The sequence below is a fragment of the Gobius niger genome (genome assembly GCF_951799975.1).
Source record: "Gobius niger genome assembly, chromosome: 9".
Classification (NCBI taxonomy): Eukaryota; Metazoa; Chordata; class Actinopteri; order Gobiiformes; family Gobiidae; genus Gobius; species Gobius niger.
The window spans coordinates 36,694,176-36,755,123 of record NC_136860.1 but is presented as its reverse complement, the minus strand read 5'-3'; the positions used below and the strand labels follow the sequence as shown (position 1 = coordinate 36,755,123).

The 60,948-nt window shown below is 38.5% G+C and overlaps 2 protein-coding genes across 2 annotated transcripts; one reads left to right on the top strand and one right to left on the bottom strand.

Annotated features, from left to right (window-relative positions):
• Positions 1 to 1,692: 1,692 nt before the first annotated feature.
• tgfbr2l (transforming growth factor beta receptor-like) lies at positions 1,693 to 39,195 on the bottom strand (the record flags this gene model as incomplete). Its single annotated transcript, XM_079562699.1, has 8 exons — positions 1,693 to 2,048; positions 2,117 to 2,244; positions 3,497 to 3,638; positions 5,156 to 5,293; positions 8,134 to 8,858; positions 12,267 to 12,478; positions 21,615 to 21,768; positions 39,150 to 39,195. 8 exons carry the CDS (start codon positions 39,193 to 39,195, stop codon positions 1,719 to 1,721), a joined length of 1,875 nt encoding a protein of 624 aa, XP_079418825.1. The 3' UTR covers positions 1,693 to 1,718.
• Positions 39,196 to 45,606: 6,411 nt separating this feature from the next.
• On the top strand, positions 45,607 to 56,229 carry LOC306968181 (alpha-aspartyl dipeptidase). Its single transcript, XM_079563503.1, has 9 exons — positions 45,607 to 45,716; positions 49,329 to 49,428; positions 50,571 to 50,659; positions 52,015 to 52,089; positions 52,911 to 52,990; positions 54,265 to 54,438; positions 55,875 to 55,931; positions 56,001 to 56,083; positions 56,145 to 56,229. Exons 2-9 carry the CDS (start codon positions 49,337 to 49,339, stop codon positions 56,209 to 56,211), a joined length of 717 nt encoding a protein of 238 aa, XP_079419629.1. The 5' UTR covers positions 45,607 to 45,716; positions 49,329 to 49,336; the 3' UTR covers positions 56,212 to 56,229.
• Positions 56,230 to 60,948: the final 4,719 nt, after the last annotated feature.

The window sequence follows — 60,948 nt, the reverse complement described above, 5'->3', positions numbered from 1 at the left end:
CAGCTCGAGGCCGACTCCAGAGCTGCAGTGGGGGAAGAATCTTTGCTGTATCTGCGGGTTGTAAAGGTCAATCAATTTGCATGAGTCAAAAAAAAAAGTATAGAAAAAGTCCAGGTGGGGCTAAAATCAAAGGTTTTTAGTGACCCATGTGTAAGACGAGGATAGAAATGATATAAATCTGCTGACCTCCAGATAATGATGTTCCAGCTCAATGTTACTGAAAGTACACGAGATAAAACACTCATTTAAATGTACTATTTTCAAGTATTTGGTGTTTTCTTTCTTATAAAATGCTCATGTTAGTGTGTGCTGGGCCGGGTTTATGCAGGGGCTCACAGGGGCTGAGCCCAGGGGCCCGGCAGGTTGAGGGGCCCCTGGGCATACGGAGAAAAATGCACAAACTAGTTCCCTCTCTCTTTGCAGACTCCCTCACATTCATCAGATGATTCTTTTATTAAAGGAACAGGCCAGCGTTTTCCCACACTGAGATATGTTCTTACCTGAGCTGTGACGAGTTCTTTAGGACCTGTCTGATCTTCAGTCACGTAAACACAGCGCAGACGGCGTTAGCATTTAGCCTCTCCCTCTCTCCTCTATAGCTCCAAAACAGGTCAAGATAGAAGCTACCGAGCTCTTCCACGTTTTCCCTATTTAAATATGGTTACGTGAAGTGTTCCACTACAAAGTATAATTACACACAATTAAACAATGTGGATTTTCTAAGCGGATAAAAGGGGGAACTATATTGTAAGGCGGAATAATACCAGGAGTAGTTCGAAGTGCCAAATGCCAAATTACAAAAAAATGACAAAAAATGACAAAAAATGACAAAAAAAAGACAAAAAAAGACAAAAAAACTAAAAAAAAACCTGAAAAAAAAACGAAAAAAACTGAAAAAAAAGACAAAAAAAGACAAAAAAATGACAAAAAAAGGACGAAAAAAGGACAAAAAATGACAAAAAATGACAAAAAAAATGACAAATAAATGACAAAAAATGGACAAAAAAATGACAAAAAAATGACAAATAAATGACAAAAAATGGACAAAAAATGACAAAAAAATGACAAAAAAATGACAAAAAAATGACAAAAAAATGACAAAAAATGGACAAAAAAATGACAAAAAAATGACAAAAAATGACAAAAAAATGACAAAAAAATGACAAAAAAATGACAAAAAATGGACAAAAAAATGACAAAAAAATGACAAAAAAATGACAAAAAATGGACAAAAAAATGACAAAAAAATGACAAAAAACACAAGTTCGAAATCCGCGCAGTAATCTTATCATATTTAAATAGGGAAAACGTGGAAGAGCTTGGTAGCTTCTATCTTGACCTGTTTTGGAGCTATAGAGGAGAGAGGGAGAGGCTAAATGCTAACGCCGTCTGCGCTGTGTTTATGTGACTGAAGATCAGACAGGTCCTAAAGAACTCGTCACAGCTCAGGTAAGAACATATCTCAGTGTGGAAAAAACGCTGGCCTGTTCCTTTAACTTCCTTGTTTACAACATACATGACAGGCCGTCTGCGTCATATCCGGCTTTTCTCTGATTGGTTAATACGCTTGTCAATCCCCCCCTGATCTCAAAAGCCTGTGTTCTGACTGGCCAGGCTCCTAACACCCACACAGCAAGTGAAATGTCTTTCACTAACGTGCAGATGTGGCTTGTTTGATCAAACCTCTGTCCTTTCAACGCTCTCAAACTCTAAACTGCTTAAACTACAGGAGCGACGAGACGCGCCTCCTCCGCGCTGTCCGCCTGTGCGTCCGAACCCTGGAAGGACGAGGTGGACGACGAGTGGAGCGTTTGAGAAATGCTTTGAAAGTCTGAGTCCTTGTCTCTGGAGTCGTCCTGGTCCAGGTCTGCGGTGAGACCAGATTCCTCCCGAACGCCCTCTCCCTGGTCGAGATCCGGGGTCTGCCAGGCCGCGTCCTCCTCGTTTCGGAGGGCGGTGAACCGCTCGACCACACAGTCCGCGGTGAGACGGGCCTCGGGGTCGTGGTCCCAGCATTCGGTGACGGTGGAGCAGAACACGCTCATGCCCTGGGGAGGTGAGGTATGGATGATGCTTTCAAGAACAACACATTTCCAGATGATTCTCCTGCACTGACCTGGTGCTGTGTCCAGGCTGAGGGGATCTCCGGTCGCCCTCTGTCCCGCAGGACCAGGTCCCGCATGCTGTCCACGCACGGCTGATCGCACACTTTGGACCCGAACGCCGGCTCGAAGCTCTTCACCTCTGCAGCAAACACAGGATTACAGCCATGATGAATATACACGGTCTGGGGATTTAAACTGGACCTCTGCAGGCTGCATTGGGAATGACACATTATTAACCTGTTAACTCCCACCTGAACATGTTTTCTCCAAATTCTCCAAATCTAAAAGCTCCTTCAAAACAGAGGCAAAAAACGAGAAGAAAATGAGGATGTGAACGCGACAAAAAAACGCTAAAAAGTGACCAAAAAAATGACAAAAACTCAACAAAAAAGTGACAAAAATCCAGAAAAAAATGACAAAAATCCAGAAAAAAAATGACAAAAATCCAGTAAAAAAAGGCAAAAAAACAACAGCAAAAAAAGACAAAAATCCAGAAAAAAAAGACAAAAAAACAACAGCAAAAAAAGACAAAAATCCAGAAAAAAAAAGACAAAAAAAATGACTAAAATCCAGCAGAAAAATTGGGGCGGGTGGTAAGAGGTTAAACAATGAAAACTGGATTTCACTTGGCATTCGTGGGACAATATATGGTTTTTCCGATATATCACGATATTTTGCGTGACGATACGTAACTTTTTATTCTATCGATAGTTTTGATGACGTCGTGCATATTAATGAGGCAGCAGTGCTCCACTGATTTCACAGTCAATAGAGGCCAATAATGATCAAGAATTCAGTCAGGACAGCAGGGGGCAGCACTGCAGTTTTAAGCGCTTGGACCAAACACTGTCACACAAATAATTTACTTTTAATGATAGCTTTTATAAAGTTATTATAAAGAAGATTAATTTGGGGTTGATGTATTGTTTTTTAACCTCTTAACTCCCGCCTGAACCGAGAGGATCTTTTTCCCCACGTTATCAGATTTTATTTTCCATCATTTTTTTGTTGGGTATTCCACTCATTTTAGTCAATTTTTTGTATTTTTTTGTCAATTTTTTGTCACATTTTTGTCATTTTTTTGTCCATTTTTTGTCTTTTTTTTTGTCAATTTTTTGTCACATTTTTGTCATTTTTTTGTCACATTTCCATCATTGTTTTCGTCTCAGTTTTGTCGCTATTTCCTCCCCTTTTTTCCAGAAGCTTTTGGATTGGGGTAAAGCCAAACTGGAGAAACTGTGCTCGGTTCAGGCGGGAGCTACGGGGTTAATGTCCCTGTTTTTCCCACGCCGTGAAGAACACACAGGACAGCTTCATGTTTCATCTAACACCCTTGTTTAGTGCAATAATGAACGATAAATGATCTTATTACTGTCCAGGACATGGTTTACCTCCAATGGCCTGGCAGCGCGAGGCCATCTCCCACAAAACCAGAGCCATGGAGTAAACGTCGATTTGTTTAAAAGCTTCCAGATCCTCCAGATTCACCCGGGACTCCAGCACTTCAGGCGCCATGTACCGCGCCGTCCCGACCTGAAGACACAATCAACACAACGGGATTAACGACGGCACAGCAACAACACAGGGTGAACTGGATACCGCGCCCTGAGATCAAGGCGAGACACTATAGGTGAAAGTATTGATGTTTCCCGCAGTGGTGGAAGTGGAGATTTGTATCTGTTTTCCTCCCTTTACATCTTAGTTTTCATGTCAGATATAAAAATGATGATGTTTATTTGATGATGTTTTGTCTGCGAGGTGGGGGCGAGCCGGAAGTAGAAAGGCCGTCTTTCCCGCGGGTTTTCATTCATAAATATTGACAGATTTGACATCCACGTGTCCTGCTAAGGGGCCCCGTGATGACGCTTTCAGTGACGGAAAATGAGAATGTAAACGCAATAAAAAAACGCTAAAAAGTGACCAAAAAAAGCGACAAAAATGACAAAAACTCAACAAAAAAAAGACAAAAAAAAACAGAAAAAAGTGACAAAAATCCAGTAAAAAAGTGACAAAAATCCAGCAAAAAAAAGACAAAAATCCCCAAAAAGTGACAAAAATCCAGCAGAAAAAAGACAAAAATCCCCAAAAAGTGACAAAAATCCAGTAAAAAAGTGACAAAAATCCAGCAAAAAAATGACAAAAATCCCCCAAAAAGTGACAAAAATCCCCAAAAAAGTGACAAAAATCCAGCAAAAAAGTGACAAAAATCCAGAAAAAAGTGACAAAAATCCAGAAAAAAAGTGACAAAAATCCCGAAAAAAGTGACAAAAATCCAGCAAAAAAGTTGTAAAAAAGTGACAAAAACACAAAAGGGAAATAAAAAGTGACGACACTGGCGAAGAGGAGAGAATGGATTTGGTTTGGGCGGGTGGTAAGAGGTTAAACAGTGAAAACTGGATTTCACTTGGCATTAGTGAGACAATATATCGTTTATCCGATATATTATTCCGATATATGTCCTGCTAAGGGGCCCCGTGATGACGCTTTCACCCAAATATGGTGTTTTTCCTCCTACGAGACGCTGGAGCGGAAAAGTGGAAGAACGGGCCGAGCATGCGCACTCGCTACAAAACTTCAGGGCTGGTTTTCTCTGAATGAGAGAAGCCGCACTCGGGCAGAGCCTGAGCCCTTATAGAAGCTCCCACAGACTCCACACTTTACAGGCTGAGACACAACAACATTCTGAAGGTTTTTTCAGAGGGATTTTTTAATATCTAATTCCTAGCCTGATTTATTCAGCTTTGAAACCAAAAAAACAGGCGGAATTTGAGCAGATTTTTTCACTGATGATTAGTTAATTGAAAAACTAAACAAAATATCCAAAATCCCTCTGACAAAATCTGAGTTACTAATATGTCAATAAAATAAAACCATAACATTTAATCTGGATCAATTCATTATTTTGATTTCGTTGCCCAAAATATAGGCAATTTTGGCCATTTTAATGCAATACATTTTTTTCTCATATTTATATCTGTAATGTTCAGCAGAGGTTATCTCAACACCTGCAGTGTCTCGCCTTAATCAGATCTGATGTGTTGGTCGTGCACCTGTCCGCTGTTGGCGTAGTCGTCCACGGTGAGGGACACGTCCAGCCTCAGAGCCAAACCGAAGTCACACAGAGCACAGTCCTGCCTGCTCTTCACCACGATGTTGCTGCTCTTCAGGTCCCGGTGAGCGATCGGCACCTGAAGTCCAATAACAGAAAGACTCAGAATTCTACTAGAACTAATGTCTTCACTTATTTGAGACGCTCGACTTCAAACAGACTAAATATCAGTAACCTCACACTGCTGTTGCACTTCTCAAAGGGCTGCACTGTAGGCGTCAGTGAGGTGTTAGTAAACTACGTTTCCAGACACAGATACCCTGGGGATCACCGGTGGAGACAACCAATCTGCTTCAGTGTACAACAGCAGTGTTCATTTTTAAACGCCGTTTCATGGAACTTTTCCCACATGAACAAAACACAAACCTGTTCGTTTTTGGCAATCAGTTTAAAGAGTACCTAAACGGGCGTGGCAGAGCCTTTCCCCACCCACAAACTAAAGTCAAAAAGTGCTGAGAAAGGGGAGGTCTCGGAGGCTTTGGAGGAGGCGAGTGGGGTGAGTGTGTGGGCGGGGTCTGCTCTGTTGACAGTCTCAGACCACGCCCCTAGATCTGACAGGACTGACAGAGCTGTTACCGCTGTCACCGCTGTGCGCAAGGTTGATTTTTTTGTAGGATAGTTGGTGCATCTCATGACTTTTGATTGCTTGATGTAGCAACTGTCCTACGGGAAAAAAAAAAAGATGGCCGCCGGTAGATACTCGCTCGCTGTCAGTGACTGCGAACAGAGAGAGAGCATCGCAGAGTAGATTTATTCCTCTACATCACCTCAGCCGAAGTGTGAGCATCGCAGGGGCGCCATCTACTGGTTTGACTCATGAGCTCAATATGAAACCTCCAGAATCTCAAACTATAAGTTAGCATCGTAGCTAAGGCTAAATAATACTACTCTCCCAAGTGAGCTAAATAAAATACCAGTAGAAATATTTATTACGTCGTTTGGTGTAAATGTACGTGTGTGTGTGGGCGGGGCCACAGAGGCGTGTGTGGGCGGGGCCACAGAGGCAGAACTGATGACGTTTTCTGGACGCCGTGGACACACTCTCCTCCAACCACAAAATATCAAATGTAGTGAAACCAGTAGAGGCGCTAACCCTGCGGTTTTAGACACAAAAGTGAGATTTTGAAGAAGTTTGCACCAAATGTCAAAATATTGACATATTGTAAAAATAAAAAGAACGTTGGGGGCGGGCCGGGTCGGGTTAGAATCTGCTCCAAATGCGGGACCCGCGGGTTGAAAAAAACCCTGACCCGCACATCACTATTGAGCGTGTCTGGTGTTAAAATCTTAGTTGTGCTGCCCCCTAGTGACTCAATAGAAGAACTACAACTTCTTTTATTGAGTCACTAGGGGGCAGCATTGCTCTTTCGTTTTCTCAGCTTTTTGGTCAGAAAACAGCATTTTGAGTGATTTCAAACTAACTTTTCCTTAGATGAAAGAAGAGAGTCTGATCTTTCTTTTGGTGGGTTTGTGTTGACATAGATCTAGACCTACATTTTCTGTGGATCTTGAAAAAACAGTCAAAATCCTGAAGAGCCTCCGGCAGTGGGAGCTCTCTGATATGAAAATGACTGGCAGTCACTGAGCTAAGTGCTGCTTGGCTTCAACATAAGAGGAGACTCTTTGTTTACCTGCCTACTGTTAATTATACTGTGTCTCATAGGGATGATCGCTGTTATTGTTTATTTCTACAATTTTCTCCAGATTGTTTTGGTGACTGGTGGGCAAACAGCTGATTTTTCCGAGCTTGAAGAGCTGTTTATTTAAATCACAGATCTTTTAAAGCTCAGATCGTTTCACAGAAGGAATGCTCTGTTTGTGAACGATGTTTTGATCCACCATACAACTACACTGCAAAAGTGCCCCACTAAAAACAAGGGAAAAAAACTTAAAATAAGACAGTTTGTCTTGTTTTAAGGAAAAGATTCTGCCAATGGGGTCAGCATTTTTTTTCTTGCTAAGAATTCTTATTTCTAGAATATTTTTCTCATAAAACAAGAAAGAAACACTAAATTTAAGCAAATAAATAACTAGAATTAAGCAAAATGTCCTCAGAAAATGGAATAATTTAAGGAAAACATTCTTATTTAGTGAAACATTGTGGATATTTTACTTAAATGTTGCTTGATTTAAGTAGAATGTTCTAAATTGCTCACATTTTTGAGCAAAATGTTCTTAATAAATACTAATATTTAAGGAAAGTATTGCTGCGCCCGGGTGTGGATTTTCGGGTGTGGATTTTCTAAGCGGATAAAAGGGGGAACTATATTGTAAGGCAAAATAATACCAGGAGGAGTTCGAAATCCGCTCAGTAAAGTGAAGATTACTGCGCGGATTTCGAACTTGTGTTTTTTGTCATTTTTTTGTCATTTTTTTGTCTTTTTTTGTCATTTTGTCGTGTTTTTTTTGTCAATTTTTTTGTAATTTGGCATCCGCACAGTAAAGTGAAGATTTTATCCGCTTAGAAAATCCACATTGTTTAATTGTGTGTAATTATACTTTGTAGTGGAACACTTCACGTAACCATATTTAAATAGGGAAAACGTGGAAGAGCTTGGTAGCTTCTATCTTGACCTGTTTTGGAGCTATAGAGGAGAGAGGGAGAGGCTAAATGCTAACGCCGTCTGCGCTGTGTTTACGTGACTGAAGATCAGACAGGTCCTAAAGAACTCGTCACAGCTCAGGTAAGAACATATCTCAGTGTGGAGAAACGCTGGCCTGACCGCTGCAGTTAGACGTTTTGCCGATAAAGTTTCCAGATTGAGATGGTTTGAACAGGGACAGAGGAGGGACAGTGCATTATTTAGGTTAAAGATGTCGGTCAGGAAACAGGAGGCCAAGAGGAAACCCAAAGAGGAGGTGAATCCAGCTCATGGGGTCGGTTGTTGTGGGAGCAGCAGATGAACCTTGGACACTCACCTTGGGGACTCCCTTCGGCGTCGTGTCGCTGTGAAGATGCGCCAGCCCCGTGGCGACGCTGTTTGCCATGGCGATCAGCTCCTCCCAGCTCAGCGCGTTCTCCGTCAGAAACTCCTGCAGGTTCCCGAGGCCGTGATAGGCCAAGACCAGCCAGTACTTCCTGTGGCCGTGGCCCGGTCCTCCCCGTTCCTCCGCCGCCAAAAAAGTCACCACGTTCTCGTGCTGGAGCTTGGGATCGGAGTAAACGGAGCACTCGTTCCTCCACGACGCGTACTCCACGGCGGGGAACACCTTCACCGCCACCGTCTCGTGAGCGTTGACTCTGTCGTTTGGAACGAGGCAAGCTTTCCAAACCTCCGCGAATCTGCCTTTCCCGACTAAAGTTTGGAGTTTGATGGGCAGCGGCGTGGTCAGCCTGCCCCGCCACTCCGTCGCATCGCCGCCGGCGCCGCCGCTCAGAGCCGGGGGTTTAGCGTTGGATTCGGTGGATCGGCGATCGGCGGTGGTTTCTCCGCACTCCGCCTGGCGCCCGGGGTCCAGGGCCCGGTACAGCTCCTGGGACGGTTTGCCGGGCCAGTCGGGGCGCGCCGGAGGGCCGGGTTTGCCGAGTCGACGGGTGCGGTAGAAGTAAAAGGCGGCGGCGGCGACGAGAGCGACCAGCACGGGAGGCACCAGGCTGACGAGCACCACCGGGATCACCTCCCGACTCTGCAGCTTGGAGAAACCTGGAAATAAAGCACAGTTATGACACATGTGTTTTGGTCATGTCCTAGTTTAAGCTCTTTTTGGTTGGAAATTTTCAATTCATTTTCCTATATTTGTAGAAAGTAAATCGGCTTGTTGCACAATGTGGCTACGCTAGTTCCTCTGAGCTGAAGCTGTGGGCGCTAGTACTTCCTGTTCGTGTTCATTTCCATTAAGATGAGCTCAGACCCGTGAGTTCCTGGTAGAAATATTTCCATAGAGGAGACGTTTATGTTTGTGAGGATCAGGGAGTTTGTCTTGAAGCTAATTTAACCTCTTAACTCCCACCTGAACCGAGAGGATCTTTTTTCCTCACGTCATCACATTTTTTTTTCCATCATTTTTGTCACTTTTTTGTCATTTTTTGGTCACTTTTTTATCACATTTTTGTAATTTTTTCGTCAATTTTTCGTCAATTTTTCGTCAATTTTTTGTCCATTTTTTGTCCATTTTTTGTCACATTTTTGCAATTTTTTCGTCAATTTTTTGTCAATTTTTTTGTCACATTTTTGTAATTTTTTCGTCAATTTTTTGTAAATTTTTTGTCACATTTTTGTAATTTTTTCGTCCATTTTTTGTCAATTTTTTGTCACATTTTTGTCACATTTTTGTTATTTTTTCGTCAATTTTTTGTCACATTTTATCACATTTTTTGTAATTTTTAGTTGTTTTTTTTCTCACATTTTTGCCACATTTCCATCATTGTTTTCGTCGAGAAAACGTGCTCGGTTCAGGGTTAATGCTTTACACAACTTGAAATAGTGCCTTTATATATATTTTTATAGCATGTTAGCCTTTTTTTTGTTGTTGTTGTTTTTATTATTATTATATATATATATTTGTTTGTATTGTATCTATTTATTTTACTATTATTACCATTATCATTATTTATTTATTTATTTTTCATTTGTCTGTTTGTTGGTTGTAGAGTTGTTTTTCTTTTCAAAGTTATTTGAGATATTTATATGTACATTTGATATATATGTATTTTTGGGGGGTATTATTACCCTGGGGTGGCTATGGTAAACATAAGTTTATTCAAGAACTTTGTCCTTGACTATTTGCCCCAGTATGACAATGGAGTGCACATTGATGTGTGTTTTCTGTACTTATTTTCAAAAATAATAAATACATTTTAGAATTAAAATAAAGCACAGTTATGTTAGTCTCTACTGGACTTCAGATCACGTCAGAGCATTTAACACCGGCTTTAAAGGATCTTTGTATTAAGAACTCATCTTTGTGATAAGTATAAGTATTGGATTCAGTTAACTCCGCCCCCTCTCCCCGAGTTGATGCAGCCGATGCAACTTTTGCAGTAGTAGAAATATAATATCACAGCAAAAAGTGAAGTTACTTGAGGATGCAGTTATAAGGAGTTGACATTTGCAACACAGCCTCAGAAACTATTTATTTTCTTTTTTCTTCTTAACAATAAACAGAAAAACAAAACAAAAAACAACCAAAAAAAAACAGTTTAAAAAAAGGTCAAACAAGATAAATAAATAGTTAAATCAATAGCGTAAAATAAAGATAAATAAATAATAAGACAATAAAAGTCTTAATTTGTGTCAGCAGTGTGAATTTTGCAGCCTCCTGCATAGGCAGATATTACAAACATAGAAGTTTCTACACATATATATACACACATTCCCACTATTTTTTGTTTTATACAACAAAACACAGGTACGGCATATCTGCACGTAGATTATTATTATTTTGTCAAGGTTTAACTTTGGCGCCCTGTTCATTTAGATTAGTTTTACATGAAACTCCAGTTGATTTCATGATTTTTACTTTATTTTTTATTTTACTTTATTTCTTTATTTTTTTCTTATAAGAGTTTAATCCACTTTGGTTCTGGCGAAGGTTCCCCAAGCCTCCATCAGTGAAGAGACGGTCACAGACAAACACTGAGAGTCGCTGAATCCTGGAAAGAAATTCCAGCTTCTGGCGAGTGGCCTCTGCTTTCCTGTCCTCATAAACGCGCATTTTCTCCATGACATCATCGTTAGGTAAGAATAAAGAACAGGCGTGTCCAGAGCAGGTTAGAAAGAGCTCCTTCACAACTTTCAGGTGCAAACATGACGTCAGTTCAGACGCTCAGGGGTTTGTTTTCACTGCAGGGGCAGCGCGTACGCGTCAGGCACTTCCTTGTTTTGATTTTTATTAATTAAAATCACACTGCAAAACGTTATTAAGTAGATCAGTATAAACATCTCAATTTGAGCACAATAATCAAAGTTTTAGTTGTTTTGACTGGTTAAGAAGTTGTTGGGCATTTGTCCTGGATTATTTCACTTGTTCTGAGATGTTTCTGACTCGTTTCGATACATTTCGTCCTTATTTCAGGTCATTTTCTTTGCCAATGGGGAAAGAAAATTGGTCTTGTCTCATTGGCAATTTTACTTTCTTATTTCAAGCGAGATTTACCCTAGAACTGGTCTGAAATGTCCTCAAACAAGCAAAGCAAACTCGGTCCGATCAGGAAAAGTGTCTAAATGAGTGAAAACCGCTCAAAACAAGAAACATTTCCTCAATGACAAAAAAATGACAAAAAAATGACAAAAAATTGATTAAAAAATGACCAAAAAATACAAAAAATGACAAAAAATTGATGAAAATTTGACAAAAAAAGGACAAAAAATTGAGAAAAAAAAATACAAAAAAATGACCAAAAGTTAAGAAGTTGTTGGGCATTTGTCCCAGATTATTTCTCTTGTTCTGAGATGTTTCTGACTCGTTTCGGTACATTTCCTCCTTATTTCAGCTCATTTTCTTTGCCAATGGGGAAAGAAAATTGGTCTTATCTCATGGGCAATTTTACTTTCTTATTTCAAGTGAGATTTACCCTAGAACTGGTCTGAAATGTCCTCAAACAAGCAAAGCAAACTCGGTCCGATCAGGAAAAGTGTCTGAATGAGTGAAAACAGCTCAAAACAAGAAACATTTCCTCAATTCAAGTCATTTAAGCCAATGCTTGATATTTACTTTTTGCAGTGTGGACCGTAGGGCATTACATCACAGACGTCGGGCTCTTCCTGTTTGACACTATGACATAAAAAAGTGTCACAAATCAGTGGTTTTCCAGCAGAGGGCGGAGCCTCAGAGAGCAGGATTCAGGAGGATTACTGAGAGCTGTGTGAATGAAGCCAAGAACCACTCTGGGCTGTTTTTGATAAGGAAATAGCAAAACAACATACAATCTAAAATCTCTCCATTTTTTATGTTTCAAATAGACATTTTCTCCTTGATGATCCAAACTGTTTTGTTGCGTTGTCGCCGTGTTTTTGTCACATTGTTGAAGCGCTTTTGACGTGTTTTCTTTGCTTCTTTGTTGTGTTGTTTGTATGCTTTGTGTTATGTTGTGGGGTTTTAGTCGCCGTTACCGTTAGCGCCCTTGTCAAAGATGAGCCGGTCGTTGCACTCGTGCACTCCCTTGCAGCCGCAGACCATCATAGCGCCCTCTTCTGTCGGCTGAGGGACCATGTGACATTCTCTGGAGCTGACGTTCTGGAGCAGCGCGGGGTCCACGCCCTCTAGTGGCAGCGCCGGGTCGTGGCACATGGTGTGAACCGTCATCGTCTCGTTGAACTTCCTCCTGAACAAATAAAGACAAAAGTATACTGTTAGTGTTTACATCGTCTAATGCAAGTGACGACGACTAAAACCCCACCATATAACACAAATAATACAACAAAAACACACACACAACAAAGAAGCAAAAGCGCGAACGGCCCCCACCCTGGAGAGTTTTAAATCTCGTCTTAAAACCCACTTTTAATCTCGGGCCTTTAACACCGCGTGAGTTGTGTCTCTGTGTCTTTAATTTTCTTTTATTGTTTTTACAATTTTTATTAAACTTCTTTTTTTATTGCATCTTATTTATGTTTTAAACTATTTTATCGTTTTAGCTGAATGTATAGTTTGGTTTCACTTGATTTTATTATATATATATTTTTATTCCTATATTGCTGATTTTATGTGCAGCACTTTGGAAACACTTGTTAAAATGTGCTGTATAAATAAAGTGGATTGGATCTTGTAGGGTGTAGCTAGAAGGTCCCGGGTTCGATTCCCATCTGGGCGGGGCCTTTCTGTGTGAAGTTTACGTGTTCTCCTCGTGTCTGCGTAGGTTTCCTCCGGGTACTCCGGTTTCCCCTACTACTAAAACATGTATATTCCAAAAGCACGGCGTCGCTTACCACTTTTACGCAGACGACTGCCAAATCTATCTGCCGTTGAAGAAAAATAGTCGGTCCCCCCTGACACCTCTACTCCAGTGTTTGAGTGACGTCAAGGTCTGGTCGGCTCAAAACTTTTTAAGTCTCAATGAAAACAAGACTGAAATGGTTGTGTTTGGCTCCATGGACCCTTTAAATGACCCGGGGCCGTCTTAAAGGAATAGGCCACCGTTTTTACATACTAAGATATGTTCTTACCTCACTTTAGACGTGTTAATATATCCCCGTCTGGTCTTTGTCCGTGCGCTCACACATACGCAGCCTCTCCCACATGTCACATGGCTCCGAAAAAGCTCACGATAGAAGCTACCAAGCTCTTCCACGTGTTCCCTATTTAAATAAAGTTACGTGAAGTGTTTTCATGCAAAGTATATTTACACAGAAATGTAGCATGTGGATTTTATAAGCAAATAAAAAGGGGGACTATATTGTGAGGCGTAATGATACGAGGAGTAAAACGTCCGCGCAGTAACACCTAAAGACTTCCCCGCTCACTTCCGTCAATAACCTTTAGGAGTTACTGCGCGGACGTTTTACTCCTCGTATCATTACGCCTCACAATATAGTCCCCCTTTTTTTTGCTTATAAAATCCACATGCTACATTTCTGTGTAAATATACTTTGCATGAAAACACTTCACGTAACTTTATTTAAATAGGGAACACGTGGAAGAGCTTGGCAGCTTCTATCGTGAGCTTTTTTGGAGCTATGTGACATGTGGGAGAGGCTGCGTATGTGTGAGCGCACGGACAAAGACCAGACGGGGATATATTAACACGACTAAAGTGAGGTAAGAACATATCTCAGTATGTAAAAACGGTGGCCTATTCCTTTAAACACCATGTTCGCTCTTCAGCCTCAGCCTTGGCGTCAGTGTCGACTCTGATTTTAAACTTCACAAGCAAATCAATGCTGTTGTTAAAGCTTTTTTCACCCTCGTCTTTTAACAAAAGCTAAACCTTTTTTATCTTTTAAGAACTTAGAGCAGGTCGTGCACGCTTTTATTTCACCTCGCCTGGACGACTGCGATGCACTTTACACCGGCATAAATCAGAACGCTCTTCATCGCTCGCAGTTAGTCCAGAATTCTGCGGCTTTTAACAGGAACCAAAAAGTATGAGCACATCTCCCCCATTCTTGTGTCGTTGCACTGGCTTCCTGTTCATTTTAGAATTGATTTTAAGATTTTATTGTTTGTTTTTAAAGCTTTGAGTGGTCTGGCCCCTCAGTACATCAAGGAGCTCATCCACATTTACACACCGTGGCTCGCTCTGAGGTCCGAGGGCCGGCTCCAGCTCGCAGTGCCCAGGACGAGCCGTAAGACCAGAGGGGGCAGGGCGTTCTAAGTGGGGGGGCCACGTACGAACGGCCCCCACCCTGGAGTGTTTTAAATCCAGTCTTAAAACCCACTTTTATTCTCTGGCTTTTAACACCATGTGAGCTGTGTGGTCCTCTGTGTCTTTTATTTGTGTGGTTTTATCTATTTTGGAGTTTTAGAATTTTAAAGTTTTGAAATGTTTCAATTTTTTTATTGTTTTATTGTTTTAATGTTTTAATTGTTTTATTCTTATTGTTTTTGTTTTCTTGTGCAGCACTTTGGAAACTCTTGCTTATGAAATGAGCTATAGAAATAAAGTTGGATTGGATGTATAATGGGTGAATCCTCCAGCCAGGTGATTCAGACCACCAGCCGGTGGCTCCTGGCTGCTCTGCTTTGTGACGACGACACTAGAGGCCGCCATTGCTGTAGCATCTCCACATCGCCGCTGGCCTCCCATTGGAAAGCATTGCACTTTAGACACGTTAAAAACAACTTTAAAGCCTGGTTTCTAATGTTCTTAAACTTTCTATAGATATTCCTCCTGTGGTAACGCCGGGTTAGTTACAATTAAAGAAACCAGGCTGTTTTATGTAAGAACAAAGTAAGTCAACCACGAACACCTTGAAACCAACAGAGAGTCCACGCAGAAACACCAACACGGTCCAGGAATCCGATCCAGGATCTGCTCCGTGTGAAGCAAGAACACAAACTATTCAGCCGCCGTGGAGAAAGTACCAAAGATGTACCAAATTATATCAAAAGGAGAACAAAACAGAACTCCAAACAAAACGCCGACACCATCACGTTTCATTTTACCTACAAGAGTCACATCGGCGGCTCCATAAACCTCATGAACTTTGGCCTAAATAAAAGCAAACTGCTGCTGCTTCGTGCCGCTCTGGTTCAGCTGGCTCTTATCACCGAGCGCTGGGAGGGTCTGATCCACAGGAAATGAGACGGGGACTCCCAAAAATCCACCCACCGGCGCGATCCGGGCGGGGAGCGAGTCGAGCAGCAGCAGCAGCAGCAGAGATACGAGCTGCGAGAAACAACTACTACACGGATCAAATGGGAAGCATGTGTGACTTTCTGCAACACAAGCAGCTTTGGGGGGATCACTTCAGGCTGTTTGGGTCGCGCTCTCGACAAACAAAGAGTAATATTCAGCAGCGTCACCGTCTTTCTCTCGCTCTTACGGTGCTCGGATTCATTTTAATATGATTTAATGTTAGTGAGGCTTTAATGGAGGTGTTTTATCTGGTTTAGACACGGTTTAGAGCAGAGCCGTGGGAAGATGTTTTAGTGAGGGGGCGCTGAGGGACAGAATGTACCCCCAAAATACTGTTTCTGTGCATGAATCCTGTTTATTAACCTCTTAACTCCCGCCTGAACCAAGAGCATTTTCTCCAGTTCAGCTTTACCCAAATCCTGTAGGCCAGTGTGACGCCTCATTTGAAAGACCGACAAAACTAAATGGATCTTTTTCCTCACGGCAGTTTTTTTTTCATCACTTTTTTTGTTGGGCAGTCGTCTCATTTTTGTACAATTTTTGTCAACTTTTTGTCAACTTTTCGTCAACTTTTTGTCAATTTTTTGTCAAATTTTTGTCAATTTTTCGTCAACTTTTTGTGAATTTTTTGTCAACTTTTTGTAATTTTTTTGTCAATTTTTTGTGAATTTTTCGTCAACTTTTTGTCAATTTTTTGTCAATTTTTTGTCAATTTTTTGTCAATTTTAGTCGAATTTTAGTAATTTTTTTGTAATATTTTTGTAATTTTTTTTTCAATTTTTTGTCAATTTTTCGTCAACTTTTTGTAATTTTTTTGTCACATTTTTGTCAATTTTTGTCAATTTTTCGTCAACTTTTTGTAATTTTTTTGTCAATTTTTTGTCAATTTTTCGTCAACTTTTTGTCAATTTTTTGTCAATTTTTGTCAATTTTTTGTCACTGTTTTCACTGTTTTCACTGGAGCTTGTTTTTTCGTCAAATTATTCAAATTTTTTTGTCTCATTTTCGTCAAATTATTCGCATTTTTTGGTCAAATTCTTATCAATTCTTCGTCAAATTTTTCTTTCGTTCCATGTTTTCTCACTTTTTTGTCACATTTCCATCATTGTTTTCGTCTCAGTTCTGTCTCTATTTTCACACCTTTTTTCCAGAAGCTTTTGGATTGGGGTAAAGCTGGAGAAAATGTGCTCGGTTCAGGTGGGAGTTAAGGGGTTAATATTGCCTGCAGTTCACAAACTATCCACCAGGGGGTTCTGCAGCGCCCTCAGCACCCTGGGTTCCCACGGCCTTGGTTTAGACACATTTAAAGGGGGGGTATTCTGCAAAATGGACTTTTTCCAGCTTTCCATCCTGTTATTCTGTCACTCCCTCATTAAAAACATGGCTGAAGTGTTGCCTTGGCACATTCACGTATTTCTGAGTCATCTGTAAAAACTCTGATGGCGGCCATTTTAGGGATAGGTTTGCCTGAGTCCTCCTAGGAACGCCCCCACCTCCTGGAGACGCCTCCGAGCTTTGGTCACCAGCCGAGTAACCAACCACTGCTCCTCAGCAGAACCCCCTCCCCACTGATGCCACAGACAGCGTGTGGAGGGGGCGTGTCTAAAGGCTCAGAGGTTCTTAAAGAGACAGAGGCCTATTTCAAGACATTCACTACAGCCATTTTGAGAGAGCACTTTTAAAACACTGACACTGTTTCGTGCATGTTTAGAGAACCGTAAAAGGAGTTTGATCTCTTATTTGCATAATAATGTTCCTCAAAATCCTCTTGAGGGCCAGAGGTTCTGCGCTGGAGGGCCGGATTGTGCCCGCGGGCCTGACGTTGCCGACCCCTGATCAAACCTTGTATCAAACCTGGAAAGTCACAAGTTTTATCCATTTGTTTGGACATTTGGCTTAATCTTCAACGCTGTTCCTCTCACTGAGCCAGGATCTTTGTCAGGAATATCGAACAGAGGGATTGTTCTGTGTGTGCACGTTTTGGGTTGATGGAGGAACAACTAAGTGCTCGGAAGAAACTCCACATGAGCATCAGCCTCCATGCGTTTCACCTCAAGGAATCTACTAGGGCTGTGCAATTAATCGAAATTCGATTACGATTTCGATTACAACAGTAAACGATTACAAAATTAGCATAATCGCAAAAAATTGATTATAATTTATTTTTTTCAAATTTTTTTGTTTTTGTTTTTTTTTTCAATTTTATTTTTGTAATGTTTATTTTTTTCAAATTTTTAATTTTTGGATTTTTGTCACTTTTTTGATGGATTTGTGTCTTTTTTTTATGGATATTTGTCTTTTTTTTGATGGATTTTTGTCACTTTTTTAATGGATTTTTGTCACTTTTTTGATGGATTTTTGTCTTTTTTTAAATGGATTTTTGTCACTTTTTTAATGGATTTTTGTCACTTTTTTCCTGGATTTTTGTCACTTTTTTGATGGATTTTTGTCATTTTTTTGATGGATTTTTGTCTTTTTTTTGCTGGATTTTTGTCACTTTTTTCCTGGATTTTTGTCACTTTTTTCCTGGATTTTTGTCACTTTTCTGCTGGATTTTTGTCACTTTTTTGATGGATTTTTGTCTTTTTTTTTATATGGATTTTTTTTTTTTTTTGATGGATTTTTGTCACTTTTTTAATGGATTTTTGTCACTTTTTTGCTGGATTTTTGTCTTTTTTTTGATGGATTTTTGTCACTTTTTTAATGGATTTTTGTCACTTTTTTGATGGATTTTTGTCTTTTTTTAAATGGATTTTTGTCTTTTTTTTGCTGGATTTTTGTCACTTTTTTCCTGGATTTTTGTCACTTTTTTGCTGGATTTTTGTCACTTTTTTCCTGGATTTTTGTCACTTTTTTGATGGATTTTTGTCATTTTTTTGATGGATTTTTGTCTTTTTTTTGCTGGATTTTTGTCACTTTTTTCCTGGATTTTTGTCACTTTTTTCCTGGATTTTTGTCACTTTTCTGCTGGATTTTTGTCACTTTTTTGATGGATTTTTGTCTTTTTTTTTATATGGATTTTTTTTTTTTTTTTTATGGATTTTTGTCACTTTTTTTATGGATTTTTGTCACTTTTTTGATGGATTTTTGTCTTTTTTTTATGGATTTTTGTCTTTTTTTTGATGGATTTTTGTCACTTTTTTAATGGATTTTTGTCACTTTTTTGATGGATTTTTGTCTTTTTTTAAATGGATTTTTGTCACTTTTTTGCTGGATTTTTGTCACTTTTTTCCTGGATTTTTGTCACTTTTTTGATGGATTTTTGTCATTTTTTTGATGGATTTTTGTCTTTTTTTTGCTGGATTTTTGTCACTTTTTTCCTGGATTTTTGTCACTTTTTTCCTGGATTTTTGTCACTTTTCTGCTGGATTTTTGTCACTTTTTTGATGGATTTTTGTCTTTTTTTTTATATGGATTTTTTTTTTTTTTTTATGGATTTTTGTCACTTTTATGGATTTTTGTCACTTTTTTGCTGGATTTTTGTCTTTTTTTTGATGGATTTTTGTCACTTTTTTGCTGGATTTTTGTCACTTTTTTCCTGGATTTTTGTCACTTTTTTGATGGATTTTTGTCATTTTTTTGATGGATTTTTGTCTTTTTTTTGCTGGATTTTTGTCACTTTTTTCCTGGATTTTTGTCACTTTTTTCCTGGATTTTTGTCACTTTTCTGCTGGATTTTTGTCACTTTTTTGATGGATTTTTGTCTTTTTTTTTATATGGATTTTTTTTTTTTTTTTGATGGATTTTTGTCACTTTTTTTATGGATTTTTGTCACTTTTTTGATGGATTTTTGTCACTTTTTTGCTGGATTTTTGTCACTTTTTTGATGGATTTTTGTCTTTTTTTTGCTGGATTTTTGTCACTTTTTTCCTGGATTTTTGTCACTTTTTTGATGGATTTTTGTCTTTTTTTTGCTGGATTTTTGTCACTTTTTTCCTGGATTTTTGTCACTTTTTTGATGGATTTTTGTCTTTTTTTAAATGGATTTTTGTCACTTTTTTGATGGATTTTTGTCACTTTTTTAATGGATTTTTGTCTTTTTTTTGCTGGATTTTTGTCACTTTTTCTGCTGAATTTTTGTCACTTTTTTGTCATTTTTTTTATGTTTTTTTTTTAAAGGCAACAAATAATCGTTTGAATAATCGTGATTTCAATTATGACAAAAATAATCGTGATTATTATTTTTTCAATAATCGAGCAGCCCTAACATCTACAGTTTATGCTCATTTGAAGGTTTCGCCCCCCCCCCCCTCCAGGCCCCGTGTTTGCCTCTCAGAGCTGCAGCTCGGTTCACTTTGATCGCGGGGCGTTTGTCTGAAGCTGGAGTTGTGGTTGTTGTCCCTAAAGTGGGCCCCACTCTGGTTCCAGCTCGGTGGAAAAAAGAGCAACGGGCCAGACGAAAAAGCTGAGTGCGCTGAGAGAAAACACAACTCGGGTGAGGAAAGTTTAAGATACAGAGAGGGAGGGAGGGAGGATGTGGGGGAGGGAAGAGGGAGGAGGAAGAGGGAGGGAAAGCGCTTCTTTAACTTGTCAAACCTGCTACGCTAAAAGGTTTGTGTCAGAAATAAAGCGGGAACGAAACAAAGAAGGAGCAGTTTTAAAGCCACTGTAGAGTAAAGTCACTGTAGAACATAGGCAACGTCAGGCCCGCGGGCACAATCCGGCCCTCCAGCACAGCAACTCCGGCCCTCAAGAGGATTTTAGGAAACATTATTATGCAAATAAGAGATGAAATTCCTTTTACAGTTCTCTAAACAAGCAAGAAACAGTGTCAGTGTTTTAAAAATGCCCAGAACATCCCACTCCGTCCTACAGTAACGTAAAACAGTGATTCTCAAAAGTGGGTCGCGGAACCTTTTTCAGGGGGTCGCGAGTCCATGGGGAACTTTTTTTCCCAATATTTTCCAGCTGAAACTGCCTGGAGTTTCAGTTTTTAAAGGGATAAATACTGCCTGTGTGGGAAAACTCACTATTGTGTACGACATATGACAAATACAGGTTTAATTTGGGTTGATTTAGTCGACTTTGCATTGATGATATTGATTCTAATCATGTTTAATGTTGTTCCTCTGCTTCATGTTTCTGCTCCACATGAACAAAGCTCAGAGCTGATCCTTTAAACATGATCTGAGGCTCTTTCAGACGCTCAATACAAGTTTGGATGATTTTAGTCTCTCCTTTTCATTTTTATTTAGTCTGATTTTAGTCGACTCAAATATCTGGACATTTTAGTCACAGTTTTAGTCTCATGAGAAACTTTTCATTTAGTTTTAGTCCAATTTTAGTCACAAAAATATCACTTTGACTAAAATTAAGACTAAATATTTGAGTGGAGGAAATTAACACTGGTCTGAACTCACCATATGGCCATGTATGTGTAGTTGTATTTGTAGTAGTTGTATTTGTTGTAGTTGTATGTGTAGTATTTGTATGTGTAGTTGAACTGACCAAATGGCGATGCAGATCTCGTCGGTGATGGAGCAGAAGGACATTGTATTTGTAGTAGTATTTGTATTTGTATTTGTAGTAGTTGTATTTGTAGTTGTATTTGTAGTAGTTGTATTTGTAGTTGTATTTGTAGTTATTGTAGTTGTAGTTGTATGTGTAGTATTTGTATGTGTAGTTGAACTGACCATATGGCGATGCAGATCTCGTCGGTGATGGAGCAGAAGGACGACATTGTATTTGTAGTTGTTGTATTTGTATTTGTATTTGTAGTTGTATTTGTAGTAGTAGTATTTGTAGTAGTATTTGTATGTGTAGTAGTTGTATTTGTAGTAGTACTCACCATATGGCGATGCAGATCTCGTCGGTGATGGAGCAGAAGGACGACAGGCTGCAGTTACTGACACACACACTGTCTCTGCACAGTTGTATTTGTAGTAGTTGTATTTGTGGTTGTAGTAGTAGTTGTAGTTGTATGTGTAGTAGTATTTGTAGTATTTGTAGTAGTATTTGTATGTGTAGTATTTGTATTTGTAGCTGGACTCACCATATGGCGATGCAGATCTCGTCGGTGATGGAGCAGAAGGACGACAGGCTGCAGTTACTGACACACACACTGTCTCTGCACAGTTGTAGTTGTAGTAGTTGTATTTGTGGTAGTATTTGTAGTTGTAGTAGTATTTGTATGTGTAGTAGTTGTATTTGAAGTTGGACTCACCATATGGCGATGCAGATCTCGTCGGTGACGGAGCAGAAGGACGACAGGCTGCAGTTACTGACACACACACTGTCTCTGCACACGGGGCTGGACGCCTCACACCAGCGGCAAACGTTAAAGCTCAGGTGAGTGAAGGCGGCGGCGGCGGAAAGGCCTGGACAACAAAAACACACAAACACACAAACACACAATCATAAAAACACAAAATCACAAAACAAGCCGGCGGCGGCGAACAGGCCTGAACAACACAAACACAAACACACAATCACAAAACAATAATAATAATAACCTCTTACCACCCGCCTAAACCAAATGCACTCTGTCCTCTTTGGCTATCGGCCTGTGTAGCACCTCATTTGAAAGCTAAGACCCACAAAACGGATCTTTTTCCTCACGTTGTTGCTGTGTTGTGTCACCTTATATGTGTTTTTGTTGTGTGTTTTTTTTTTACTTTTTGTCACATTTTTGTTGAATTTTTGTCACATTTTTGTCACATTTTTGTCACATTTTTGTCACATTTTTGTTGAGTTTTTGTCACTTTTTTGTTGAGTTTTTATCACTTTTTTGTTGAGTTTTTGTCACTTTTTTGTTGAGTTTTTGTCACTTTTTTGTTGAGTTTTTATCACTTTTTTGTTGAGTTTTTGTCACTTTTTTGTTGAGTTTTTGTCACTTTTTTGTTGAGTTTTTGTCACTTTTTTGTTGAGTTTTTATCACTTTTTTGTTGAGTTTTTGTCACTTTTTTGTTGAGTTTTTGTCACTTTTTTGTTGAGTTTTTGTCACTTTTTTGTCACATTTTTGTCACATTTTTGTCACTTTTTTGCTGCATTTACATCCTTGTTTTCTTGTAATTTTTTGTGGCTGTTTTGGTGCTTTTTGAATTGGGTAAAGCCAAACTGGAGAAAATGGGATTTGTTCAGATGGGAGTTAAGAGGTTAAAACACTTGAGGAGTCTGTTCATAATAATACAACTGTTTATGTGTATTTGACCTTTTAATGACCCTGGGCTCTATGGGTGGTCAGCATCAGCATCAGGTGGTGCTTTTAGCTTCCACCACAGTGGCCAATCATATATGATGGATCAATTGTTTTCGAGTTTCTGGTCGGTTTGATGACCCTCTCGTCAACACATTGACCCTGGAGCATCATGATGACCACTGTTACGCCCATAGACTGTTTTTAAATGGAATCTGCTGACTCCTCCCCATTTACCGTAATGACCACGCTCGAGGGGAAGTCATGGAGGATTTACAGACTCCGCCTCCCCAGCTCTGATGAAGTTCCTTAAAAGGGCATAAGGGCGGGATCTTCACCATAGACTCCGCCCTTGTGTGACGTGTAGCTCGCGCTGCTCCAATGCTAACAGTCCGACCCTCATTAAGGACCAGATTTATAAAGTTCTTCTCACGAAAACCTGGTTTCTTATATTGTGATTAACCCAGTGTTATCTCAGGAGGAATATCCAGCCTCGTCTAGTGTTGAACAAACAGAAACCAGGCGCTAAAGTTGTTTTTGACGTGTCTAAACTCGATGGAAAAAGTGGCAAAAATGTCACAAAAATGTCTCAAGAAATTGACAAAAAAATGACAAAAATGTGACAAAATGTGACAAAAAAATGACAAAAATTTGATTAAAAAATGGACGAAAAAATTACAAAAATGTGACAAAAAAAATCCCAAAAATTGACAAAAATGTGACAAAAAATGACAAAAATGTGACAAAAAATGACAAAAAATTGACTAAAAAACAACCAAAAAAAAGACAAAAATGTCACAAAAAAATGACAAAAATGTGATAAAAAAAAGACAAAAATGAATTGAATACCTTACAAAGAAATGATGGGGAAAAAATCTGAAAAAATCAGCGTTATCTCAGGAGGAAGATCGAGCCTCGTCTAGTGTTGAACAAATTGAAACCAGGCGCTAAAGTTGTTTTTAACGTGTCTAAAGTCCAATGCTTTTCAATGGGGGCCTAGTGGCGATATGGAGCTACTACAGCAATGGCGGCCCCCACAAGGACTACGGAAAGGATCTATCAAAGGAATAGGCCACTGTTTTTACGCGGACGTTTTGCTCCTCGTATCATTACGCCTCACAATATAGTCCCCCTTTTTATCTGCTTATAAAATCCACATGTTACATTTCTGACGGGGATATATTAACTCGGCTAAGGTGAGGTAAGAACATATCTCAGTATGTAAAAACGGTGGCCAGTTCCTTTAAGGTAAACACGTTAGTTAGTGCAGCTTTAAAAGGGAGGGTCGTTCACTGAGCTCAGGTGAACGACCCTCTTTAGTTCATGCCAAGGCCGTGGGAACCCAGGGTGCTGAGGGCGCTGCAGCCCCCCCCCTGGTGGGTAGTTTGTGAACTGCAGGCAATATTAACCCCTTAACTCCCGCCTGAACCGAGCACATTTTCTCCAGCTTTACCCCAATCCAAAAGCTTCTGGAAAAAAGGTGTGAAAATAGCGACAAAACTGAGACGAAAACGAGGATGAAAATGTGAAAAAAGTGAGAAAACATTGACGAGAAATGAGAAAAAAATTGACAAAAAAATGTGAATAATTTGACAAAAAAGTGACAAAAAGTGAGAAAAAATTGACAAAAAATGAGAAAAAAATTGATGAAAAATTGATGAAAAATTGATGAAAAATTGATGAAAAATTGATGAAAAAGTGACAAGAATTTGACAAAAAAATACGAATAATTTGCCGATAAAGTGACAAAAAAAATGACAAAAAATGACAATGAACAAAAATTTGACAAAGTGAGAAAAAATTGACGAAAAATTGACAAAAAATTACAAAAAAAATTGACAAAAAAGTGAGAAAAAATTGACGAAAAATTTCTGGAAAATGGATGAAAAAGTGATAAGAATTTGACAAAAAAATGCAAATAATTTGACGAAAAAGTGACAAAAAAGTAACGAAAATGTGACAAAAATGAGTCGACTGCCCGACAAAAAAAGTGATGAAAAAAAATCTGCCGTAAGGAAAAAGATCAGTTTAGTTTTGTAGGTCTTTCAAATGAGGCGTTACACTGGCCTACAGGATTTGGGTAAAGCTGAACTGGAGAAAATGCTCTCGGTTCAGGCGGGAGTTAAGAGGTTAATAAACAGGATTTATGCACAGAAACAGTATTTTGGGGGTAGATTCTGTCCCTCAGCGCCCCCTAACTAAAACACCTTCCCACGGCTCTGGTTCATGCTAGTTCTTAAAGTGCATATGACGGGTTTTAATGCTTCTGAAATGTGACTTATTTACATGAACGACATCAGTTGTGAGTCAAAATGATCTTGTTATTTCAGTGAAACAGCAAAGAGATGAAGAAATGTTTAGGCTTATACAGTTTCCGTCCTGGTCTCGTCTTGTTTTGTTCCAGTTTTCGAGAGGGGGAGCTGAACGCGGCCGGGGTTGTTTGCCTCGAGAAATAAATTAAAGCCAGAGCAGCAAAAACCCGAGCCAAGTGAGCAGCCAAACGCCCCGCCCTCAAAGGATTATGGGAAATCTACAGCGCTGCAGCCCGCCGCCACCACATAGTAAAAACAAGCTGGCCTGAACTGATACCGTTTAATAAGTCAATATGTCACCGCGGAAAGCAAGTAGGAGCAGTTCAGTTCTTCTCTGTGAGCGTGAAACGGCGCCGTCGTCACAGAGGACACGCAATAAACAAGCAGCAACCTCCCTCTCACTGGGCACAGCAGTTTATGAGCGAGAGACATTTGAGACGTTTGTTCTTCTGAAGCGCTGAAGAGGCACCAGGAGCCCCCACGCCTGCAGCACAGGAGAGCAAAGAGGGAGGGGAAGATGGTGAAAGACTGTGGAGGGAGCTGCGCAGGAGGAGGTGACCAGTGCAGGACACCACGCTCAGAAACAAGGACAACAAGGAAATGTTATCCCGCCTGAACCCAGAGGATCTTTTTCCTCACGTCTCCACATTTTTTTCCCATCATTTTTTTGTTGGGTTTTCAACTCATTTTTTTTAATCACATTTTTGTCACATTTTTGTCACATTTTTGTCACATTTTTGTCACATTTCTTTTCATTTTTTCGTCAATTTTGTATCAAATTTTTGTCAAATTTTTTGTCATTTCTTTGTAGCTTTTTGTTAAAGTTTTGTAATTTTTTCGTCAATTTTCTTTTCATTTTTTTGTCACATTTTCGTCACATTTTGTCACATTTATTTTCATTTTTTCGTCAATTTTTTATCTAATTTTTGTCAAAAAAATTTATCACATTTTTGTAATTTTTTGTCACATTTTTTGTAATTTTTTTGTCATTTCTTTGTAGCTTTTTGTTAAAGTTTTGTAATTTTTTCATCAATTTTCTTTTCATTTTTTCGTCAATTTTTTTTATCAATTTTTTGTCATTTTTTGTCATTTTTTTGTAGCTTTTTGTTAGTTTCGTAGTTTTTTAGTCAAATTTTTATCACATTTTTGTAATTTGTTTGTCACATTTTGTCATTTTTTTGTCAAAGAGGGACAAATGAGGAGAAGATGTTGAAAGACTGGTGTGGAGCGGAGGGAGCTGCGCAGGAGGAAGTGGAGGGGGCCAGTGCAGGACACCACGCTCTGAAACAGGGACAAACCCAGGAGGCGCTGCACCGTTTCAGAGGATCAGAGCCTGAAGGCAGTGCCCTGGTTTCCTCCAGAATCACGCAGGTCAGAGTCGCAGCGGCTCAGGACTGACCCAACACCTGAACGCGCTGTCGTTGTACAATAGCACAATGACAAATGAAACACTTACTTACAAATTGAAAATAAGCCTTCTGTGTTATATGGATAATGCTCTACTTAAAAATCACCCATGATACATTGGTTTTCAGGGCATATTGTCACCAGTCTTCCACTCTCAAGGTCTAGTTGTACGAGGAGAACTGTTTTATTTAGATCTTCATGGACTCAACTGAGCTCAAGCATAAGGCAAATATCCAACCAAAATACTCTTTATCTTATTATAATGAATGAGGGTAAACCTTGATGTGTTTATCATGACTGTGCTGATGTGTTAAGGGCCTCGCTCACCAGAGAGAGACTCTGACTGTGTGCACTCTGAAGGCCTGTCTCACCGGCCTGGACTGCAAAAAGTTATTAACTAGATCAGTATAAACATCTCAGTTTGAGCACAATAATCCACATTTTAGTTGTTCTGACTGGTTAAGAAGTTGTTGCATTTGTCCTGGATTATTTCACTTGTTCTGAGATGTTTCTGACTCGTTTCGATACATTTCGTCCTTATTTCAGCTCATTTTCTTTGCCAATGGGGAAAGAAAATTGGTTTTATCTCATTGGCAATTTTACTTTCTTATTTCAAGCGAGATTTCCCCTAGAACTGGTGTGAAATGTCCTCAAACAAACAAAGGAAACTCGGTCCGATCAGGAAAAGTGTCTAAATGAGTGAAAACCGACAAAAACAAGAAACATTTCCTCAATGACAAAAATATGACAAAAATATGACAAAAAATGGATTAAAAAATGACAAAAAAATGACAAAAAACTGACAAAAAAATACAAAAAAATGACAAAAATGTGACAAAAATTTGATGAAAATTTGACAAAAAAAAGGACAAAAAATTGACAAAAAAAATACAAAAAAATGACCAAAGTTAAGAAGTTGTTGGGCATTTGTCCTGGATTATTTCACTTGTTCTGAGATGTTTCTGACTCGTTTCGATACATTTCGTCCTTATTTCAGGTCATTTTCTTTGCCAATGGGGAAAGAAAGTTGGTCTTGTCTCATTGGCAATTTTACTTTCTTATTTCAAGCGAGATTTACCCTAGAACTGGTCTGAAATGTCCTCAAACAAGCAAAGGAAACTCGGTCCGATCAGGAAAAGTGTCTAAATGAGTGAAAACCGACAAAACAAGAAACATTTCCTCAATGACAAAAATATGACAAAAAAATGACAAAAAATTTATTAAAAAATGACAAAAAAATGACAAAAATGTGACAAAAAAATTGATAAAAAATGGACGAAAAAATGACAAAAAAATGACAAAAAAATACAAAAAATGACAAAAAATATGACAAAAATTTGATTAAAAAATGACGAAAAAATGACAAAAAAATAAAAAAAATAAAATTTAAAAAATGACAAAATCTGACAAAAAATGACAAAAAATTGATTAAAAAATGGACAAAAAAATGACAAAAAACTGACAAAAAAAATACAAAAATCTGACAAAAATCTGACAAAAAAAATACAAAAAATGACAAAAATCTGACAAAAAAATGACAAAAAATTGACAAAAAAAAATACAAAAAAAATGACCAAAAGTTAAGAAGTTGTTGGGCATTTGTCCTACATTATTTCACTTGTTCTGAGATGTTTCTGACTCGTTTCGATACATTTCGTCCTTATTTCAAGTCATTTTCTTTGCCAATGGGGAAAGAAAGTCGGTCTTTTCTCATTGGCAATTTTACTTTCTTATTTCAAGCGAGATTTACCCTAGAACTGGTCTGAAATGTCCTCAAACAAGCAAAGCAAACTCGGTCCGATCAGGAAAAGTGTCTGAATGAGTGAAAACCGACAAAAACAAGAAACATTTCCTCAGTTCAACTCATTTAAGCCAATGCTTGATATTGACTTTTTGCAGTGTGGAGACTAGTTGGAGACTAGTCGCTGGTCGTGGAGACGTCTCTGACACATCCCCCTGGGGAGTCTCTAGGTCTCGGTGAAAACAAACATGTTTGATTGAGCCGAGAGGTCTACATGGTCTCAGGCAGCTGTGGCAACGTGTGCTCAACCTGTGAGACGCTTCTGTGACGTCCCTGCAGTGTCTCCGAGACCTGGTGGATACAACTGCCTGTCTCCAACTCGTCTGCCGGCCGGTGAGACGGGCCCTTTAACCTCTTAACTCCCACCTGAACCGAACACAGTTTCTCCAATTTGGCTTTACCCCAATCCAAAAGCTTCTGGAAAAAAGGTGTGAAAACGGCAACAAAATAGCAAAAAAAGTGAGAAAACATTGATAAAAAAGTGATGAAAAATGGATGAAATAGTGGCAAAAATGTCACAAGAAATTGACAAAAAAGGACAAAAAATGACAAAAAATTGACAAAAAAATGACAAAAATGTGACAAAAATTTGATAAAAATTTGACAAAAAAATTGATGAAAAATTGATGAAAAATGACAAAAAATGTGACAAAAAATGACATGAAAATGACAAAAAAATTACAAACAAATTACTAAAATTTGATTAAAAAAATGACAAAGAAAATGACAAAGAAAATGACAAAAAAATGACAAAAAAATGTACAAAAAAAATTACAAAAAAGTGACAAAAATGAGTTGAATTCCCAACAAAAAAATGATGGAAAAAAAATCCTCTCGGTTCAGGCGGGAGTTAAGAGGTTAATTATCCACACATCACATCAGTGTTTGATCCACACGTATGTAATTATATACATGTTTTAAGCTGTGTCATGGGCCCAAGGACGACCAGCGATCACTGTGTTAAGCTCATGGGATTCCAAATAAATCAAATCAAATAAACAAACTTTGTCACTGGTCACTTCTAGACACCACCTTGTGACATCAGCAGGTGGAACAGAGCGTTTTGAAGATGCAGCACTAACAGAAACATGATGTTTTTCAACAGATTATCTTTGTCAGATTGGTCCAAACACATTCACAATAAAACCTGGGTTCAGTGGTTTATGCTATTTCCAGAACCACAGTAGAAACACTTCAATATCTACGTCTAAAACTGATTCACGGTTTGAATAAACAGAGTCTGAAACGCTGACAGGCCTGGACTCACTGCATGGATTTTTGTCATTTTTTTATGGATTTTTGTCATTTTTTTGATGGATTTTTGTCACTTTTTTGATGGATTTTTGTCACTTTTTTAATGGATTTTTGTCATTTTTTTAATGGATTTTTGTCTTTTTTTTTTAATGGATTTTTGTCTTTTTTTTGATGGATTTTTGTCATTTTTTTAATGGATTTTTGTCATTTTTTTGATGGATTTTTGTCACTTTTTTGATGGATTTTTGTCACTTTTTTAATGGATTTTTGTCATTTTTTTAATGGATTTTTGTCTTTTTTTTTTAATGGATTTTTGTCTTTTTTTTGATGGATTTTTGTCATTTTTTTAATGGATTTTTGCCACTTTTTTGATGGATTTTTTTAAAGGCAACAAATAATCGTTTGAATAATCGTGATTTCAGTTATGACAAAAATAATCGTGATTATTATTTTTTCAATAATCGAGCCGCCCTACCTTTTTATGTATATTTTTTTATTCATATTATTATTCCAGGAAAAGAACATAGACAGGAAGTACTGGCGCTCACACCTTCAGGTCAGAGGAACTAGCATAGATAGAATCCAATGCAAACATGGATTAAAGTCGGGAAAATCACGACTAAAAACCTTCTTATTCGTGTGACATGTTGTCCAGCTTTAGTGACAAACTCCAAAACATTCATCAAGTGTCAACACGACGGAGTTGAGAAGCTCTGGGACTCACTGACCATTATCTCATGGTAAACAAAGCCGGGGTGTGTGTGGATCTCATGGTAAACAAAGCCGGCGTGTGTGTGGATCTCATGGTAAACAAAGCCGGGGTGTGTGTGGATCTCATGGTAAACAAAGCCGGGGTGTGTGTGGATCTCATGGTAAACAAAGCCGGGGTGTGTGGGTGTGAGGACACTGGGGAGCACTGAGGCTGGTACTTCATTCAGCAGAATCGTGCCACAGTTCGGGCCAGTGTCGGATCAACCACTGCCCTGTCAAGTCCCTGAATGACGCAGGATTGGCCCATTTGTGGAAGAAAAAAAAACTCATCGACCCTCGGGCAAGACGCTTCACAGACTTCGCCTTCAGAGTTCAGAGGTTAATATAGTGTTAGTGTCTTTCTATGTCTTGAAATCATCAGTGCCTGGTGATCCATTTAAAGTCCGATAACACTGTATATAACAAAAAGACACAAAAGGAATATACAGCACCAGTCAAAGGTTTGGAAACGCTTCTTAAAGTATTGTTTTTTCTTTTATTTCAAGACTCTTTGCATTAGAGATTCTCACTGAAGGCGGGATTGTATGTATTTCCTACATAATCCCCCATGTATTAACTAAAGCCTTCAGTGATAGTGTTGAAAACAAAGAAAAGCCAAAAGTGTTTCCAAACTTTTGACTAGTAAATACACTAAACAAAAAGGATGTTATTGGGAAAATAAATGCAACAAAAACATTTCGGTGAACGACCTCTGACTGGATGTTTTCGATAGGGCTGTGCAATTAATCGAAATCCGATTACGATTTCAATTACAACAGTAAACGATTACAAAATAAGCATAATCGCAAAAAAACAATTATAATTTATTTTATTTTTTTTCCAAAAAAAAAATTCAATTTTTTTTTTCACATTTTTTTTCAAATTTTAGGATTTTTGTCATTTTTTTGCTGGATTTTTGTCATTTTTTAATGGATTTTTGTCACTTTTTGATGGATTTTTGTCACTTTTTTGTTGGATTTTTGTCACTTTTTTGTTGGATTTTTGTCACTTTTTTGATGGATTTTTGTCACTTTTTTGATGGATTTTTGTCACTTTTTTGTTGGATTTTTGTCACTTTTTTGATGGATTTTTGTCACTTTTTTGATGGATTTTTGTCATTTTTTGATGGATTTTTGTCACTTTTTTGATGGATTTTTTTGTCACTTTTTTGATGGATTTTTTTCACTTTCTTGATGGATTTTTGTCTTTTTTTTGATGGATTTTTGTCACTTTTTTGATGGATTTTTGTCACTTTTTTGTTGGATTTTTGTCACTTTTTTGTTGGATTTTTGTCACTTTTTTGATGGATTTTTGTCACTTTTTTGATGGATTTTTGTCACTTTTTTGATGGATTTTTGTCACTTTTTTGATGGATTTTGTCACTTTTTGATGGATTTTTGTCACTTTTTTGATGGATTTTTGTAACTTTTTTAATGGATTTTTTTGTCACTTTTTTGATGGATTTTTTTCACTTTCTTGATGGATTTTTGTCACTTTTTTGATGGATTTTTGTCACTTTTTTGATGGATTTTTGTCACTTTTTTGATGGATTTTTGTCATTTTTTGATGGATTTTTGTCACTTTTTTGATGGATTTTTGTCATTTTTTTGATGGATTTTTTTTGTCACTTTTTTGATGGATTTTTGTAACTTTTTTAATGGATTTTTTTGTCACTTTTTTGATGGATTTTTTTCACTTTCTTGATGGATTTTTGTCTTTTTTTTGATGGATTTTTGTCACTTTTTTTGATGGATTTTTGTCACTTTTTTTCTGGATTTTTGTCACTTTTTTGGTGGATTTTTGTCACTTTTTTGATGGATTTTTTTTCACTTTCTTGATGGATTTTGTCTTTTTTTTGATGGATTTTGTCACTTTTTTCTGGATTTTTGTCACTTTTTTTCTGGATTTTTGTCACTTTTTTCTGGATTTTTGTCACTTTTTTTATGGATTTTGTCACTTTCTTGATGGATTTTTTTGTCACTTTTTTGATGGATTTTTTTCACTTTCTTGATGGATTTTGTCTTTTTTTTGATGGATTTTTGTCACTTTTTGATGGATTTTTGTCACTTTTTTTTCTGGATTTTTGTCACTTTTTTGGTGGATTTTTGTCACTTTTTTGATGGATTTTTTTTCACTTTCTTGATGGATTTTTGTCTTTTTTTTGATGGATTTTTGTCACTTTTTTCTGGATTTTTGTCACTTTTTTTTCTGGATTTTTGTCACTTTTTTTCTGGATTTTTGTCACTTTTTTATGGATTTTTGTCACTTTCTTGATGGATTTTTTTGTCACTTTTTTGATGGATTTTTTTCACTTTCTTGATGGATTTTTGTCTTTTTTTGATGGATTTTTGTCACTTTTTTGATGGATTTTTGTCACTTTTTTTCTGGATTTTTGTCACTTTTTTGGTGGATTTTTGTCACTTTTTTGATGGATTTTTTTCACTTTCTTGATGGATTTTTGTCTTTTTTTTGATGGATTTTTGTCACTTTTTTCTGGATTTTTGTCACTTTTTTTCTGGATTTTTGTCACTTTTTTTCTGGATTTTTGTCACTTTTTTTTATGGATTTTTGTCACTTTCTTGATGGATTTTTTTAAAGGCAACAAATAATCGTTTGAATAATCGTGATTTCAATTATGACAAAAATAATCGTGATTATTATTTTTTCAATAATCGAGCAGCCCTAGGTTTCGATCCTTTGACTCAGCTCGTCAGCGATGCTTCCTCAGTGTGGGTGTTCGTCTCCTCCTGACATGGACTCAGCTCGTCAGCGATGCTTCCTCAGTGGGTGTTCGTCTCCTCCTGACATGGACTCAGCTCGTCAGCGATGCTTCCTCAGTGTGGGTGTTCGTCTCCTCCTGACATGGACTCAGCCTGTCAGCGATGCTTCCTCAGTGTGGGTGTTCGTCTCCTCCTGACATGGACTCAGCCTGTCAGCGATGCTTCCTCAGTGGGTGTTCGTCTCCTCCTGACATGGACTCAGCCTGTCAGCAATGCTTCCTCAGTGTGGGTGTTCGTCTCCTCCTGACATGGACTCAGTTTGTCAGCGATGCTTCCTCAGTGTGGGTGTTCGTCTCCTCCTGACATGGACTCAGCTCGTCAGCGATGCTTCCTCAGTGGGTGTTCGTCTCCTCCTGACATGGACTCAGCCTGTCAGCGATGCTTCCTCAGTGTGGGTGTTCGTCTCCTCCTGACATGGACTCAGCCTGTCAGCGATGCTTCCTCAGTGTGGGTGTTCGTCTCCTCCTGACATGGACTCAGCTCGTCAGCGATGCTTCCTCAGTGTGGGTGTTCGTCTCCTCCTGACATGGACTCAGTTTGTCAGCGATGCTTCCTCAGTGGGTGTTCGTCTCCTCCTGACATGGACTCAGCCTGTCAGCGATGCTTCCTCAGTGGGTGTTCGTCTCCTCCTGACATGGACTCAGCCTGTCAGCGATGCTTCCTCAGTGTGGGTGTTCGTCTCCTCCTGACATGGACTCAGCTCGTCAGCGATGCTTCCTCAGTGGGTGTTCGTCTCCTCCTGACATGGACTCAGCTCGTCAGCGATGCTTCCTCAGTGGGTGTTCGTCTCCTCCTGACATGGACTCAGTTTGTCAGCGATGCTTCCTCAGTGTGGGTGTTCGTCTCCTCCTGACATGGACTCAGCTCGTCAGCGATGCTTCCTCAGTGGGTGTTCGTCTCCTCCTGACATGGACTCAGCCTGTCAGCGATGCTTCCTCAGTGTGGGTGTTCGTCTCCTCCTGACATGGACTCAGCCTGTCAGCGATGCTTCCTCAGTGTGGGTGTTCGTCTCCTCCTGACATGGACTCAGCCTGTCAGCGATGCTTCCTCAGTGTGGGTGTTCGTCTCCTCCTGACATGGACTCAGCTCGTCAGCGATGCTTCCTCAGTGGGTGTTCGTCTCCTCCTGACATGGACTCAGCTCGTCAGCGATGCTTCCTCAGTGGGTGTTCGTCTCCTCCTGACATGGACACTTACAGGCCGGTATCAGGGTCTCACTGAACCACTGAGAGCAAAACTGATGCTTCGCAGACACTCGTGTAACTGTGTGACTTAGCAAGACTTCATCCTGGGGAGTTTGTAGCTAAAATATTCCAATAAAATGTAAGAAAATGGCTTGAACTGTCCCCTCCTGGAGCCGCCACCTTAACGTGGTGGAGGGTTTGAGCCTGAATGATCCTGGAGCTCTGGTGCCCCTGTAGGGTCTCCCAGAGCAAACAGGTCCTATAGGTGACGGGTCAGACACAGAGCGGGTCAGAAGCTCCTCATGAGAGACCAACAGGCCTGAGAACCATGAGGCCGTCCTTCTGTGGACCCACCACCTGCAGGGGGCGCCATAAGGGGCTGATGTAATGTGTTTTGGGGAAGCTCCAACATCTGCCCCTACGATCCAACAACGGAAAAGTGGAAGGAAATGGATGGATGGACATGAACTGTGTCCTTACACTTGACTATCTTTACCAGTAACACTTTTTAATATCCGGCTCTTCACAGCGTCAGCAGAAGCTCCGTTGATTTGAATGGGATTTCCCAACGTTCTCCCGGTCATTATTTCCTGATAAAGGACGTCTGAGTTGGTGTTTTCATATCACTCCACACGTACGTAGCAGCGACACTATCTGTCCCGTCACTGAGAGAGAAGTCGGGGAATCGTGAGTCTGACTTTCAACTTACCCAGAGATTCACCTCCATTCCTCCAACTGCGCCTTCAGCTAAGTAGCTAGGCTAGCTGCTAGCCGTGCTGCTTCTAGCCTAGCAAAACGCTGCCGAGCAACGCGCAAACTTTTGGGAACTATTTGTTGCGGAAGTCATTAAATAAACCTTTGGACCTTCATAAAAGTGTACGAGGTTTATGTTGTGTGTGTTCAGTTGGAAAATGGCCGAATAATAAGCGGGAAAATGTAAAGAACGCTGGTCATTATCGGGAAAATAAGCACTAACAGGGCGAACGGTTTTGTTTTGTATTATTATTATTATACACATCATCCTTTACATAAAAACAAAACCTTATTTTGCCTTAAACAGGCCACCGTTTTTACATCCTGAGGTCTGTTCTTACCTGAGCTTAGACGAGTTGATCCGTACCTGACTGGTCTTTGTGTGTGCGCTCAGTCAGACCAAAGATGTTGTTAGCATTTGGCCTCTCCCAGTGTATTCCTATGGCTCCAAACGGGGGTGAAGTTGGAAGCGACCGAGCTCTTCCACGGGCACAAAGACCAGACAGGTACGGATCAACTCGTCTAAGCTCAGGTGAGAACAGACCTCAGTGTGGAAGAACTGAGAACTGTTCCTTTAATAAACCATGAGTTAACATGTAATGAATCATGAACTGTTCATTACTGCAGTTAATGCTCGGCTCATGATGAATCGTTCTTCACAAACTTCACTTACTCGTTGTTAAGTCACACTTCACTAATGAACTGTTTACTCATCATGAAAAAGATGTAGTTTCTATAAAGTGTTGCCTAGTTTCTAATCGGTTTGTAGATTCTGTTCAAAATCTTCAGATCGATGAGAAAATGCATCTAAATCTAAAATGTGACTCAAGCGCGTGAAGAAATGTAGAAAACCTTATGACGAGCGACAAAGAGAGAGCTGGAGAGACTCACTACCGCCACCTCAGGCCATGTTTGTAACTGCACCTTCTAGAGCCAGTTGTGGTGAACAGGTCTGAGCTCATTCTACACATTAGGACATGGAGGAACATGTGGGGGGAGGAACATACTTAGTTTTAACATTTTTAAACTCCCTGTAGTCCTATCGATTATTGAAAGTAGGGCGGCTCGATTATTGAAAAAATAATAATCACGATTATTTTTGTCATAATTGAAATCGCGATTATTCAAACGATTATTTGTTGCCTTTAAAAAAAAAAACAGCAAAAAAAGTGACAAAAATCCAGCAAAAAAATGACAAAAATCCATCAAAAAAGTGACAAAAATCCATCAAAAAAGTGACAAAAATCCATCAAAAAAGTGACAAAAATCCATCAAAAAAGTGACAAAAATCCAGCAAAAAAGTGACAAAAATCCAGCAAAAAAATGACAAAAATCCAGCAAAAAAGTGACAAAAATCCATCAAAAAAGTGACAAAAATCCATCAAAAAAGTGACAAAAATCCAGCAAAAAAATGACAAAAATCCAGCAAAAAAGTGACAAAAATCCAGCAAAAAAGTGACAAAAATCCAAAAATGTAAAATTGAAAAAAAAAAAAACATTAAAAAAAAAATTTGAAAAAAAAATTATAATCGTTTTTTTGCGATTATGCTCATTTTGTAATCGTTTACTGTTGTAATCGAAATCGTAATCGAATTTCGATTAATTGCACAGCCCTAATTGAAAGAGTCGACAACTGTTTTGGTGATCGATTCATCGTGTTCTGGTTCACACAGACTCACATAGAGCAAAAATGACATAATAATGTAGTATTTTTGATGAAAACCTACTTTGTTTTTAAAGCAGTACTAAGTAACTCTTAGCAACCAACTGCAGGTGTCGCAGCAAGTTACGATTTTTTAACTCATTAATTGTCTTGGAGAGTAAATACTACGCTGACAGGAAAGGTGAAGGGAGAGAGTGTTACTGTGCATCCAATTACACAATGGAAATAATCTTTTTCACTCAAACTTGGCTGTAAATACTGTTTAAAGTGACGTTTTGCCCGTTAGCATGTTAGCTTCTTCTTCGTGATTACATTAGTGTGTATTGCTTTCTCCGGACCGGTGGCAGTCAAGTTGCAAACATGGTTTTCTGTCCAGAGACACCAGGGGGCGATGAAAGACCCTCCAATCATCCCATAAACACTTGTATCACCCCCACAGGGACCACGGGGAGGGTTTATTCAGGTAAACACGTTACTTATACGGCTTTAGGCCAGTGTGACGCTTCATTTGAAAGCTAAGACCTACAAAACTCATCTAAATGGATCTTTTTCCTCACGTCGGCAGATTTTTTTCCATCATTTTTTGGGGGGGTTTTAACTAATTTTTGTAACTTTTTTGTCATTTCTTTGTCAAATTTTTATAAATTTTTTGTCAATTTTTTGTCTAAGTTTTCTCACTTTTTTGTCACATCTTCATCATTGTTTTCGTCCATATACATGTCTGTGTCCATAGAGTCATGTTTGGAATATAACTGACCTGCATCACATGAATGATCACATTCTGAGGGACTATTTTCTAGCAGATCACTCCGCCGCCGCGTAGCTTATACGACCACGAAGCTGAAGCTGCTCAAATATAAGGTATTTTAAACGACTCTATGGACACAGACATGTATATGGTTAGTCTGGTGTTATAAGTGCTTAAAGTTATTTATTTATTGACCTTTATTTAACCAGGATAGTCCCACTGAGATTAAGAATCTCTTTTTCAGGGGAGTCCTGGCCCCAGAGAGGAATCTATTGTACATGTTTCTAGTGGTAGAGGAAACCTACGCAGACACGGGGAGAACATGCAAACTCCACACAGAAAGGCCGGGACCTTCTAGCTGTGAGGCGTGAGCGCTAACCGCTGCGCCACCGCCCACTCCTACGCTCTGTAGTGTTTTGTACATTGTAAATATCATGAATATCTGTCTCGTCCGATCAGAAGCAGAATTAGCGCTAAGACAAACAAACAACAAACATTTACTTTAAGTTTCCTCCATCAACACGTCCTCGAGCGGCGCCGCTGTAGCTTTATGTGATCAAAAAATACAACAAATAACCTGTTCCTAAACCGTTTACAGCCAAGCCATTCAATAATCAGATTCATCAATTACAAAATAATCGTTGCCCTAAACCAGAGCAACAGACAGAAATAACAAGTAAAGTGTGAGGCGAGTTCAGGCGGTCAGAAGATGCACAAAGGCTGAAACTAATCATTGTTATTAGTGGTTTTGTTTTCACTATAGATGAAGCTTAAAGGGATATTTCAGGATGTTTGACATAAGGCCTCGTTTCCTCGTTATCCAGAGTGTTGCTGATCTATGGAGATATTTTTTTGTAATTCATGCAGTTCTTATGTTTGAAGAGTTTCGTGGCGCTAGGCTAGTGCATGTCTATGGTATCAGCTAGCCTGCATTAAAAACACTTGTAACTCCAGACTAACCATATACATGTCTGTGTCCATAGAGTCATTTAAAATAACTTGTATTTGAGCAGCATCAGCTTCGTGGTTGTATAAGCTACGCGGCGGCGGAGTGATCTGCGAGAAAATAGTCCCCTCAAAATGTGATCGTTCATGTGATGCAGGTCAGTTATATTCCAGACATGATTCTATGGACACAGACATGTATATCGACGAAAACAATGAAGAAGATGTGACAAAAAAGTGACAAAAAATGACAAAAAATGACAAAAAAATGACAAAAATGGACAAAAATTGACAAAAAATTGACAAAAAAATGTATGAAAAAAATGATCAAAAATTAAGAAAAAATGATGAACATGTGACAAAAAGTGACAAAAAATTTACTATTTGACAAAAAAATTACAAAAAAAAGTTGCAAAAATGAGTTGAAAACCCCCCAAAAAATGATGGAGAAAAAAAATGTGATGACGTGAGGAAAAAGATCCATTTAGTTTTGTAGATCTTAGCTTTCAAATGAGGCGTCACACTGGCCTACAGGATTTGGGTAAAGCTGAACTGGAGAAAATGCTCTCGGTTCAGGCGGAGTTAAGAGGTTAACGCAGGCTAGCTGATACCATAGACATGCACTAGCCTCGCACTAGCCTAGCGCCACGAAACTCTTCAAACATAAGAACTGCATGAATTACAAAAACATCTCCATAAATCAGCAACACTCTGGATAACGAGGACATGAGGCCCTATGTCAAACATCCTGAAACATTAAACCCTTTAAGGTGTTTTTATTATCAACATTAACGAATGACTAAAACTCTGTGATTTAAAAATGTCGCTCACGCTCCTGGTTCTCCTCGCTCTGTCCACAAGAGCCTGATTTAATGAAATGTCAAACTCACACAGATCCAAACGGAGCTCCAGGTTTAAGATCGACTTTTCCGACTCGGTGTTAAAAAGAGAGAACGTAAAGACTCACACAGACTCAGCAGCGCCAGGACCCGGGACGTCCTGCCCAGAACCATGGTGTCGGTCGGTTCCAGAGGCTCTGAGCGAGCGGCGTGTGCCCAGCGGAGACGGACGGGAGCTGGGGGGAAGGGCCCAGATGTTTTCAGTCCAGATGTGGATAAGGCCCGCCCCCGTCACTGCTGCCGCTGCTGCCTTTGTATCAGAGCTCGGCACAAGACGCTGAGGGAGGGAGGGGCTGGTTTAGGGTTAGTTTGGGTTTAGTCCAGGATTTAGACCTGGGGTAGTTAGTTTAGTCTGTTTGTTTGTTTGTTTGTTTGTTTGTTTGTTTGTTTGTTTGTTTGTTTTCCTGCATGGACAAAGCACAGCAACAAAACGGAGACGAAAACCATGATGGAAATGTGACAAACAAGTGAGAAAACATTGACAAAAAAGTGACGAAAAAATGATGAAAAAATGGCAAAAATGTGACAAAATGTGATAAAAAAATTACAAAAAAATGTGACTAAATGTGACCAAAAAATTACAAACAATAGATAAAAAAATTGACGAAAAAATGTCAAAAATGTGATAAAAATATGACCAAAAAAATACAAAAAATGTGACAAAAAATCCAATAAAAATTTACGAAAAAATGACAAAAAATGACAAAAATATGACAAAAATTGGATAAAAAATTTGACGAAAAAAAGGAAAAAAAATGTGACAAAAAATGACAAAAATGTGATGAAAAAAATGACAAAAAATGACAAAAAATGACAAAAAAATGACAAAAAATTGACAAAAAAAATGACCAAAATATGAAAAAATTGGATAAAAAATTTGACGAAAAAATACAAAAAAAATATACAAAAATGTGATTAAAAAAAATGGAAAAAAAAAGGAAAAAAATGGAAAAAATGACAAAAATGTGATTAAAAAAAATGGAAAAAAAATGGAAAAAAATGGAAAAAATGACCAAAATGTGACAAAAAATGCAATAAAAAATTGCCAAAAAAAAATAAAAAAAATGTGACAAAAAAGTGATGAAAAAATTGACGAAAAAATTACAAAAAAATGACAATAAAGTTACAAAAATGAGTTGAATACCCAACAAAAATATGATGGAAAAAAAATGTGCTGACGTGAGGAAAAAGATCCTCTCGGTTCAGGCGGGAGTTAAAAGGTTAAAAGAGAATTGTCCTAAACAAACAAAAGGGAAAAACACTTTCCACCATTTTGGGTTTAGTCCAGGATTTAGACCTGGGTTAGTTAGTTTAGTCTGTTTGTTTTCCCGCACAGACAAAGCTCAGATCTGTTTCTTTACCAGTGAAATGAAGCCGATATAAAAGTAGAGCTGGGAGATGTTTCAATATTTTTGGGGACTTTCTCAGTAAATGAAGCGATATTTTTGCAAACCATCAGAAATATGCAAAAACGTTCTGCCAAATATCTTCTTTACATCACTTTGTCACTTTAACCCCTTAACTCCCACCTGAACCGAGCACAGTTTCTCCAGTTTGGCTTTACCCCAATCCAAAAGCTTGTGGAAAAAAGGTGAGAAAATAGCAACAAAACTGAGACGAAAACAAGGATGAAAATGTGACAAAAATGTGATGAAAAATTGATGAAAAAGTGGCAAAAATTTGACAAAAAATTGACAAAAAAATGACAGAAATGGGACAAAAAAATGACCAAAAATATGACAAAAAGTGACGAAAAAATGACAAAAAAGTGGCAAAAGATGTCACAAGAAATTGACAAGAAATTGACAAAAAAATTGACGAAAAAATTACGAAAAAATGGGGCAAAAATTTGACAAAAAAATGACAAAAAAAAATACAAAAAAATTACAAACATTTGACAAAAATTTGACAAAAAATTGACGGAAAAAATGTGACAAAAAAATGACAAAAAATTAAAAAAAATGAGTTGAAAACCCAACAAAAAAAATGTGCTGACGTGAGGAAAAAGATCCTCTGGGTTCAGGCGGGAGTTAAGAGGTTAAAAGAGAATTGTCCTAAACAAACAAAAGGGAAAAACACTTTCCACCATTTTCTTTCTTTCTTAACTTGTTTTTTCTTCCATTGCTGACTCGTATCTGAACCCGGAGCTCTCTGGTCGTCTCCGAGTTCACATAATTACCACTTCGAACTGCGTTTTAATACGATTTGTTGTATTTTCTTTGGATACAGTCGTATTATCGCATCATTACCAGTTTTATTCTTCACAGTTGATGTCACAATTGAAACATAAATCAGAATTTTACACAGAGTACTCCAGTAATGAATACTTTTTGTTTTTTTTACTTTGACTTGTGACTCTGTTCATCGTCACTAAGTATTTCATGTTGTTGATTAAGTCGCCTGTTCTGAGCTCCAATTCATGTCCAATAAAACTCTCCTGACGCCGCTCTGTTTCTGTGAGTCTTTTCAGGTTCAGTTACAGCTGCCTGGAGCACATTATCCTCAGAGCAGAAACCTTTAACTATTCACACGGACGGAATTTAGTCAAATCATTAACCTCTTAACTCCCGCCTGAACCGAGAGCATTTTCTCCACTTCAGCTTTACCCAAATCCAGTGTAACGCCTCATTTGAAAGCTAAGATCTACAAAACTCTTCTAAATGGATCTTTTTCCTCACGTCATCAGATTTTTTTTCCATCATTTTTGGGGGGTTTTCAACTCATTTTGTAACTTTTTTGTCATTTTTTGTCACATGTTCAGAATTTTTTTTGTCATTTTTTGTCCATTTTTTATCACATTTTTGTCATTTTTTGTCAAATTTTAGCAATTTTCTTGTCAATTTTTGTGACATTTTTGCCTCTTTTTCATCATTTTTTTTGTCAATTTTTTGTCCGTTTTTTGTCACATTTTTGTCTTTTTTTTTGTAATTTTTTGTCAAATTTTTGTAATTTTCTTCTAAATTTTTTATCACATTTTTGTCACATTTTTGTCATTATTTTTGTCATTTTTTGTCTTTTTTTGGTCATTATTTTTGTCATTTTTGTCAAATTTTTGCAATTTTCTTTTCAATTTTTATCACATTTTTGGGACATTTTTGCCTCTTTTTCATAATTTTTTTTGGTCAATTTTTTGTCCGTTTTTTGTCACATTTTTGTCTTTTTTTTTATCACATTTTTGTCACATTTTTGTCACTTTTTGTCACATTTCCATCATTGTTTTCGTCTCAGTTTTGTTGCTATTTTCTCACCTTTTTTCCAGAAGCTTTTGGATTGGGGTAAAGCCAAACTGGAGAAAATGTGCTCGGTTCAGGCGGGAGTTAAGGGGTTAAACTAATCTGTAGCTTCTTCTGCTGAATTCCACATTATGTCTTCACTTCTACTGTAATTAAGTATTTGTACTTACCTTTATTTTTACTTTACTTTTCTGAGTAAAATAAACAAGAGCTTCAAGTCGCCCGATAACAGATGTGATTGTGTTTCGTGCCCCTTTTTACTTCTAGATTTTTAACGCCCGTTTCATGAAATATTCTTTGGAAAAGTTTTGTTTTTCATCATTTATGTCACATTGAAACACAAGTCAGAATTTTACACTCAAATATTTGTCCAAGTTTCAAGGCCGTGGGAACCCAGGGTGCTGAGGGCGCTGCAGCCCCCCCTGGTGGATAGTTTGTGAACTGCAGGCAATATTAACCCCTTAACTCCCACCTGAACCGAGCACATTTTCTCCAGCTTTACCCCAATCCAAAAGCTTCAGGGAAAAAGGTGAGAAAATAGCGACAAAACTGAGACGAAAACAAGGACGAGAATGTGAAAAAAGTGAGAAAACATTGACAAAAAATGACAAAAAAAGAACAAAAAAATTACCAAAAAAATTACAAAAAAAGAACAAAAAATGACTAAAAAAGAACAAAAAAAGAACAAAAAATGACTAAAAAAGAACAAAAAAAGAACAAAAAATGACAAAAAAAGAACAAAAAAAAGAACAAAAAATGACTAAAAAAGAACAAAAAAATAACAAAAAATGACAAAAAAGGAACAAAAAATGACAAAAAAAGAACAAAAAAAGAACAAAAAATGACAAAAAAAGGAACAAAAAAGAACAAAAAAAGAACAAAAAAGAACAAAAAATGACAAAAAAGGAACAAAAAATGACAAAAAAAGAACAAAAAAAGAACAAAAAAAGAACAAAAAATGACAAAAATGGTGATAAAAAAAATGACAAAAAAGTTACAAAAAATTAGTTGAAAACCCCCCCCAAAAAAATGATGGAAAAATAATCTGATGACGTGAGGAAAAAGATCCATTTAGATGAGTTTTGTAGATCTTAGCTTAGAGTTGTTACACAGGCCTACAGGATTTGGGTAAAGCTGAACTGGAGAAAACGCTCTCGGTTCAGGCGGGAGTTAAGAGGTTAAATCAAAGAAAATGCCACATTAGACCCGTTTGAAAGTGTCAGTTCAGCATAAATTCTTTCATAAGTCATAGATGTCAACGACCTTTGCAATAAAATTTGGAAAAAGTTGGGAAGTTGATGCTACGACGCTCTAGACTGTGTTTCCTTAACTTTGCGAAAGGAGTGAAACAGCGCCCCCGATTTGACCCTGGTGGCCAAAAAGTGAACTGCATCCATATTTGCCATTGAGAATGAATAGGAGAGAGTTGGTATAAAGTAGGTCACTCTCTCTTTTCAGGAAGCTTTCAGATTTGGGTAAAGTCGAACTGGAGAAAACGTGGGGGTGAGGCTGGTTTGTGGTGCGTTGCTCAGGGGCTGGGGTAAACTGCAAGGCCGTGGGAACCCAGGGTGCTGAGGGCGCTGCAGCACCCCCTGGTGGAGAGTTGAGTGAAAACACGGATGAAAATGTGACAAAAGTGAGGGAAATTTACAAAAAAATGAGAAAAAATGGACGAAAAAGTGACAAAAAAATGTAGACAAAATGACAAAAATTGACCAAAATTTGACTATAAAGTGAGAAAAATTTGACGAGAAATTTGACGAAAAATTGAGAAAAATTGGACGAAAAAGTGATAAGAATTTGACAAAAAAATGTGAATAATTTGACGAAAAAGTGACAAAAAACTCACGAAAAATGACAAAAATGGAGAAAAAATTGACAAAAAATGGAGAAAAAATTGACGAAAAAGTGACAAATGGACCAAAATTTGACTATAAAGTGAGAAAAAATTGACGAAAAATTGAGAAAAAAGTGACAAGAATTTGACAAAAAATGGACAAAAAAGTGACAGAAATTGACAAAAAAATGTGAATAATTTGACGAAAAAGTGACAAAAAACTCACGAAAAATGACAAAAATGGACCAAAATTTGACTAAAAAGTGAGAAAAATTTGACAAAAAATTGAGAAAAAATGTGACAAAAATGAGTCGACTGCCCGACAAAAAAAGTGATGAAAAAAAATCTGCCGTGAGGAAAAAGATCCATTTAGTTTTGTAGGTCTTTCAAATGAGGCGTTACACTGGCCTACAGGATTTGGGTAAAGCTGAACTGGAGAAAATGCTCTCGGTTCAGGCGGGAGTTAAGAGGAGCCCTCAGCGCCCCCTAACTAAAACATCCTCCCACGGCTCTGCCAAGTTTTTACTTTTACTTATGGCTTTACTACTTTCTGCTTGTCCTTGAGTAAAAGTATTTCAAAGTAACGTTACATGAGTGGATATTTTGTCTATTCTTTGCACCTCAGATAATCACACATGCGTAACATTGTCAGTGTCTTCTGTTCAAAGCGCCGTCTCCATTTCATTTACTAGTCTTTGCTTTTATTTTGAAAGGACAAACCGGATGCTGCACTTCAACATAACACAGATCGCCTGTTTCTTGACAAAAAAAGAACAAAAAAAGAACAAAAAAAATGACAAAAAAATGACAAAAAAATGACAAAAAAATGACAAAAAAGAACAAAAAACAGACAAAAAAATGACAAAAAAGAACAAAAAAAAAATGACAAAAAATGACAAAAAAAGAACAAAAAAAAAGAACAAAAAATGACAAAAAAATGACAAAAAATGACAAAAAAAGAACAAAAAAGGACAAAAAAATGACAAAAAAGAACAAAAAAAAAAGAACAAAAAATGACAAAAAAAGAACAAAAAATGACAAAAAAATGACAAAAAATGACAAAAAAAGAACAAAAAAAGAACAAAAAAAGACAAAAAAAATGACAAAAAAAATTACAAAAAAAATTACAAAAAAAGAACAAAAAAAAAATACTAAAAATGACGAAAAAAGAACAAAAAACGACCAAAAAAAGAACAAAAAAAGAACCAAAAAAATGCATGAGTCGATATTTTGTCTATTCTTTGCACCTCAGATAATTACACTGCATAACATTGTCAGTGTCTTCTGTTCAAAGCACCGTCTCCATTTCATTTCCTCGTCTTTGCTTTTATTTTGAAAGGACAGACCGGATGCTGTACTTCACACATTGCCTGTTCCTTGTGGTCTGAAAGAGGAAACGTCACGGGGACTTTATTCTCCCTCTGCTCCTGAGAAGTGCCCACGTCAGCGGGATCTTCTGAACTTCGGCCCAGACTCTGGACTCTGACCCGGGACCTGGACCCTGGACCTGGACCCGGACCTGGGGCGCAGGAGTCCGGGCAGAGCAGCGCGAGGCTCCGGTGCAGGTGAGTCCGAGCTCTGCGTCTTTACGCGTAAATAAGACAGAACAGGAGCAAATGTCATGTGGTGCTTTTACATTTCACTCAGAACTGCAAACTCAAGACTCTCAGCTTTTGTGCAGAGGATGAAGTGGGAAGTCACGAGTTAGAACATCCCATAAAGCTCATGGTTTATTACATCTGATTTATGTGGAAGCTGATTTTGTTTATTGGCACATATGGCATGACATTAACTGACTATAATACAACATCATTTGTTTTTCCATCAGCATCAGTGTCAATAATCACATGAATGTCCACAGATATGTTATAACACAGATACTTTAAAGTAGTAGCCTTGTAATTACACTTACATCTGTAAACTGGAGTATCAGAATCAGGGCTGGGCACCTTTACATTTCCCATACCGATACTTTATCCGATGCTGAAATATTTGTTGTCAGAAAACAGAAAACAAAACAATAATGTGCTGAATAATGTGTGTGAAAAATGAGTGATCATTTGGGGGGAATTGTGGCAAAAATGTGGAAAACAATTGGAAAAAATTGTACAAATATTAGTAGTAAAAAAAAAAGCATTAAAATGGGTCAAAAAATTGGGGAAAAATGGGGTAAAGATTGGGTTAAAACAATTGAAAAAATAGAGAGAAAAATAGAGAAAAAATTGGCAAAAAATAAAGTAAAAAAAAATAGGAAAGAGGAAAAAATTGTGGCAATAACAGGGAAAATGTATTAAATAAATACATAAAAAAAACCTTGGGCAAAAGTCACTTCCTTTAATGATCAAAAGCATCAAAACTTGGACCTAAAGATAAAACTTTGGTGGGATTTGTGGCTCTTTAACCTCTTACCACCCGCCAAAACCAAATCCATTCTCTCCTCTTTGCCATTGTCGTCACTTTTTATTTCCCTATGTGTTTTAGTCACTTTTTTATTAATTTTTTGCTGCTCTTTTGTCTTTTTTTTGCTGGATTTTTGTCTTTTTTTGATGGATTTTTGTCTTTTTTTTGATGAATTTTTGTCATTTTTTGCTGGATTTTTGTCTTTTTTTTGATGAATTTTTGTCATTTTTTGCTGGATTTTTGTCATTTTTTGATGGATTTTTGTCTTTTTTTTGATGGATTTTTGTCATTTTTTGCTGGATTTTTGTCTTTTTTTGATGGATTTTTGTCTTTTTTTTGATGAATTTTTGTCATTTTTTGCTGGATTTTTGTCTTTTTTTGATGGATTTTTGTCATTTTTTGCTGGATTTTTGTCTTTTTTTTGATGGATTTTTGTCTTTTTTTTGATGGATTTTTGTCACTTTTTTTGTTGAGTTTTTGTCACTTTTTAGCGTTTTCTTGTTGCGTTTACATCCTCATTTTCTTCTCGTTTTTTGCCTCTGTTTTGAAGCTTTTAGATTTGGAGAAAACATGTTCAGGCGGGAGTTAAGAGGTTAATGTGAGCTGAATCTTTGAGATTTATAAAAGAACCGTTAAAAGACTCATGTTTATATTGATTTCTTTAAGATTCCAGCAAGAAAACGTGTGTTGTCTTCAGCCTAATTTGCCCAAAAGTAGCATTTCGATTGAATTACTGTTGCTTTTATGGGACTCTTTTAACTGATCACGTAAATGAAACTTTGAGCCACGATGACACTTCTGCTTTTGGGCTGTTTTTTTCCAGTGTTTGCTCAGTTACTTTTGTGCAGAAGTGCAAAAAAAAAAAGAAAAGACGACACATCACAGGAAGTGGATTTGGCATAAAAATAATCTGCCAAATAATGTAGGAAAAAAAACATTTTACTTTTAATGAACTCACAGACACAAACCCAAACATTCAAATGGATCATGTTCTTTGTTCGTTAAATAAAGGAGTAATATAAAGGGATCAGTTACTCTCATGTCCTCGTTATCCAGAGAGTTGCTGATTCCGGAGATGTTTTTTTGTAATTCATGCAGTTCTTTTGTTTGAAGAGTTTCGTGGCGCTAGGCTAGTGCTAGGCTAGTGCATGTCTATGGTATCAGCTAGCCTGCATTAAAAACAGTGTGAGCCGCTCCACAGAGCACCTGAGACAAATCACTGATAACACCAGTCTAACCATATACATGTCTGTGTCCATAGAATCATTTAAAAGACCTTATATTTGAGCAGCATCAGCTTCGTGGTTGTATAAGCTGCGCGGCGGCGGAGTGATCTGCGAGAAAATAGTCCCTCAGAATGCGATCGTCAGTTATATTCCAAACATGACTCTATGGACACAGACATTTATATCGACGAAAACAATGATGACGTGACAAAAAAGTGAGAAAACTTAGACAAAAAGTGACTATTGTACTATTTGACAAAAAAATTGAAAAAAAGTTACATAAATGTGTTGAAACCCTCCCCCCCAAAAAAAAATGATGGAAAAAATATGTGATGACGTGAGGAAAAAGATCCTCTCGGTTCAGGCGTGAGTTAAGAGGTTAAGAATTATGTCGGCTACTATTTCTATTTCTCACGGTGGTCACGAATCCCTTTTGCTGTTAAAGCCGTATAAGTAACGTGTTTACCTTAATAAACCCTCCCCGTGGTCCCTGTGGGGGTGATACAAGTGTTTATGGGATGATCGGAGGGTCTTTCATCGCCCCCTGGTGTCTCTGACCACAAAACCATGTTTGCAACTTGGCTGCCACCGGACCGGAGTCACCAATACACACTAATGGAATCACGAAAAAGAAGCTAACAGGCTAACGGGCAAAGCTAACTGCGGCTAACGTCACTTTAAACAGTATTTACAGCCAAAAATATTTCTATTGTATAATTGGATGCACAGTAACCCTCTGTCCCTTCCCTTTCCTGTCAGCGTAGTATTTACTCTCCAAGACAATTAATACGTTAAAAAATCGTAACTTGCTGCTACACCTGCAGTTGCGCTCATGGCCTCTAGGGGGAAGAGTTACTTAGTACTGCTTTAAAATGGGGGTTGCGGCGCCAAAAGGTTGAGAACCACTGTTCTACACATTAGGTCCTAGGACATGGCTGGAACATGTAGGGCAGGGGGGTCAAACTCATTTCGGGCCACATATAACAGAGAAAATGTTTCCAATAAATGAATAATAATAATAAGCTGTGATTTGATCAAAGCCCCAACTTGACTGTAGCTTCATTAATAACAGCTTATGCTTGTATTGCACTTTACAAGCCTGTGTCACAAGTTCCTGAAAGTGCAGTTCATTCACTTGGTGGTGGTAAACTGTTATTGAAGCCACAGCCGCCCTGGGGCAGACTGTCCATTTACCACATGGCTATATAATGTGTTGTGCATATCCTGAGCTCTTATTATGTCAGTGCCCTCTGCTGGACACGTGTAGAACTCTTTCCTTTTTTTTTAAATTTCATGCCCCCTAGTGGCTAGAATGAGCATTCAGGTTTTTCTTTAAAAATGCATAACTCCGCACAGGAATGGGCTAGAGATTTACTTTTTTTTTGACATGCTCTGGAATTTATGCTCTACAGGGCCGTATGTTTGACACCCCTGATGGAAAATACTTAGTTCTGACATTTTTAAACTCCATATAGTCTCTTTAATGTGAATCAAAAACCACACAATATAAAGCAGTGAAATAGAAGCCTGTCGTTTCCTCCTCTCTCACAGATCTGAGGATGAGGAGGCTCTTGTTGGTGTCGAACTCCACGCTCCACGGCAGCGGCTACCTGGACCACTGCCAGCAGCAGATCTCACACTTCTTTGGAGAGTGAGTCTCACCCAGAGGTCTTAGAGCTGGGGCAGGCAACGTCTACCCCTGCCCTCTCCCCCTGCCCTCTCCCCCTGCCCTGTACCCCTGCCCTCTCCCCCTGCCCTGTACCCCTGCCCTCTACCCCTGCCCTCTCCCCCTGCCCTCTCCCCTGCCTTCTACCCCTGCCCTCTCCCCCTGCCCTCTACCCCTGCCCTGTACCCCTGCACTCTACCCCTGCCCTGTACCACCCCTCACTTTTTTGTTGAACTTTTGTCATTTTTTGTTGAATTTTTGTCACTTTTTTGTTGAATTTTTGTCATTTTTTTGTTGAACTTTTGTCATTTTTTTGTTGAATTTTTGTCACTTTTTTGTTGAATTTTTGTCTTTTTTTTGTTGAGTTTTTGTCACATTTTTGTTGAATTTTTGTCACATTTTTGTTGAATTTTTGTCACTTTTTTGTTGAATTTTTGTCACTTTTTTGTTGAATTTTTGTCATTTTTTTGTTGAACTTTTGTCATTTTTTTGTTGAATTTTTGTCTTTTTTTTGTTGAATTTTTTTCATTTTTTTGTTGAGTTTTTGTCACATTTTTGTTGAATTTTTGTCACATTTTTGTCGAGTTTTTGTCACATTTTTGTCGAGTTTTTGTCACATTTTTGTCGAGTTTTTGTCACATTTTTGTCGAGTTTTTCTCACTTTTTTTTAAAATTTATTTTTGGTCACTTGTTTGTTGATTTTTTGTCAAATATTTGTTCAGTTTTTGTCATTTTTTTGCGTTTACATCCTTGTTTTCTTCTCATTTTTTGTGGCTGTTTTGGTGCTTTTTTCCCCAAGAAGCTTTTTGATTCAGGTAAAGCCAAACTGGAGAAAATGTGCTCCGTTCAGGTGGGAGTGAAGGGGTTAAATGAGGCGTTACACCTACAGGCTGTAAGCTCCAGTTGAGAAGCTTTTAGATTTAGGTAAAGCTGAACTGGAGCAGATGTGCTTGTTTAAGGCAGGGGGTTCAGCACTGTAAAAATGTGAGAAACTCTGGTCCTTTTACAATAAAGCAAACCCGCCCCCCCCCGTCTCAGAGTGTTGGTCCTGGACAGACTGAGGTTCAGTGTGTGTTTATGAGGATGTGGTGAAGATAAGGACTCACTGATTTATGGATCATTCACAGGAGCGTGAAGAGGGTGCTGTTTGTCCCGTACGCTCTGCACGACAGGGACGGCTACACCCAGACGGCCCGGGACAAGCTCAGGACTCTGGGTATGTGTGGGCTTTTGTTCAGGACGCCGCTCATAGACCACAGGGACGTAACGAAAGGCGACTAATGAGGGACAGAAGGGGGGACGTTGGGGACATTCACTCCCTGCTGCTGTTTCCTGTATCTTTCTACTCATTTTTAAGTAAAAGTATTTTATTTTCACATTGACCTCTGTGGTGAACTGGTTTAGTCCCAGTTTAGACTTGTTTCAGTGGTTTACTCGTTTAGACCTGGTTTGATTCAAATGACTAAAAAAAATCCTGCACATTAGACTCTGTAATACTTTTACAGTTTACAATGCATACTTTTGTACTTTGACTTAAGTTAACAGTTGTTCAGATACGTTTACTTTTACTTAAGTAGATTTTTGGTCCTGTGTCTGCACTTTTACTTAAGTAAGAATACTGAGTACTTCTGTTTTCCTAAGGGAATATCGCAGTGGTGTTTTAAACTGACGGTGGCACCCACCCTCTCACCCAGTCTGCCCCGAGGCGACTGTGGCAGTGATGCAGTAACAGCTGCTCAGTTATTATGGCAAAAATAAGTATTTTAGTCATAACTGAGATCACAATAATTAAAAAAAATGTTATATTTTTAAAAACAATGTAAAATGCATTAGACTTTACAGATGCTCGTCCTATAATTAGAATATTATAATGTAATGTTATGACTTCAAATGTTAAACTAATATGACATAGACTCATTACATGCAAAGTGACAGATGTTAAGCCTTTATTTGTTTTCATTTTGATGATTATGGCTCACAGTCCTTTTTTTAAAGATTTGTATTTTTCCCTCCTGGAGCCTTAACGTGGTGGAGGGTTTGAGCGCCCGAATGCCCCTGTAGGGTCTCCCAGGGCAAACAGGTCCTCGGTGACGGGTCAGAAGCTCCTCATGAGACCAACAGGCCCGGGTAGAACCTGAGGCCGTCCTTCTGTGGACCCCCCGCCTGCAGGGGGCGCCACAGGGGCTGGTGCAGTGTGATGTGGGGAAGCTCCAACAGACGACCCCACGACCCGGAAACGGACACGTGGAAGAAAATGGAGGGATGGGTTTTTAAAAGATGAGCCATAATCATCAGAATGAAAACACATAAAGGCTGTACACGTCTCCCTCTGCATGTCATGAGTCTGTATCAGTGGTTTCACAGTTTAAGTTGAATAACATGATATTCTAATTACACGACGAGCACCTGTTACTGTGGAGCGCTGAGCAGACAGGACCTTTGTCTTGTGTTGTTGCAATAATAAATAATTAATCTCACAGCGTATGTGGCACTGGTAAAAGTAGATTAAAAACTGATCAAATAAACTGACTTGATGTGAACCTTTTATTTTTCTCTGCTGGACAAACACAGGGTATGAGGTGGACGGCATCCACGAGGCGGCCGACCCGGTGGAGGCCGTGCGGAAAGCGGAGGCCATATTCATCGGTGAGCAACGCTTTTATATGTTTAACCTCTTAACTCCCGCCTGAACCGAGAGGATCTTTTTCCTCACGTCGTCACATTTTTGTTTCCAGCATTTTTTTGTTGCGTATTCAACTCATTTATGTAAGTTTTTGTCAATTTTTTGTAATTTTTTGTCCAGTTTTTGTAATTTTTTTGTCACATTTTTGTAATTTTTTTGTCAGTTTTTTATCAATTTTTTGTCAGTTTTTTGTTGCATTTTGGTCATTTTTTTGTTTAATTTTTATCACATTTTGTAACTTTTTTTGTCAGTTTTTTTGTCATTTTTTGTCAATTTTTTGTCATTTTTTGTCATTTTTTTTTTTTTTTTTTGTCATTTTTTTATCACATTTTTGTCATTTTTTTGTCATTTTTTTGTCATTTTTTTGTCACATTTTTTTTTATTTTTTAGTCAGTTTTTAATCACATTTTTGTCATTTTTTTGTTGCACTTTGTTCATTTTTTGTTCATTTTTTTATCAAATTTTGTCACATTTTTGCCACTATTTCATCATTGTTTTCGTCTCAGTTTTGTCGCTATTTCCACACCTTTTTCCAGAAGCTTTTAAATTGGGGTAAAGCCAAACTGGAGAAAAAGTGCTCGGTTCAGGTGGGAGTTAAGGGGTTAAGGCAGCCGAGTGGTCAGTCATGGGTTCGACCTCTGATGAGAGAGTTTACATCTCAATAGTCTTTTCTAACCATTTACATGTAAAAGATCATTCATTTATTGTCAATAGAACTCATCTCTACTGTAAGTGGTAAAAGTGTGATATATTGTTAAATCTGTTGTTTGCTGTGTTTGTGCAGGAGGTGGAAACACGTTCCGTCTGCTGAGGAGCCTCTATGACCACCAGGTGGTGTCAGAGATCAGGAGGAGAGTCCTGGAGGTGAAGCACATTGTTCTACAGGGTTTACACTTTAATGATCCAGAGATCCAGGTTCAATGTGAGACGCCAGGTTTTCGCCCAATTCTGTAACCCCTTAACTCCCGCCTGAACCGAGCACATGTTCTCCAGTTTGGCTTTACCCCAATCCAAAAGCTCCTGGAAAAAAGGTGAGGAAATAGCGACAAAACTGAGACGAAAACAATGATGAAAAATTGACACAAAATGACAAAAATGTGATTAAAAAAGTAAAAATAAAAATGACAAAAATGTGATAAAAAATGGACAAAAAAACGACAAAAATGTGACGAAAAAATGACGAAAAATGACTAAAAAAACGACAAAAAATTACAAAAAAACGACAAAAATGTGACAAAAAAACGACAAAAAAACGACAAAAATGTGACAAAAAAATTGACAAAAAAACGACAAAAAAATTGAGAAAAAAATTGAGAAAAAATGACAAAAAAAAGTTACAAAAATGAGTTGAAAACCCAACGAAAAAATGATGGGAAAAAAAGATCTGATGACGTGAGGAAAAAGATCCTCTCGGTTCAGGCGGGAGTTAAGAGGTTAACATAAGGGATTTAACTAATCCCTGGTTTTGTCCTGTGGGAAAAACAATTTTACTGAAATTGAAATAAAGCACTGGAAATAAATGTCAGAATATGCACAGACTTTGTTGTGGAGCAGCTGATTAAAAATGTTCCCACAGAAATACTGTAGTTATAACCAAGGCCGGATTCATACAGGGGTTTACAGGGGCCCAGCAGGCTGAGGGGCCCCTGGGCAGACACATGTAAGGCTTAATCAGATGACCTTGCACCCGAGACTAAACCAGGACTAAACCAGGACTAAACCAGGTCTAAAGAAAATTGCCCCATTAAAAGAAAAAGAAAGATCTCTGTGGGACGACCCTCAGACCCCCTTTCAAACATGTCCCCCCACCAGCCTGGCAGTAGCAAAGGTTCTTCCACGAGGGCCTGGAGCTCAAACTGGGGTCATTATGTTAAACTTTTAGTTTTATGTTCAAATAAATAAATAAAAAAACATTAATTTATCTTTTCATTGTAGAGAGAGAAATCAAACAGACTTACAGTACATGGGGGGCCCTGAAAAGCTTTATCCCGGGGCCCATTACACGTACATGTGTCCCTGAGTGTGACCCGTGTGTCTCTGCAGGACGGCGTGCCGTACATGGGGGGCCCTGAAAAGCTTTATCCCGGGGCCCATTATACGTACATGTGTCCCTGAGCGTGACCCGTGTGTCTCTGCAGGACGGCGTGCCGTACATGGGCTCCAGCGCCGGCACCAACGTAGCCACCATTAGCATCAGCACCACCAACGACATGCCCATCGTTTACCCACCGTCCTTTGCTGCCATCGGCCTCGTCCCCTTCAACATAAACCCGCACTACATCGACCCGGACGCCAACAGCCGCCACATGGGGGTGAGCGCCCCCTGGGGACCACTTTAACATCTGCATTCTGTGCTGGTCCTGCCGCAGTTTCACTGAAGCAAAAGGACGATTTTAAAAAGTTAGATTTACACAGAGAACGACTCCTCCTCCTCCAGCGAGTCAGTTTTGTGCCAGAGTGAAGGCCTGGTTTCAAGTCGGCATTAAAGGAACAGAGATACAGAGATATGTTCTTACCTGCCTCCTCTATGGATCCAAACGGAGGTGAAGTTAGAAGCGACGGAGCTCTTCCTCGTTTTCCCTATTTAAATATGGCTCATGAGCCTTTACACCAGGGTGTCAAACATACGGCCCGTGGGCCGGATCAGGCCCGCGAGATGATTTAATCCGGCCCCTGCCCTGTAGATCATAAATTCCAGAGTATGTAAAAAACAAGAAGTCTCAGCCCATTCCTGTGCGGAGTCATGAATGTTTAAAGAAAAACCAGATCAGGTCATTGTTGCCACTAGGGGGCATTACATTTAAAAAAGGGGAAAAGTTCCACACGTGTCCAGCAGAGGGCACTGACATAATAACAATAATATGCAAAGGTCCCTCTGGCTACAGTAAAGAGGCGTCTCGGACGTGTGTCTTCCAAAACAAAGAGTTTATGTTTTAGGTTTGTTTGGCCTCACAGTCATCGACAGGTGCACAGATGTCAGACTCCACAGACACGAGACACGGTCAAACAGATGTTTCCTCCATACGGCAACACCTGAGTGCCCTTTCCTCCCCCTTATATAGGGCAGTTATTACATAAACACACACACAGCGCCACACAGTGGCAGGAGGATCAAACATGGCTGAAATGGCTCCAACACATTATAGCCACTTGGTAAATGGTCAGTCTGCCCCAGGGCGGCTGTGGCTTCAGTAACAGCTTACCGCCACTGAGTGTGGAGTGAATGAATAATGACTTTGAGGAACTTGTGAGACTGTGAAGTCGGGGCTTTGACCAAATCACAACTTATTATTATTCATTCATTAGAAAAATAGCTGAGCTTAGACGAGATGATGTGGATCTCACTGGTCTTTTTACGTGCCCTCAGTCACGCCAACGACCAAAGATGTTGCTAGCATTGTGTATATATATATATATATATATATATATATATATATATATTATACAGTATATAGCTCCAAACAGAGGTGAAGTTAGAAGCGACCAAGCTCTTCCACAGGCACAAAGACCAGACAGGTACACATCGACTCGTCTAAGCTCAGGTAAGAACATATCTCAGTATGTAAAACCGTGGCCTGTTCCTTTAAGTGCAGTACTTCCCGACCTCTGTACATCGTGTGTTGATTGTTTTTTGATAAAAACTGGTGCAGGTTTCCGTCTCTTCGCCCCTTTCACCCGGCGTTGTCCTCTGTAGTGAAGCCCGTGGGGTCAAAAATGAGTGCGTATAAGTCCATGTCCGTGTGTGCAGGAGACCCGGGAGCAGAGGATCACACAGTACCACGAGGAGGTGGACACCTGCGTCCTGGTGGGTGAGAACGGCTCTTTTGAACAGATTCCACACGTTTGTTTATGTGGATTGTCCCTCTGACGGCAGGGTCTGAGAGAGGGCTGCATGCTGCTGGTGGAAGGAGACAAAGCCACGCTGCTGGGCTCCACAAACGCCCGGCTCTTCTGCAGGTGAAGACCAACATCTGAGCCTCTGTGACGGCACGTGATTTAAAACCCGTGTCTGTTTCAGGGGGAAACCACGAGTGGAGTATCAGCCCGGCAGTGACCTGAGCTTCCTGCTGAACGATGCACAGTGATCACACGCAAGAGGACGAACCCCTAACTCCCGCCTGAACCGAGCACGCTTTCTCCAGCTTTACCCCAATCCAAAAGCCTCTGGAAAAAAGCTCTGAAAATGGCAACAAAACTGAGACGAAAACAAGGATGGAAATGTGACAAAAAAGTGACGAAAAATTATGAAAAAGTGGCAAAAATGTCACAAGAAATTGACCAAAAATGTGACAAAAAATAACAAAAATGTGATAAAAATTTGACTAAAAAATTACAAAACTTTAACAAAAAGCTACAAAGAAATGACAAAAAATGACAGAAAATGTGACAAAAATGTGATAAAAAATGACCAAAAAATTACAAAAATGTGATAAGAATTTGACGAAAAAATGAAAAGAAATGTGACAAAAAATGACAAAAATTTGATAAAAAATTGACTAAAAAATGACAAAAATTTGATAAAAATTTGACTAAAAAATTACAAAACTAGCTACAAAAAGCTACAAAGAAATGACAAAAAAATGACAAAAAATTTGACAAAAAATTACAAAAATGTGTTTAGAAATTGACAAAAAATTGACGAAAAAATGTCAAAAATGTGACAAAAATGTGACAAAAAATGACCAAAAATTTTACAAAAATGAGTTGAATACCCCCCCAAAAAATGATGGAAAAAAATGTGGAGACGTGAGGAAAAAGATCCTCTGGGTTCAGGCGGGAGTTAAGAGGTTAAACCAAGACCATGATTGTTTAGCTAATAAATATTTTCTGATGCTGCGGATTCGCCTCTTGAATCGTGTGTTGTCACTGTTTCCTTGTATTTAGAAATATCAAATCTAATAACATACTTTTGCCGGGAGTTTGAGGGTCCTGCAGTTTGGGGGGGTCACCACCAGGGGCGGTTCTGGAAGAGCACAGAGGGGCCACCGGTCCCGCCTCAACCGAGCTTTACCCAAATCTAAAAGCTAAAAAGAAAAGCATCAAAATAGCGAGAAAAAGAGGATGAAAAGTCGACAAAAACATGAGAAAAACACGACAAAAAATAATGAAAAAAACAACAAAAATATGACAAAAATGTGGCGACGAAAAGTTTCCGTCACTTTTGTAGGTCTTAGCTTTCAAATGAGGCGTTACATTGTTGATCTCCAGTCGAGAAGCTTTTAGATTTGGGTAAAGCCCAGTATAAAAAAACATGAATCTGAAAGGAATTCCGTGGAGTATGGTGTCCAACAAGGTTCAGTTTTGGGACCATTATTATTTATTATTTATATGAATGATTTTGAAGGGGGAGAGTGTGGTCAGGTCCTGAAGGGGGAGGGTGTGGTCAGGTCCTGAGCAGAGAGAGTCTGACCAGCCGGTGTTACAGGGAGGTGGAGTGGATCGTTTCGTACAAAAGGGAACAAAAAATCAATTATGGATCTTATTGGGCTAGTGCGAGGTCGTCTGCTCCAGAGGGACGGTCTGCTGTGAGTTTGTGTAGATCTATGAGTTGGTTTGTCTAAAAATACAAATAATCCTAATCCTTAAGGTTAATCCCTTAACTCCCACCTCAACCGAGCACATTTTCTCCAGTTTGGCTTTACCCCAGTCCAAAAGCTTCTGGGAAAAAGGTGTGAAAATAGCAACAAAACAATGATGGAAATGTGACAAAAAAGTGACGAAAAATTTATGAAAAAGTGGCAAAAATGTCACAAGAAATTGACAAAAAAAAAATGATAAAAAATGGACAAAAAATGGACGAAAAAATGATAAAAATGTGACAAAAAATTGACGAAAAATTGACGAAAAAATGACAAAAAAGTTACAAAAAATTGATTAAAAATGGACGAAAAATTGACGAAAAAATGACAAAAAAGTGACAAAAAATTTGATTAAAAAACGACAAAAAAATGGACGAAAAAATGACAAAAATGTGATAAAAAAATGACAAAAAAGTTACAAAAATGAGTTGAACACCCAACAAAAAAATGTTGGGAAAAAAATCTGATCCTCTCGGTTCAGGCGGGAGTTAAGAGGTTAAACATTTCCCTGGCCCTAACCTTCATTTGTGTCATGATATCTCACGTTTTCACAGCAGACTGTCCCTCCGGAGCAGACGATCCAGCACTGACCATCTTATTGGCCCTTACTTTGTGATGGAATCTATAATTATTATTGTTTTCGTGCTAACTCATCGAGAACCCTGCTCTTTGGTCCGATGACAAACACAATCGGGATTTACCTGGACCACAGAGAAGGGCTTCTGTCGTTCTGCAGCGTTCAGGACGAAACCAGGATTCTCCTTCGCAGCGTCCACTCAACTTTCACCCAGCCGCTCTATACGCTGGACTCCAGGTCAGCCCAGAATATAGCGGAGACACTTCCCTCAAAGTGAACACGTGGGTTTTTCACAGAAGTGCTTGTGTTTCATGAATGTGATTTGCTCAGTTGTTTTAATCCTGCAGTTCTGCTAGAAAGGACATGGAAACAGATCACTGCACTAGATATGATCAAGAACATGGTGAGTGAAATCCAAATCAAATTGCTGTGTCTGATCAGGTGGATGGAAATGTGCTTTCGATTATTGAAATAGTCGACAACTATTTTAGAAATCGATTAATCGTTTTCTGGCTCACACAGACTCAAAAAGAGCAAAGCTGACATGAAAAAATGTAGTATTTTTGATGAAAACCTACTTTGTGTGTATGTAGTGTTTTGTATATTGCAAATTTCATAAATATGCGTCTGTGTCTCATCCAATCAGAAGCAGAATTAGCGCCAAGAGCCTCCAACAAACACATTTTTAGTCTTTTTTATTTTTTGGTCATTTTTTTGCTATTTTTTGTCATTTGTTAATTTTTGTCACATTTTTAGTATTTTTTTTGTATTTTTTTGTCATTTTTTTGCTATTTTTTGTCACGTTTTTTATAATTTTTTGTCACATTTTTGTCACATTTTTTGTATTTTTTGTTGTCATTTTTTGACTTTTTTGGGGTCATTTTTTTGTCATTTTTTTGTCATTTTTTTGTCATTTTTTCGTCATTTTTTTGTCACATTTTTTTGTCACATTTTTTGACTTTTTTTGGGTCATTTTTTGGTCACATTTTTGTCATTTTTGATCAACACGTCCTCAAGCGGCGCCACTTTAGCTTTATGTGATTTTTTTTTTTTTAAATCCAATTTTCCTCCACCATTCACAGCCAAGCGATTAATCGATTAATCGTAAAAATATTCGATACATTAATCGATGACAAAATAATCGTTAGTTGCAGCTCTATTTTAATCCTGCAGTTCTGCTAGAAAGGAAATGGAAACAGATCACTGCACTAGATATGATCAAGAACATGGTGAGTGAAATCTAGGGCTGCAACTAACGATTATTTTGTTATCGATTATTTTTACGATTAATCGAGTGATCGCTTGGCTGTGAACGGTGCAGGAAAATTGTATGTTTTCTATTTTTTTTAATCACGTGTAGCTTAAGCGGCGCTGCTTGCAGATGTGTTGATGGAGGAAACTGAAGGGAAATGTTTGTTGGAGACTCTATTCATGACATATACACTGAGCAAAATGTACACAGACCCGAACTATATAAACAAAGGAGGATTTCATCAAAAATACTACATTTTTATGTCACTTTTGCTCCATTTGAGTCTGTGTGAACCAGAAAACGATGAATCGATGACTAAAACAGTTGTCGACTATTTCAATAATCGATTAGTCGTTTCAGCCCTATTGAAATCCACATCACATTGCTGTGTCTGATCAGGTGGATGTAAATGTGCTATTACAGTTACATCATAACAATTGCCTGTTTGCCTGATTTTTACCTGAGATGATCCACCCGATAAAAAGTACTTGTCATCAAAATCACATGACAATACGTGACACATGTGAGTCGTGTTCTTTTATATTAAACTGTCATAATAAAGTGAAAGAAAAGCGTCATGACAGGACCAGATAAAAAGGCTCCAAAATTACTGGAAAATGAGGAATTTGGGAACAAAAAATTCCTAAAAATAAAATAATGAAGATGTAAAGTTGGTTTTTGGCCGTTCCTGGACATGTGAGACTCTGGTGAAGCTCAGTGTCCTCGGCACAAACAGCCACAGGAGAGAAACTAATATGTCAGATTATAAATGTGTATAAATGAGCATCAGACTAAAATAACTCTGATTCTCACTCACTGTGAGACACGAACTCTGAGACAAACTCTGTGTCAGTCCTGAATGTCAACCTTAAGATGGCCTGATTAAATCCACTAGCCCTGCCCTGCCTTCTATCGCTGCCGCTGGGTGAAAATCACCCAGACCTGTGCCTGTAGGAAAACCCCCAGGCCATTAAAGACGTCACAGACAAAGCTGAAGCTCAGAGACCCAGAACTCTCAGATAAACCATCACAATGAAAATCACATTGCTGTGTCTGATCAGGTGGATGTAAATGTGCTATTACAATTACATCATAATAATAATCGCCTGTTTTACCAAATCTAAACGAAGTAAGACAGAAAAATGTCTAGTTTTACAGTACGGTATTAGCAACAAACGTACAAGACTTTTGAATATGGTTTTAGTTTAGTTTATTCATGTTTAAAGTAACATTTCACCCAATAAATCGATCAAATACAAACGTTAGAGGTGTTTTTATTGATGTAAAACAAAACCTCCCCCTCCTCAGACCCGTCCCAGGACTTTGCTGCAAATACATCTGTGTCTTCTCTCACAGCAGGTGGATTTCAGACCTTTGTTTGTTCAGTCCACTGATAAAACAGCATCGTCTGAGT

Coding starts and splice junctions, on each gene's coding strand:
- LOC306968181 (XM_079563503.1), top strand. CDS start 49,337: ATGAGGAGGCTCTTGTTGGTGTCGAACTCCACGCTCCACGGCAGCGGC. Junction 50,660..52,014: donor GGACAAGCTCAGGACTCTGG/GTATGTGTGGGC, acceptor GGACAAACACAG/GGTATGAGGTGGACGGCATC. Junction 55,932..56,000: donor AGGTGGACACCTGCGTCCTG/GTGGGTGAGAAC, acceptor CTCTGACGGCAG/GGTCTGAGAGAGGGCTGCAT.